Source organism: Pagrus major, chromosome 8 (assembly GCF_040436345.1).
Source record: "Pagrus major chromosome 8, Pma_NU_1.0".
In the NCBI taxonomy this organism is placed as follows: domain Eukaryota; kingdom Metazoa; phylum Chordata; class Actinopteri; order Spariformes; family Sparidae; genus Pagrus; species Pagrus major.
Window position 1 is genome coordinate 22,204,017 of NC_133222.1, and position 59,752 is coordinate 22,263,768.

General features: G+C 38.1%; 6 protein-coding genes and 1 long non-coding RNA gene across 7 annotated transcripts; 1 reads left to right on the forward strand and 6 right to left on the reverse strand.

Moving 5' to 3' along the window:
• Positions 1 to 1,005: 1,005 nt before the first annotated feature.
• Positions 1,006 to 5,027, reverse strand: LOC141001189 (high choriolytic enzyme 1-like). Its single transcript, XM_073472182.1, has 9 exons — positions 4,929 to 5,027; positions 4,263 to 4,308; positions 3,713 to 3,865; positions 3,410 to 3,527; positions 2,426 to 2,604; positions 2,202 to 2,283; positions 1,880 to 2,010; positions 1,196 to 1,228; positions 1,006 to 1,119 (listed from the first exon to the last, which is right to left on the reverse strand). The coding sequence occupies exons 1-7, from the start codon at positions 4,992 to 4,994 to the stop codon at positions 1,884 to 1,886; spliced, it is 771 nt and encodes a 256-aa protein (XP_073328283.1). The 5' UTR covers positions 4,995 to 5,027; the 3' UTR covers positions 1,006 to 1,119; positions 1,196 to 1,228; positions 1,880 to 1,883.
• Positions 5,028 to 11,338: 6,311 nt separating this feature from the next.
• On the forward strand, positions 11,339 to 12,158 carry LOC141000707 (uncharacterized). Its single transcript, XR_012179567.1, has 3 exons — positions 11,339 to 11,399; positions 11,510 to 11,625; positions 11,971 to 12,158. It is a non-coding gene; the product is annotated as an uncharacterized lncRNA (long non-coding RNA).
• A 5,176-nt stretch (positions 12,159 to 17,334) lies between these two features.
• On the reverse strand, positions 17,335 to 23,036 carry LOC141001190 (hatching enzyme 1.2-like). Its single transcript, XM_073472183.1, has 8 exons — positions 22,939 to 23,036; positions 20,355 to 20,400; positions 19,814 to 19,966; positions 19,495 to 19,612; positions 18,434 to 18,612; positions 17,813 to 17,894; positions 17,544 to 17,674; positions 17,335 to 17,448 (listed from the first exon to the last, which is right to left on the reverse strand). Exons 1-7 carry the CDS (start codon positions 23,002 to 23,004, stop codon positions 17,548 to 17,550), a joined length of 771 nt encoding a protein of 256 aa, XP_073328284.1. The 5' UTR covers positions 23,005 to 23,036; the 3' UTR covers positions 17,335 to 17,448; positions 17,544 to 17,547.
• A 2,370-nt stretch (positions 23,037 to 25,406) lies between these two features.
• LOC141001192 (hatching enzyme 1.2-like) lies at positions 25,407 to 31,154 on the reverse strand. The gene is made up of 9 exons (XM_073472185.1): positions 31,133 to 31,154; positions 30,932 to 31,010; positions 30,321 to 30,366; positions 29,784 to 29,936; positions 29,450 to 29,567; positions 28,391 to 28,569; positions 25,885 to 25,966; positions 25,616 to 25,746; positions 25,407 to 25,520 (listed from the first exon to the last, which is right to left on the reverse strand). Exons 2-8 carry the CDS (start codon positions 30,995 to 30,997, stop codon positions 25,620 to 25,622), a joined length of 771 nt encoding a protein of 256 aa, XP_073328286.1. The 5' UTR covers positions 30,998 to 31,010; positions 31,133 to 31,154; the 3' UTR covers positions 25,407 to 25,520; positions 25,616 to 25,619.
• A 1,990-nt stretch (positions 31,155 to 33,144) lies between these two features.
• LOC141001191 (high choriolytic enzyme 1-like) lies at positions 33,145 to 38,439 on the reverse strand. The gene is made up of 8 exons (XM_073472184.1): positions 38,321 to 38,439; positions 37,955 to 38,000; positions 37,633 to 37,785; positions 36,374 to 36,491; positions 35,101 to 35,279; positions 34,798 to 34,879; positions 33,341 to 33,505; positions 33,145 to 33,239 (listed from the first exon to the last, which is right to left on the reverse strand). The coding sequence occupies exons 1-7, from the start codon at positions 38,393 to 38,395 to the stop codon at positions 33,379 to 33,381; spliced, it is 780 nt and encodes a 259-aa protein (XP_073328285.1). The 5' UTR covers positions 38,396 to 38,439; the 3' UTR covers positions 33,145 to 33,239; positions 33,341 to 33,378.
• A 5,548-nt stretch (positions 38,440 to 43,987) lies between these two features.
• On the reverse strand, positions 43,988 to 45,860 carry LOC141001479 (uncharacterized). Its single transcript, XM_073472568.1, has 4 exons — positions 45,606 to 45,860; positions 45,175 to 45,424; positions 44,836 to 44,973; positions 43,988 to 44,521 (listed from the first exon to the last, which is right to left on the reverse strand). Exons 1-4 carry the CDS (start codon positions 45,779 to 45,781, stop codon positions 44,252 to 44,254), a joined length of 834 nt encoding a protein of 277 aa, XP_073328669.1. The 5' UTR covers positions 45,782 to 45,860; the 3' UTR covers positions 43,988 to 44,251.
• A 5,755-nt stretch (positions 45,861 to 51,615) lies between these two features.
• On the reverse strand, positions 51,616 to 53,546 carry LOC141001462 (uncharacterized). The gene is made up of 4 exons (XM_073472547.1): positions 53,304 to 53,546; positions 52,874 to 53,123; positions 52,462 to 52,599; positions 51,616 to 52,149 (listed from the first exon to the last, which is right to left on the reverse strand). Exons 1-4 carry the CDS (start codon positions 53,477 to 53,479, stop codon positions 51,880 to 51,882), a joined length of 834 nt encoding a protein of 277 aa, XP_073328648.1. The 5' UTR covers positions 53,480 to 53,546; the 3' UTR covers positions 51,616 to 51,879.
• Between the last annotated feature and the right edge of the window lie 6,206 nt (positions 53,547 to 59,752).

A 59,752-nucleotide genomic window follows, 5' to 3' on the forward strand; every position in this document is an offset into this window, starting at 1 on the left:
GAGTTAATGCACATTTTGATAGCTTGAACGGTTTACAAGCCATTGCAGTTTATGTTTCTCAAAATTTTCAGTCCATTTCAGATTTTAAAATGGTATTATTGCAGATTGCAGAGAATATTTCTGTTAATAGTGATTAAGATCCCACAATTTTCACTCCACACACATAATTTATGCATCAAATTAGGAGGAAATGTTGTGCTAGTCGCAAGCATGTAATTATGGAAGCAAAGAGACTTTTGGCTGTATAGTCTTTCAAGTGCCAAAAGCACCAGCAACCCCCATAAGCTCCCATGTTAAATTTGAGCCTAAGTTTCTGGAGGAAAGTGGAGAATGCCATCTTTCTAACTCGCTGTCATTCCCTCATCATTCCCAATCTACATCAACGCGTTCAGCAACTTCTCCTGTCGCTCAGGATGTAAAATTCTGCCAATAAGACTTATGGTGTTTTCAATACAAACAGGACTTCTGGAGGTAATTTTCTGTGAAATTATAGGAATATTTTCTATATCTTTACCACTTTTCCAACAATTTATAGTTTTATCTGCTCATTTATTTATCAAGCCAGGAACTTCTTTCAAATATTAATGTTCCCAATCTTTTTTTTTAGAGAATGAATATTTTGTAGTAAGTAAGTGAGTACTACTAAGCCTACTACTAAGTGTCAGTCTAATATCCTTGGCTGGCAACTCATTGAGCGATCTTTTTGTCGGCCATTTTGTCCCTCTCTCTCTCTCACAGACAGACACAGTTATCTATATAGTTACAAAGCATCAGGCACACGCAGTATTTCTTGAGAAATGTTCTAGTTTTCTCTTTTATATTCATTCATTTTGAGTCATTCCAGTCATTTTACTAGTCTTCTTTTAAAAAGGTTTCTGTTATGTCTTGTTTGTAATCTAACAGAAAGTTCAAGCAGAAATATTTTTGAGTATGACTGAGTTCAGGTAACATTCAGCTTTCAAAATTAAGTACACAACTAAACAAGAATAAAACTCAACAGAACTGTATGTTTTAATGCAAATTTATTGATGTTGATTGGATCATAAAGAAGTTATTGTTGACCCGTGAAGACAGCGATGGTGATGATTCTCTTCCTGAAGTATGCATCATCTCATTCACCTGTATAAAAAGAAAATGTTATAGTCATTGATAAATAGATAAATAAAATATATTTGAGAATGTGTTTGTAACCCACCTGGAGTACTCAGAGTGTATTCAGGACCAGTAACTAGGTTCGTAGGAGGGTTAAAGAGAGAATGACAGACACAATAAGTAACTGGAGCCACGGGATACTTTGAACTTGAAATATATTGGCTCTTTTAGGGGTGGTCTCCTCCTCAGGGCAACAGGTGATCTCAGTCCAACTCCCCGGGGTAAGGAGTTATCTTGTTCATTGGGGGCTCGCCATTTCCTTCGTCAAGGAGAATCCAAATCCAAAATCTAAGGTTTTCCAGGAATCTCAAAAACATAGCCAAGACGCTGCCAAAAGTGGTAAACTCCTGGCACACAGATCCTTTCAATCACCTCTCTCACTTCGGGTAAGTGTCCTCTCATAGTCTACTCAGTGTTGATAACAAAATTAACAACTTTCACTTCTTTAAATGAACTTGTTTCTGCACTTGTAACACTCGTCTGCTCGCGTTCTTGTTCTGACTCGGTGTTGTCAATCTCCTGGGGAAATGGGTGGAACTTACTTTCCCTTTCCAGTGGGAAGTCTGCATTGCCAGATATAGCCAATAAGAACCAAGTATGAACCAAATCACTTTGATTGACACTTTAGTCAGCGAACAGAAAATAATATGGAGAACAAATAATATAACTGGGCCCAATTCTTTGCTGAGTTACATGTTGTTGACAGGATGTGTTGTGTTTATTTTACCTGTTCAGCAGTTGTACAGCTTGTTGAGTCTGATGATGTCCATCTGGCTCATCTCGCTGGCCAGGCCGAACTCAACACTGGAGTCAGGGATGGCCACCAAGGTGGGCTGGTTGTTCTTAGAGAAAGCGTACCTGAAGCCACAACAAGACAAACATTAATGAGAGTTGCACCTCAAACAACACACCCAACCCAACCCAACCCCTTGCATTTTTTAAATGTTCTCCATTTCCCCATTTGCGGGACAAATAAAGGAATTCTGATTCTGATTCTGATTCTGAGATAGCAGCCACACTCACACCAGAGTGGCTTTTGTTTTACCTACTGGTGGTAATGCATGACAGAGCTGTAGTCGTAGGGGGTTCCCTGGTTCAGAGTATTGATTTTGTCAAAGTTGTGCTCCAATCCTAAGGATTTAAAAAGAAAACAGAGTTGTCATGAGATCTTTAGCTCTGGTATATTGCTGTAAAAGAAAAAGTAAAGGCACATCTTATCTCATATTAAGTGCAAATCAAAATTTTGTGTCTTTTCACTTATTTAATTACACACCAGGGGTGACGTTCTCCAGCTGGACGCGGATGTACTGGTCGCGGTCAGAGCGTTTCTGCTCATGGTGGAAGCCCAGAGCGTGGAGCACCTCGTGCTGTACAAGGTGGTGATAAACACAGCCCGAGCGAGACAGAGACAGATCCTGTCCGTAGCCAAGACGACCAATGAAGGAGTAGCACCTGGGAAAATTCAGGGCAGATCTCAGACAGCATATTCACTGACAGCAGGTCAGTCATGTTGTTTCATTTTTGTCTCTGTTTTAGCAAACAGGAAAATACCTCAAGTAGGGATGCATGATATTAGATTTTTTGCCAATATGCCAATAAAAATATATTCAGTTTTCTTTGTCTATCTCATCTCTTATCTAATTGCAGAGAACATCAATGCTCCAAAAGTGAAATTAGCACACTCTTATTGAGATCGCCAGCTGGCTGATGCAGACATACAATGCTTTTAAAACACAGTGTTCGGGAAAAATGAGAAAGCTACATTGTCAATGGCAAGCAATCTGTGCGCATAATATAAGTGTCATATTATCAATATCTAATTGCAATATCTCTTTTAAAGCCTTTATCAACGTATTTGGCAAATTGGAAAAATGCAAAAATATGTATTTAATTTCTTTTCTACCAAAATATCTTATCAAAGTGTTTGCCTCTGAACACAATCTAACAAATAGTTACCTTCATTCATCACAATATAACTGGGGAAACAAATTAGTTATGGTTTTACAAAAAGGACACAAATGCACAAGGGTCACATAGGGATGAACAAAAAGATGAACTAACAATGAGTGAAGGAACACCGACTAAATACACAAGGACTTACTACAAAATGAAACACAGGTGAACAGGTAAAAAGAAAAACACTAGTGCCACATATTTTTCTCGGAGACAGGGTTGCTAAAGGAAAACAAGCATGGTAGAATAAATCAGGATGTCACAGTGTACAGTGTGATGTACACCTCCTTTAACACACTCTTACCCATTAAGGGACTGGATATTCAGGAACTCTCTCTGGGAGGAACGTCTCACAAAACGGATACAAGAGAAATCCTGGAAGGACTGCAGACCTCGATCGATGATTGCCACCTCACGAGGAGCTGGAAAATTAGAAAAAACTCTCATATTAAATGTGCAATATTCTATAATGACTATGTAGTATATTGTTTTTACATTTTGAACTATGAGCCGTTGAGAAACATGTGAGGAGTTGCTTTTCCATCTCATATCTTGACTTCTAATTTGTTGATTAAAAAAACACAGATTGGACCTTTAAGCTACTCACAGTACACTCTGGAGACGATGTAGGGCACGTAGACGTACCCATCGGCGGACTTGGGCCACATGCAGCCACTCGATGTGCAGGGGTCAGCGTTTCTCTCAGCCTCAGAATTATAGGCAACATCGTCCTCCAGATATGGGTCACCAGGCAAACGGACTGCAGCGCACAGCCAACATAAGATTATTTTTCACAAGATGTGATTTGTAGTTTCTGAATGTTTTGGAGGTATTCAGCATTTTAAGACAGACAACGTTTAGACCAACTAATAAGTTAATAAGTAACTAATAATTTCCACCAGATTTTTATTCCTGGAAGCAGAATTTAAAACTTCATGTTAGAAATAAATAATGAAAACGTAATTGAACAAGTAACTTAATTAATTAAATATGAAGAAAAATCTTTTTTTTTTTTTTTTTTACATTGGGGGCACATTTCCCCACTATTTCTAAAATCATGGCTGGTAAGAAAGAAGACCCAGACAGGTCTCATCTTGGATCAGAGCAGAAACAAAAAGCTAAACTAAAACTGATTTAAAAAAAATAAAAGTCCTTACCAATATTCCTGTTGACACTCTCAATCCGCTCTGAAACAGTCAAAGCCTGATGACCTGTGGAAAATTTATTAAGATTTTAGTTTATTAGCTGCATACCGAGCTACGGTCACACAACAAATGACACTTTGATAAAAGCTCTTAAACTTAACTTTTAAAATTACATCAGTGTTTTTAGAAATAATCTTAAACGGTTTGTTTTATTATAAGGCAACAGCACTCTGGAAATTATATTTGAATAAAAAGCAAACTTACAGCATCAGGAGGTTTCCAGAAATTATACATAAAGAAAAAGGAGACAGAAAAGCAGATTTAGACTAAAGAACTGAAACATTCACTCAACTTTTGTACTTTAGTGCATATTTGAGGTACTTTTACATTACTTAAGTATTTCAATTTTAGAAACTATTTTATACTTTATACTTCTACTTGATTATATTTTAAAGGGAAACGCTGTTCTTTTAACTGCAATTATTTCACAGATATAAGTCCTTTTAAGATTTTATAATAAAAATGTGAATCACAAGATTATATGTGCATTAAGCATATACTTACAAAGAACTATGAAGTTGATGAGGTAAAACATTAAATATATTGTCAAAAAGTTCTCAATACTTTTTCAACCACTGAAAAATAATTTAGTCATGGAATATCTGAAGCCAAACTCACCTCCCTCTCAGCCAAAGCTGACACAGCCACCAGGACCACAAGGCCCAGAATGCACTTCACTTCCATGTCAACAAACAACCTGCAGCAAAACACAAACAACCAACAAGACATCAAACCCTCCAACCAATGATTTATAAATTAGATTTTTGTCACCTTGTTCAGTTAAAAAACAGTATCGATGAGATATTTAAACATAGCTCACTTACCGCTTTCCTTGAGGTGAGAGAAACACTGCGAGTGAACGTCACAACATCACATTATAAATCACCAACAGCACCGGAAGAAAATCCTTTTAAGGGTATTTAGGGCGGTGATGGAAGAAACTAGTGGAAACAGACCAGATTAGAATATTTCAGCTTGATGCCACATTGCATTTTCCCACAGTAAGAGCCTTTTTTCATTGTGTTTGATTTGGAGCAAACACATGGCCTCAAATAGCTTCTGTCAACAAGTCACATTTACTGAAGCAGTAAAAGTAGAAAACACAATTAAATCCTTAATTTTACATTTCACACATCAGTCATTCTTTATTTTATATACGGCACATGATACATATATATTTACTGGTCATGTGACCCATTGACTCAAAATCAATAGCAAAATGTCTTGTTGTACTGGTTGAATGAAACAGAAAAGTATTTTGTAGTAAATGAGAACTACTACGTATTTAAAAAGAAAACCGAGTTGTCATGAGATCTGTACCTGTGGTATATTGCTGTAAAAGAAGAGTTTGACACTTTGGGATATGCTCATTTGTTTTCTCGTGGAGAGTTTTACTGCATGAGTCAGAACATTTTGTGGCTGGGTGCAGCATTTAAACCTTTGAAGCAAGATATGACGTGTTAATTACTGAGCGTTAGCTGTGCTGGTAGGCAGTGTCGTGGCAAGTGATAATCAGTCACTTGTCTAGTGCATTTGAGAGTTGGTCAAATCACCAAGTTCGACACAATATTTCTTTTCTAGAAGTTCTTTATTGCTTGCAAGCAAGAGTCACACATCAGCAGTGCATAGATGATGACCCAGGTAAAAAAGTAATATACTTTAATGTACTAAAAATGTACTTAATTTTCTGAAAGTACATTTTTAGCACATTTTGATTTTATGTGTTAAAATAAAGTAAACCAAAAATATATTATAAATGTATTAATTAAAAATATATTATTTCCTCAGTAGTACTTCAGTTTACTTAGATAAAGTACACTATTTAGTACTAATACTTAAATTCATATTAAGTATATTCATATAAAATATACTACCACTAAAATATTTATAAGTGTTTGATTAGTATATTTATTTATTATGTACTTCGAATGTGTTAAATATAAGTTTATTGTCAGTGTATTTGCATATACTTTTATGAAGTGCACTTTTAGCAACCTTTCAATAAGTTCACTTTTATAACACTTTTTTTCATATCATTGTTAGCACAGCAGTGTTAAAGTGCACTTAAAATAAGTGTATTAATAATTGAGTACTACTTCAGTGGTAAATTAGTGTATTCTTCATAAGTACACTATTAGAGCACTTTTAGCAACCTTTCAATAAGTTCACTTTTATAACACTTTTTTCATATCATTGTTAGCACAGCAGTGTTAAAGTGCACTTAAAATAAGTATAGTAATAATTGAATACTACTTCAGTGGTAAATTAGTGTATTCTTCATAAGTACACTATTATAAACCAGAACAAATTCATCAGTATGTAGCCATTTCTTTAAGTGCGCTAAGATCAGTTTAAAAGAATGTACAATAACAGTTCATTTCTGCAGCTGACCTTTTCTCTTCAACCTTTTAAAATGCAACAATGCTGTTATGTAACAATACCTTTTCTAATTGAAAAAATATCCTTACTTTTCTATTTCAATTTTGAAATGTTAGCAATTAGTGTTACAAAGTATTTGGATTACTTCAACACCACCGTTGTTTTTATGCAATATTTAAAAATCCATCCATTCTACAAATTTAATGGTGAATTTTGAATAAACATGAACATCAACAACAGAGCACCTTTCAATTGACCATGTGCTTTTATGTAATGTAGTATTATTATATTATTATTATTATTATTATTATTATTATGTATTTGGTTGCCTTTGAAGGTTGGCTCGACTCACTCAGCAGATATTCTTTGTAATGTCTTTTAGATGCCATGTCGTCTGCGAGCGGTTTTACAGTTTAAGCCCGGTAAAATACATCCATGTTTAAAATAAAGTGCAGAGCATCTTTGGTGCAGAGGGCGCGCGAAGTGTCCTGGATAAAACGTCATCATAACATTACTGATACGTGCGCATGCGTGCATTGACATTACTACGGTAGCCGAGAGGGGCCGTACATTACGGTGTACCCATCGCTCTGGGTGTACCCTATGGGTGTACCTAATATCCATGCGGTGTACACAGACTTTTTTTTTTTTATTTAATTACTTTTTTTTTTTTTTTTTTTTTTTTGCAAGAACGTAGAGTCTGCGTCTGACAGACAGTTTTCAACGTCAAAATTGAAAATTTGCATGTGGTGGACATTTTTCAAATTGACCCTGAAGTACTCGTGGCGCTGTGCTGCCTCTGATTGGTTACCCCCGAATGCAACCTGCTTGAATGTAGATGCTGAGGGAAGCGTTGTCGCAGTTGAGTTACAATGGCGCAGTTCAAGTTCGGGATGTTTTATTTTAGGGACAACACAATTCACGTCGAAAGTAATGACATTGTGACACCTCAGTACAGACAGCAGCTCGTTCAGGTAGTAAAACGGCCGGACCTTTCCAGTGAAGACGGATGGATACAAGTGTGCTGGGGCACCAGGAAAGCACCTAAAAACAAGGTCACCGCAAAACTGCTCTTACTCGGAGGTTTGTATTGCTCATGCATGGTGTGAAATATCTTTTGAATAAATATTCTTTCTACTAATGACTAAGATATTAGGCAAACTTCTCATTCACAAGCTGCATTAGCTAACTAGCTAGCTAGCTGTTAGCGGCAGACAGCAGCTAATGCTAGCGTAAATGGTGGTATTAAACTTCAGATGAGATTTTGTGTGAACATTTGTGAGCGTGCTGTGTGGACAATGTTTAGCAATATTGCGCGCTGTAAAGAAAATAACAAGAAAAAATTTTACAAATTTGTTATGCTAGCTGCTAGCACTTGCCAGCCACTACTGTTAGTGATGATTTGATAAAGAATTTGCCAGTCGCTCATGCTAATGATTGTTATGTTTACCTTGTATGTAATTTAATTTTTATGTAACTATGTTTATAAAAAGACTTAAAGTGACTTGTGTATAATATTAGATTGACTGTGGTGCATTTCACGAGACATACAAAATTTCCAAAATATTGAGCAAAAGGGGGAAAAAACATGGTTTTGACAGTTTGTCTGATGTATGGTTGTGGTTACAGACAACTACAAGGAGTTGATGGGGAAAAAAAGAAGCCTTCCTCAAGGACGAGGACATCTGGCACATGGCAGTTGCAAGGAGAAGGACCACACCCTGTACCACAACACATGATGGAAGCAAACCAAAGGTTATTTTTGTTGCTTGTGTTGGTAGTTTCTTTAGAAAACACACTTTAATTAATAGTTATAGGCTATTGTGTTGCAACTAGGGATGCCACAATACCACTAATTTTATAGATAGTTCTGACAGCATTCAAATTTGTCTATAACAAAGTCGATAACAGTGTTGCCAACTATTTTCAGTGGGAAGTAGCTAAAGCCTGCAGGAAAAGTCCTGGATGTCGCTAGATAATGTCACGTGCTAATGATGGCATGACTTTATTACATATATACAAAATAAAAAAAAAATATTTTAAATTAAGTTAAACTAAACTGACTGACCAGCGTTTATTTCAAGAGGCATGTTTATTAATGACCTGTTGCTACACTAGCACTTACCACAGCGATTGTTTTTTCCTTTTGCCCTCCCTCCCCTCTTTGCATTTCACATCAGATTAAAACACCTGTAGGTTCAAAATGCTGCTCCATTTCGTATCATACTTACCAAAGTCTTGATTCACTGAAATCCCTATTTGTAGGTTGGTTATGCTTTTAATATTTGTCTCATCTTGTTTATGAAAAATGATATGAAGTGAATGTTGAAATGTTTTTCTAAAAAAATCTCTTCACCAGAAAGCATCTATGGTATAGTTAATATGTTGTTGTCATGTAATACATTCTTTCTCTTCGATACAGAAAAAAAGAATTACTGCAACTTCCAGTCTCACTTCAGATGAAGATGAAACGCAGATTGACGCATCACAAGTTCTTCAAACAAATGTAAGTATTTACGGGAATAAGTGAATATTGTGGGAGGATAAGACATATTTTTCATTATAAGTAGCTTTAGGTTTGACAACAGTGCAGTTGCAGAAGTGGATGGTGGCACTCCAGCTGTGCTAGTTTTGAAATACTGACTGTTTATTAAGTACAAAAACTACTACAACACATGACAAATTGTATGATATGAAAAGATAAAATTGTGAGTAGTGAGTGTTCCTCTGGTGAAATATGGTCTGACAATACCTTAATAAGCTGTACAGTAGGTGATGGATTCTACAAACATCTACAAAGATGGATATTTACCCCTCTCTTGCCTTTGCAGTTTAACATTTTACTTTTTCTGCCCTTTGTTTAAGAAGCCGAAGATGACAAAGGCTGCAAGAGACAGAGCCCTTTCCCAACTGAAATCTTCGCTGCTGAGAAGAAATCCAACAACCTCCACTCCCTTGACAAGTGAAGATGATACAGACATAGACACCAATGTGGACTTATTTGACCCACCTCAGGCTTCGGGATCAACTGTAAGTATTTACAAAACCCAAGAAATAAAAGTAGAATTAGGGCCCTATTGTTTCCGCTATCACAGAATCGCGGACGGAATCGTGGAATTGAGCTATAAAAACGAAATTCTCTTTTTAACGCGGAATATCACGGAAAATTACATAATTTGACTGAAATGCTGTTATCGTGAGGAAGAGGAATGTAAACCCAGGGGGAAATTTACCAGAGGGACGCTAATCTGCATGACACAGCCCTGAAATTCACCTGCGCCCCCTCCCACTTTAAAACAATCTATGTTTCAAAACACAAATAATCCGCCTTTGCTGGCAAGAAAATTTAAGAAACACGACACTAAACTCCAGTGGCCTGTACTGCGAAGGAGGCTCAACATGGTCAGGCTTTGTGTTCACCTTCCAGCTCAACAAAACCTCAAGTACCGGCCTGGGTTAACACAGTACTACGAAGCTGGTTATCCACTTGGTTTGTTAAGTCCGGCTCTCAGCTTTATAGTCACATCACATGCGCGTTAACATCAAAGGGGGCGTTCGGCGTCATATGATTCTACTTCCGCACAAAATTGATCCACAACAGGCTGATTTCAGCCAAGAGGAGTGCAATTGTTTTATTGGAGAGAGTATGAGTGATATAAAAAAGCAGGATCGCAGCCTGAAGCAACAGTGTTGCTGCAAATATGACAAGAGAGGAGGCTGCTTTTAATTTCTGACAGCTCTTGCGCTACTTTTAAATACGAAGCTTTATCCATTTGAACTAAATAAACTAGAGCAACATCAACTGTCATTTTAATTTGTGTTTTATATTGTTATATATTTCACTGATCGCAGTTATAACGCAAGTGTGTGTTTTATTGGAAGCGAGGCTGGTGTATGTATAGGTCACAGTGGTTTTTTTTAGGTGCTGTGGCTACAAGAAAATCTCATATTGTCTCTGTACAAAGACAACAAAGACCATTTAAATGTGAAAACAGCGGAGACGTATTCAAGATTTGCATTTTGGCAACACTGAAATATGACAGGAATTAATTCATTCATGGCCACATTAAGTGAAATTATTAACTTGACCGATTATCATCTGATTGTCTGTCCTGCTGCCAGCGCACTACTTCTTTCAGTGGTGACTGACTGTATATAAAATAAAATATAGGCTATAAAGAGCTCCTGACGCTCAGCTCAACGGGTGAGGAGAACAACTGTAGGCGGAGACAACTCTCGGCGGAGACGCTCAGAGAGAAAGTCAACAGCAGCTGATCAGTGTGATCTCTCCCTCCGTACAAACGCTCCGTTCTGATCCAGATCCACTGGACTTACAAAGTAGAACTGACGCAGCTGAAAATGAGTTAAATAGTGAAACAGCAGCGCTTTTATAGCTGGTTTAATGATTAAACTCTGAACATAACCTGGTCGGGACCAGGTTATGAGCTAAGCATAAATTACCATGGTGATCTAGCCGGGTTAAAAGAGAGCCACTTTTGTAGTACAGGAGAGCCTGGCTCAACATACCTCGCTAACACACTAAACTGGCTTCACAGTACAGGCCTCTGGTGAGTCATACTAACATAGCATTGTTGACGTTTTCATTTATGCAGGACCTTGGCCAAGGGGAACGTGAAGAGGAGAGTCTCCTGTTGGATCAGCCCAGATCCAGTGTTGACATGCAACAGGAAGTGATGGATGCTCTGAAAGGTATTCATACAAAGAAGAATTGCTTATGTTTTTTATGTCAGTAATTGTATCGATAGGAGCCTTATCTCTCATATATCTGTGACTTGTGTTTTTTTTTTTCCTTAATGCAGAAATACCAGCCTTAGTCAAGTGTGTCAGAGATCTTATTACAACCATGAAGAGAATGCCACCTGTCATGGACACTGACAGTACAAGTTCTGGTTCTTCCAGTCCAGCTCCAGAAATGGTATGTTTTGCCTTTATACACGTTTTGTAAATACTGCCTTTTTATTACAGGAAACATTTCATCCAAAATTGTTGTAAACTACATGACTGTTAGCAGTTTTGTCTCTGTAGTCTCGATCCACATTCTGCACGTACTATATTTGATAGAAACTGTTTTTTCCATTTCAGCTTGCAGTTGAAATGCATGTTCAGAAATTATACTTTAATTCATTGAAGACCACTTGCAGAAATTACAACTTAAATAATATTTGGCATTCAATAGTTCGGCTTTGTCTTTTAAGAAATGCATTCCAGCAACGTATTCCTAATACCATTTCTAATAATTGACTCTATTTCCTGGACACAGATTTCCCTGGGCAACACGGGGGTGCAGGTCAGCAAAATCTGTTTCCGAAGACTAAACCGAACAAGAATGTCCCTGTTCACACAGGACTTAGCTGTGCTCATCTTTGGGCGGGATGTTTTGGCATCCTCGACTCTCACAGGAAAACCAGGGCCCACTGGAACAGCGAAAGAGCAGCTAAATCCGGAAGAGCTGAGTGCCCTTGTTGGTAAGTATTGGTTAAGTCTATTTTTCCTTATTATCATTTTGTTTTTATGCCTCTACCTTGCCCTGGCCATAGCCAGAAGCAACATGTTTCAGATTGCCCTCATGTCTGTATGCCCCCTTCTTGCTAATGTGATAACTCTGGAAAAGCATGATTTGTAACACCATTTTATTTGTCCTTTTCTATTTTACAGATACAGTTATTGCTGAATTTCCAGGAACAAGTGTGTCTGATGTGAGGGCAGTGATTCGGAGAAAATGCAACAATGAGAATTTTGTGAGCAAAAAGAAACAGTAAGCAGTAACATCAGTAACTGTTTGTAGTCATTTTTGTTTGTTTGTTTTTTGGTGGACATACATTTTGAATTTAAACAAACTGTGTCAATGTTTCACATGTAAAAGTTTCAAAAGTCAGTTTAATGTTCATCCCTGTCATTACTAGCTTCTCTGTGGTGCATAGCTAGCAGGGTAGTGCTAGCACAGCTATTGTTTTCTTTTTCTTTTTTCCTTTTATTATTGTTTTTTAGTTAACTTGTTAAAGAGTATGACTAAAAAGAATTATCTGGGGTCGGACGATCCAAATTTGAATAAAAATGTTACAATGAAGAGAAACAGTTTGAAAATGTTGTTAAAGATGTACTTAAATGTACTTTATTATGCACATTTTCGTGCATGTTGAAAATAAACTTTTTTCTCCTCAAGTATGTTCTAATTATTCTTTATGTTTACTTAAAAGTAATTTGAAATTCAAATTAATTATAAAAAATATACTTTGTGTACTATTGAAGTGTACTTTAATGAAATACATCTAGTATACTTTCTGCACACATAATTAGTGTACTCACAGTATATTATTTTCGATGTGCTAACAATGTACTTAGTATACTAATGATATATCATGAGTGCTACTTTAGACATACTGAAGTACAACTTAGTATACTTATCTGTACTATTTTGAGACACCATTAAGATGAACTATAATATACTTAAGTACAACTTTTTAATTTTTATTTAATTTTTGTAAATATATTTAAAATGCAATGGCAACACATTAAGATTAAATTAGAAATACATTTCCAGTATATTCTAAATTTATTAATAGTAATCTGAAAAGTGGATTAAAGTATACTGTAAGTCGAACTAAAGAACATTATAAATAAGTACAGTATTAGTAGAGAAAAGTTTACTTAAGTATATCTTAGTTGATCTTAATGGTGTCTCAAAATAGTACAGTCAAGTACACTAAGTTGTATTTTAGTATATCTTAAGTATCAATAATGTAATATCATTAGTATACTAAGTACGTTTTTAGTACTCGAAAATAACACACTTTGAGTACAACAATTTTGTGCTTATGAAATACACTAAGTGTGCTTAAATTTAGTATGTTAAAGTATATTTTTTTTCCGCCTGGGGACTGAAGAGAGGCAGTCTCTCCTCATCCTTTATAGTAGTAGAAACCAATACACACAATTGCAGCAGTCACAAGGTTACATGTGAACTCACTTAAAATAACACTCCACCATCTCCACATCCAAATTAGGTTAACATACATTTAACATACACGTACGTTCCACAGTTTATGTGTCATACATCAACTATTGTCAGAACACATATACATAGAAGAGGTTACAAAAACACTCTTCAGGATGAACTCCTTAACTGAGTTCTTATCTATGTTATTTTTTACAGCCGTCTATATCATATATGCTCTGCAACCATATAACTTTCACAAGACAGAAACCATGCAGGAGGCCCACAGACATAAGTTTTCACCCTATACACATTTGCATCTATATTTGTTAGGCTTCATATGCAAGAATAACATATCAAAATGATAAAGGGACATTAGAGAATTTCCCTCACAGCAGAGTTGAGTCAGGCAAGTTGTTTCACAATATTTCCTTTCTTTGTGCTAAGCCAGGCTAAAATGAAAAAAAATATGCATCTCATTTTATTGGTCTTCTTTAAAAACGGTTTCCATTATGTCTTGTTTGTAATCTAATGGAAAGTTCAAGCAAAAGTATTTTTGAGTATGATTGAGTTCAGGTAACATTCAGCTTTCAAGTGCCAAGAGCACCAACAACCCTCATAAGCTCCCATGTTAAATTTGAGCCTAAATTTCTGGATGAAAGAGGAGTGAGGTGTCTGCTGTTAGATGCAGCATATTAATATGAGTATTTGGAAAACATATTGGAATGTTAGTTGCTGTTGGGGCCTTCCTGACCTGGAGATGATTTGGTCAGGGTTACCGGGTTGATGACATTGTAAACAGGTTGGACCTGCTGATGGCTTGCTCAACTTATTTGCTGTCACAGGATGGGACAGAGGTAAAGGGGTGCCTCTCTTCTTGCCTCTCTTCTTATCAGTCCCTTCCTTTTGTTTTGAACAATATGTGGTCAAGGTAACAGGTATAAAATGTTAAAGTTTAGCAGAGTCATGGAGGTCCTGGGTCAGAGGTGAAGAGGCCTCTCTTCTTATCTGTCCCTCTTTGATGTGGATTATGTGTGGTAATTAAGTCTTTGACCAAAACAAGCTCGGTATATAAGGAGCTGTCTGCATGTCTTCGAGAGAGTTTCATTATTCGGTTGGAGACTCTCCAAGTAACGTGTTACTTGTTTACGATACTGAACTTATTGTAATAAATTTGTTATACAACTAAGACAGTGTCGGCGGAGCTTTTCTTCAAACATCTTCATCAGCATCGCCACAGAATATACGACAGGAGAATGCCATCTTTCTAACTCGCTGTCCTTCATCATTCCCAATCTACATAAATGCGTTCAGCAACTTCTCCTGTTGCTCAGGATGTAAAGTTTTGCCAATAAGACTTATGGTGTTTTCAATACAAGCAGGACTTCTGGAGGTAATTTCCTATAAAATGATGTGAGCTCACACACATAATCAATGACAGTCTCTCTCAATTCAATTCCATTTAATTCAATTCAAAGGGGCTTTATTGGCATGAAAGTTTAACAACAATGTTGCCAAAGCATCTGTCCAAACATTCAGACATAACATAACGTAACAGTAAGAGAGGTTAGTCTGAGGAATAGTATGACATCAATATCTAAAATCTAAGTTCTAGGTGGAGGATTAATAAGCAAAACACAAGTGTAATATTTAGACAACTTCCGAGTGCATTTATACACCATAAAAACGAACACTTCTCTCACTTCTTCAGACTCAAACTCTATTACGACCTGCTCTGGGTTCACTTGAACTGCTTTAGTCACCCTCCCATGTGGTTCTAGAACCTTAGTGATTTCATCATTTGTATCATCATCATTAATGCCTAAGGCAAGAACTGACCTCTTTACTTCAAAATCCCATTCAATATCAGCAATAGTGGCCATAGTTATTCCTGATGCACCCTTCAAAACAACAAATTGCTAATTTAGCTTGAGTTTTACTTAAAATCCTCCTGGCTAGCTCGCCACAAAATTGATGTAACGCTAACAGTAAGAGAGGTTAGTCTGAGGAATAGTATTACATCAATATCTAAAATCTAAGTTCTAGGTGGAGGATTAATAAGCAAAACACAAGTGTAATATTTAGACAACATCCGAGTGCATTTATTCACCATAAAAAATAGGAACACTTCTCTCAATAAGTGCTAATTCACCTCTATGTTATGCTTTGACAAAATGGTAAAATAAAATACAGTGAACCAGGTTCAAGTGAAATTAAATGTACCTCTGTTTACCCAGAGCTCTCTAAGATCACAATAAAGAAATTAAAAACAAAATGCCTCAATTTCCAAATGTAAATTACTGTACCCGGGTACTTAAGATAATTAACTTAAATAAAATCACCTCCACTGTAAAGTGGGATCTTCCTCATAACAGAAAATTACTTCTTCAAGTTCTTCTTTTAGTCCAGTTTTTAGTCACTTTGTCTCCTTTGTAGTTAGTTCAGTCTCAGTTCAGTTATGTAAGGGCCCCTTTTTCTTTTGTTTTGTCAAATCTTATCTGGAATCCAGTTAGAGCTGTAGTATCCTGATCCACAGAGTGGCTCCACTTGAAGCTGTAGTAGTGACCGGACTGCCGCTCACCTGCTGAAACCACTGTGAGTCGCCGTCGTCTCCTCTCAGAAGTCAACCATAAAAAAAAACAACAACCTGCATAGTGTACAGTTTAACCTTAGTTAAAGTCTGTATTGATTCTTTAAACTATGCAGCATCAGTAGATCTTAGCAGCTCGTTTTGATACCTTTCATCTTTACTTATTCACACAGTCACAACACAAATACACACGCTTTTAAAAAAATAAAACTTAAAAGGCTATTGTTTCTACTAGCAGTATCTCATACATCGTTAAATCAACGGTGATAAGCATTTTTTCCAAACACCTCACATTCCTCCGATTGTTTTTTTTCATTACTCACGTTCGTGAAATGAGCTCAAGCTAACAAAGTTAAGCTAGCACTGAAAACGTAACACACTCACCGGAGAATAGTCATCAAAACACATTAGTTGGTTGTCCTCCTTAATCTTCTGGCGACACAACATCATCTCGGACAACTTTGACCTCTTCTCGAACAACAGTAACTTCAAACTTAATCAATATATTAACCTTCACTCCACGCTGTTCACAAAAAGCTGCACTCGCACTTGTGCTCGTCTTGGTTTTTTTTTTCCACTTCCTCCTTCTTCCTCATTTCTACCGCTGATTTTTAGACCCATCGTCCCTCAGGTTGTGGCATGTTGACACATATTGGGCAGCAAGGTATGCCCTGTCTCCTTCTCCCAGGAGTATTTTTAATTTTGATATGTTGTTCATCTCTTTGAACTCTGAGATTACCGAATTGAATTTATTAAAATATATGTTCCTGGTTTCGTTGAATGCTTTACATTGTATTGTATTGTATTCTCTCTCTCTCTCTCTCTCTCTCTCTCTCTCTCTCACACAGACAGACACAGTTATCTATATACTTACAAAGCATCAGGCACACGCAGTATTTCTTGAGAAATGTTCTAGTTTTCTCTTTTATATTCATTCATTTTCCTTCATTTTATTAGTCTTCTTTTAAAACAGTTTCCATTATGTGTTGTTTGTAATCTAAAAGAAAGTTCAAGCAGAAATATTTTTGAGTATGACTGAGTTCAGGTAACATTTTTAGAAATTAAGTACACAAGTAAACAAGAGTAAAACTCAACAGAACTATGTTTTAATTCAAATTTATTGATGTTGATTAAATCATAAAGAATTTATTGTTGACCCGTGAAGACAGAGATGATGACGATTCTCTTCCTGAAGTATGCATCATCTCATTCACCTGTATAAAAAGAAAATGTTATAGTCATTGATAAATAGATAAATAAAATACATTATAGAATGTGGTGTTGACAGGATATGTTGTGTTTATTTTACCTGTTCAGCAGTTGTACAGCCTGTTGAGTCTGATGATGTCCATCTGGCTTATCTCGGTGGCCGTGCCGAACTCGACACTGGAGTCAGGGATGGCCACCAAGGTGGGCTGGTTGTTCTTAGAGAAAGCGTACCTGAAGCCACAACAAGACAAACATTAATGAGAGTTGCATCTCAAACAACACACCCAACCCAACCCCTTGCATTTTTTAAATGTTCTCCATCACAGATAGCAGCCACACTCACACCAGAGTGGCTTTTGTTTTACCTACTTGTGGTAATGCATGACAGAGCCGTAGTCGTAGGGGGTTCCCTGGTTCAGAGTATTGATTTTGTCAAAGTTGTGCTCCTTTCCTAAGGATTTAAAAAGAAAACAGAGTTGTCATGAGATCTGTAGCTCTGGTATATTGCTGTAAAAGAAGAGTTTGACACTTTGGGATATGCTCATTTGTTTTCTTGTGGAGAGTTTTACTGCATGAGTCAGAACATTTTGTGGCTCGGAGCAGCACTTAAACCTTTGAAGAAAGATATGACATGTTAATTACTGAGCTTTAGCTGTGCTGGTAGGCAGACTTTGCTACCAGAATCAGGCAAGTTGTTTCCCAATATTTCCTTTCTTTGTGCTAAGCTAAGCTAAAAGACAGTTGGCTGTATCTTCATCTTTAAAGGACAGATATGACATTAGTATCAATCTTCTCATCTTACTCTTGGCAAGAAAACAAATAAACGTATCTCCTAAAATGTTCAACTAATCCTTTAATATGTTATGGTGCACTTTATTTTATAGCACCCATTAAATTAATTTCTCCTATGTGGCATCAGTAAAGGTGCATCTTATCTCATATTTAGTGCAAATCTAAATTTTGTGTCTTCTCACTTATTTAATTACGCACCAGGGGTGACGTTCTCCAGCTGGATGCGGATGTACTGGTCGCGGTCAGAGCGTTTCTGCTCATGGTGGAAGCCCAGAGCGTGGAGCACCTCATGTTGCACAGTGTCGTGATAAACACAGCCTGAGCGCCGCAGAGACAGATCCTGTCCGTAGCCAAGACGGCCAATGTAGGAGAAGCACCTGGGAAAATTCAGGACAGATCTCAGACAGCATATTCACTGACAGCAGGTCAGTCATGTTGTTTCATTTTTGTCTCTGTTTTAGCAAACAGGAAAATACCTGAAGAAGGGATGCATGATATTAGATTTTTTGCCAATATGCCAATAAAGATATATTCAGTTTTTTTTTGTCTATCTCATCTCTTATCTAATTGCAGAGAACATCAATGCTCCGAAAGTGGAATTAGCACACTCTTATTGATATCGCCAGCTGGCTGATACAGGCATATCATGCTTTTAAAACACAGTGATTGGGAAAAATGAGCACGCTACTTTGTCAATGGCAAGCAATCTGTGCGCATAACATAAGTGTCATTTTATTATTATTTAATTGAAATATCTCTTATAAAGCCTTTATCAACGTATCCGGCAAGTTGGAAAAAATGCAAAAATATGTATTTAATGTCTTTTCTACCAAAATATCTTATCAAAGTGTTTGCCTCTGAACACAATCTAACAAATAGTTACCTTCATTCATCACAATATAACTGAGGAAACAAATTAGTTATGGTTTTACAAAGAGGACAAACATGCACAGAGGTCACATAGGGATGAATAGAAAGATGAACTGACAACGAGTGAAGGAACACGGACTAAATACAAAAACACTAATCCCCAAATTAAACACAGGTGAAGGGCAAAAAAGGCTGGAAAAAGACAAAGACAGGAAGTGTAAAGTAAAATGTGACACACAAGATGCACATAAAACCAATGAAATAGAACAGGAAACACTAGTGCCACATATTTTTCTTGGAGACAGGGTTGCTAAAGGAAAACAAGCATGGTAGAATAAATCAGGATGTCATGCACAGTGTGTTGTACACCTCCTTTAACACACTCTTACCCATTAAGGGACTGGATTCTCAGGTACCCTGCCTGGGAGGTGCGTTTCACAAAGCGGATACAAGAGAAATCATGGAAGGAGTGCAGACCTCGCTCGATGATTGACACCTCACGAGAAGCTGGAAAATTTGAAAAAACTCTCATATTAAATGTGCAATATTCTATAATGACTATGTAGTATATTGTTTTTACATTTTGAACTATGAGCCGTTGAGAAACATGTGAGGAGTTGCTTTTCCATCTCATATATCTTCACTTCTAATTTGTTGATTAAAAAAACACAGATTGGACCTTTAAGAGCCACACCAGGAGCTACTCACAGTACACGCTGGAGATGGTGTAGGGCACGTAGACGTACCCATCGGCGGACTTGGGCCACATGCAGCCACGTGACGTGCAGGGGTCAGCATTTCTCTCAGCCTCAGAATTATAGGCAACATCGTCCTCCAGATATGGGTCACCAGGCAAACGGACTGCAGCGCACAGCCAACATAAGATTATTTTTCACAAGATGTGATTTGTAGTTTCTGAATGTTTTGGAGGTATTCAGCATTTTAAGACAGACAACGTTTAGACCAACTAATAAGTTAATAAGTAACTAATAATTTCCACCAGATTTTTATTCCTGGAAGCAGAATTTAAAACTTAATGTTGGAAAAAATAATGAAAATGTAATTGAACAAGTAACTGAACTAATTCAATATGAAAAAAACTCATTTTTTGTTACATTGGGGGCACATTTCCCCACTATTTCTAAAATCATGGCTGGTAAGAAAGAAGACCCAGACAGGTCTCATCTTGGATCAGAGCAGAAACTAAAAGCTAAACTAAATCTGATTTCAAAAAAATCAAAGTCCTTACCAATATTCCTGTTGACTCTCTCGATCCGCTCTGAAGTAGTCAAAGCCTGATGACCTGTGGAAAATAGATTTTAGTTTATTAACTGCATACAGAGCAATTGTCACACAACAAATGACACTTTGATAAAAGCTCTTAAACTTAACTTTTAAAATGACATCAGTGTTTTTAGAAATAATCTTATACGGTGTGTTTTATTATAAGGTACGACGGAGTATTAGGGCCAGACTTTTTTTTTTGGGGGGGGGGGGGGAATTACGAGAATAAAGTCATAATATTACGAGAATAAAGTCATAATATCACGAGAATAAAGTCATAATATCACGAGAATAAAGTCATAATATCACGAAAATAAAGTCATAATATCACGAGAATAAAGTCATAATATCACGAGAATAAAGTCATAACATTACGAGAATAGTCATAATATCACGAGAATAAAGTCATAATATTACGAGAATAAAGTCATAACATTACGAGAATAAAGTCATAATATCACGAGAATAAAGTCATAACATTACGAGAATAAAGTCATAACATTACGAGAATAAAGTCATAATATCACGAGAATTAAGTCGTAATATCACGAGAATAAAGTCGTAACATTACGAGAATAAAGTCATAATATTACGAGAATAAAGTCATAATATCACGAGAATAAAGTCATAATATTACGAGAATAAAGTCATAATATCACGAGAATGAAGTCATAATATCACGAGAATGAAGTCATAACATTAGGTCTACGAGAATAAAGTCATAATATCACGAGAATAAAGTCGTAACATTACGAGAATATAGTCATAATATTACGAGAATAAAGTCATAATATCACGAGAATAAAGTCATAATATCACGAGAATAAAGTCATAATATCACGAGAATAAAGTCGTAACATTACGAGAATAAAGTCATAATATTATGAAAATAAAGTCGTAATATTACGAGAATAAAGTCATAATATTACGTCATGGCAATGTGTACACACCGGTCTCGTAATATTATGACTTTATTCTCATAATATTACGAGAATAAAGTCGTAATATTATGAGAATAAAGTCATAACATTACGAGAATAGAGTAGTAATTTTCTGAGAACTCTTACAAGAAAGAGCAGTCTTTCCCCTGCGTTAAAATGAGGAATGTTGAGCATCTTGTGAAGTTATACTTTGGTCTCTGTTTCACAAATATGAAATACTTAATCTTTTGGCACATCAGCATCAAATTATTATCAGTATCAGGCCTTTGAAACGATTGTGCAAACGACTGTGTCTATTTCGAAGAAAGAACCACACGGACAAAATCAGATCATCTGACATGCACTGTAGCTGTCGCTGATAAGAAGTGTGTACACGTTGCCATGACAACACAAGACAATTTTGATTTTCAGCTAGCTTAGCCTGCGGATTCTCTATAACTGTATGAATGTTTGTCATTTTGATTCATAAACAGTATACCTCGGCCAATCAACGGATAGAGTCATGGTAGGGGGTCTTGCGTAAACAGAGTGTGCAATTTTGGATGGACATTTTTAATACCCTCAGAGATGATGGATATTTCACAGGTGACTTCTTGGACAAAAATCTGATGCAGTTCTGCTTCCTCAACCTTATCCATGTAATTGCTAAATAAAAGGCATGATTATTTACGGTATACTGTTTATGAATCAAAATGACAAACATTCATACAGTTATAGAGAATAACTGTGATCTGATTTTGTCCGTGTGGTTCTTTCTTCGAAATAGACACAGTCGTTTGCACAATCGTTTCAAAGTCCTGATACTGATAATAATTTGATGCTGATGTGCCAAAAGATTAAGTATTTCCTTATTTGTGAAACCGATACCAAAGTATAACTTCACAAGATGCGCAACATTCCTCATTTTAACGCAGGGGGAAGACTGCTCTTTCTTGTACGAGTTCTCATAATATTACGACTTTATTCTCATAATATTATGACTTTATTCTCGTAATATTATGACTTTATTCTCGTAATATTACGACTTTATTCTCGTAATATTACAACTTTTTTCTCTTAATATTATGACTTTATTATCGCAATTTCCAAAAAAAAAAAAAAATTCTCTTAGTCTGGCCCTAATACTCCTTCATAATAAGGCAACAGCACTCTGGAAATTATATTTGGAAAAAAAAAGGGCAGCAAACTTACAGAATCAGGAGGTTTCCAGAAATTATCCATAAAGAAAAAAGGAGACAGAAAAGCAGATTTAAACTAAAGAACTGAAACGTTTACTCAACTTTTGTACTTGAGTGCATATTTTTGAGGTACTTTTACATAACTTAAGTATTTCAATTTTAGAAACTATTTTATACTTTATACTTCTACTTGATTATATTTTAAAGGGAAATGCTGTTCTTTTAACTACAATTATTTAACAGATATAAGTCCTTTTAAGATTTTATAATAAAAACACGAATCACAAGATTATATGTGCATTAAGCATATACTTACAAAGAAATATGAAGTTCATGAGGTAAAACATTAAATATATTGTCAAAAAGTTCTCAATACTTTTTCAACCACTGAAAAATAATTTAGTCATGGAATATCTGAAGCCAAACTCACCTCCCTCTCAGCCAAAGCTGACACAGCCACCAGGACCACAAGGCCCAGAATGCACTTCACTTCCATGTCAACAAACAACCTGCAGCAAAACACAAACAACCAACAAGACATCAAACCCTCCAACCAATGATTTATAAATTAGATTTTTGTCACCTTGTTCAGTTAAAAAACAGTATCGATGAGATATTTAAACATAGCTCACTTACCGCTTTCCTTGAGGTGAGAGAAACACTGCGAGTGAGTGTCACAACATCACATTATAAATCACCAACAGCACCGGAATAAAATCCTTTTAAGGGTATTTAGGACGGTGATGGAAGAAACTAATGGAAACAGACCAAATTAGAATATTTCACCTTGATGCCACATTGCATTTTCCCACAGTAAGAGCCTTTTTTCATCGTGTTTGATTTGGAGCAAACACATGGCCTCAAATAGCTTCTGTCAACAAGTCACATTTACTGAAGCAGTTAAAGTAGAAAACACAATTAAATCCTTAATTTTACATTTCACACATCAGTCATTCTTTATTTTATATATGGCACATGATACATATATATTTACTGGTCATGTGACCCATTGACTCAAAATCAATAGCAAAATGTCTTGTTGTACTGGTTGAATGAAACAGAAAAGTATTTTGTAGTAAATGAGAACTACTACGTATTAAAAAAGAAAACAGAGTTGTCATGAGATCTGTACCTGTGATATATTGCTGTAAAAGAAGAGTTTGACACTTTGGGATATGCTCATTTGTTTTCTCGTGGAGAGTTTTACTGCATGAGTCAGAACATTTTGTGGTTGGGCGCAACATTTAAACCTTTGAAGTAAGATATGACGTGTTAATTACTGAGCTTTAGCTGTGCTGGTAGGCAGTGTCGTGGCAAGTGAAAATCAGTCACTTGTCTAGTGCATTTGAGAGTTGGTCAGATCACCAAGTTCGACACAATATTTCTTTTCTAGAAGTTCTTTATTGCTTGCAAGCAAGAGTCACACATCAGCAGCGCATAGATGATGACTGAAGAGAGGCAGTCTCTCCTCATCCTTTATAGTAGTAGAAACCAATGCACACAATTGCAGCAGTCACAAGGTTACATGTGAACTCACTTAAAATAACACTCCACCATCTCCACATCCAAATTAGGTTAACATACATTTAACATACACGTACGTTCCACAGTTTATGTCATACATCAACTATTGTCAGAACACATATACACAGAAGACGTTACAAAAACACTTCAGGATGAACTCTTTAACTGAGTTCTTATCTATGTTATTTTTTACAGCCGTCTATATCATATATGCTCTGCAACCATATAACTTTCACAAGACAGAAACCATGCAGGAGGCCCACAGACATAAGTTTTCACCCTACACACATTTGCATCTATATTTGTTAGGCTTCATATGCAAGAATAACATATCAAAATGATAAAGGGACATTAGAGAATTTCCCTCACAGCAGAGTTGAGTCAGGCAAGTTGTTTCACAATATTTCCTTTCTTTGTGCTAAGCCAGGCTAAAATGAAAAAAATATGCATCTCATTTTATTGGTCTTCTTTAAAAACGGTTTCTATTATGTCTTGTTTGTAATCTAATGGAAAGTTCAAGCAAAAGTATTTTTGAGTATGACTGAGTTCAGGTAACATTCAGCTTTCAAGTGCCAAGAGCACCAACAACTCTCATAAGCTCCCGTGTTAAAATTGAGCCTAAATTTCTGGATGAAAGAGGAGAATGCCATCTTTCTAACTCGCTGTCCTTCATCATTCCCAATCTACATAAATGCGTTCAGCAACTTCTCCTGTTGCTCAGGTTGTACAGTTTTGCCAATAAGACTTATGGTGTTTTCAATACAAGCAGGACTTCTGGAGGTAATTTTCTATAAAATGATGTGAGCTCACACACATAATCAATGACAGTCTCTCTCTCTCTCTCTCTCTCTCTCTCTCTCTCTCTGTCACACACACACACACACACACACACACACACACACAGAATATATTTTCTATTTTTCTATCTCATTTATATATCAAGCCAGAAACTTCTTTCACATATTAATGTTCCCAATCTTTTCTTTTAGAGAATGAATATTTTGTAGTAAGTAAGTGAGTACTACTAAGCCTACTACTAAGTGTCAGTCTAATATCCTTGGCTGGCAACTCATTGAGCGATCTTTTTGTCAGCCATATTGTCCCTCTCTCTCTCTCACAGACAGACACAGTTATCTATATAGTTACAAAGCATCAGGCACACGCAGTATTTCTTGAGAAATGTTCTAGTTTTCTCTCTTATATTCGTTCATTTTCCTTCATTTTATTAGTCTTCATTTAAAACGGTTTCCATTACGTCTTGTTTGTAATCTAAAAGAAAGTTCAAGCAGAAGTATTTTTGAGTATGACTGAGTTCAGGTCACATTTTTAGAAATTAAGTACACAAGTTAACAAGAATAAAACTCAACAGAACTGTATGATTTAATTCAAATTTATTGATGTTGATTGAATCATAAAGAATTTATTGTTGACCCGTGAAGACAGAGATGATGACGATTCTCTTCCTGAAGTATGCATCATCTCATTCACCTGTATAAAAAGAAAATGTTATAGTCATTGATAAATAGATAAATAAAATACATTATAGAATGTGGTGTTGACAGGATATGTTGTGTTTATTTTACCTGTTCAGCAGTTGTACAGCCTGTTGAGTCTGATGATGTCCATCTGGCTTATCTCGGTGGCCATGCCGAACTCGACACTGGAGTCAGGGATGGCCACCAAGGTGGGCTGGTTGTTCTTAGAGAAAGCGTACCTGAAGCCACAACAAGACAAACATTAATGAGAGTTGCACCTCAAACAACACACCCAACCCAACCCCTTGCATTTTTTAAATGTTCTCCATCACAGATAGCAGCCACACTCACACCAGAGTGGCTTTTGTTTTACCTACTTGTGGTAATGCATGACAGAGCCGTAGTCGTAGGGGGTTCCCTGGTTCAGAGTATTGATTTTGTCAAAGTTGTGCTCCATTCCTAAGGATTAAAAAAGAAAACAGAGTTGTCATGAGATCTGTAGCTCTGGTATATTGCTGTAAAAGAAGAGTTTGACACTTTGGGATATGCTCATTTGTTTTCTTGTGGAGAGTTTTACTGCATAAGTCAGAACATTTTGTGGCTCGGAGCAGCACTTAAACCTTTGAAGAAAGATATGACATGTTAATTACTGAGCTTTAGCTGTGCTGGTAGGCAGACTTTGCTACCAGAATCAGGCAAGTTGTTTCCCAATATTTCCTTTCTTTGTGCTAAGCTAAGCTAAAAGACTGGTGGCTGTAACTTCATCTTTAAAGGACAGATATGACATTAGTATCAATCTTCTCACCTTACTCTTGGCAAGAAAACAAATAAATGTATCTCCTAAAATGTTCAACTAATCCTTTAATATGTTATGGTGCACTTTATTTTATAGCACCCATTAAATTAATTTCTCCTATGTGGCATCAGTAAAGGTGCATCTTAAATCCGTGTATCATTCGTTCATTCGTTTTTCAAAATAAAACCAAAAATAAGAAAACGAAAAAACAATTCCTTTTCTCAGTATTCGTTTCCTAAACTAAAATGAAAAAACGGATAACGACTCGTTTTTTTCAGTTTTCGATTTTATGCTCAAATGAATAATGGAAAAAACGGATAACGAGCGTTTCCCGTTTCATGTTGCAAGCATTTGACTGCGGTCAAGCCAGCCGTGGTTCGCGTTCGCTTGGTCAAATCAGCCGCACGTTGTTTTCTAGTGCGCGAATATACGGACATTTACGGTAATCGTAAAGACACCGCTCTAAAGAGCTGCTGGTAGTGACAGTGGGGCGGACTGAAGTCACACAGTCAGACCCGTGAAAATTACGATACTTTTTCAGTAATTATTCCTGGTAATATACTGAAGGTATCACGGAGGTTTGCGTACGGATTTCAAAGTAAAGGACGAAAGTCAAAACGTAAGGATATTTCACCCAACTTTTACGTGGAATAAAAAGCTTATTTTCCATCAGCATACTGCTGAACTTAGTACTCCCCAGACTACCTTCATGCATAATATCAAGTACTTTTACTGTGTACTTTTTGAGTAATCCTCTGTCAAAGTCCTTAACAGAGGACGAGAATAAGGACAATTTGCCCAACTTTGACAGGGAATAAAAAGGTTATTTTCCATAAGTAGTCTATGATTCTTATACTGCTGAACTTAGTACTTCCTAGACTACTTGCATGCATGATATCAAGTACTTTTACTGTGTACTTTTTGAGTAATCCTCTGTCAAAGTCCTTAACAGAGGACATGATGAGCACATTTCACCCAACTTTGATGTGGAATAAAAAGGTTAACATGTATGTAGTATTATAGATGTGAAATAGATCATTCTAATTTAAGAGATGCTTGTGTTTGTGTGTGTTTTTTGTAACACCAAAGCAACCCTAAGTAAGTTCAACATCAAAAGCCAGAAACATTTGTTTGAAATCTTTGGTACTCCACAGGACCCAGCTTGCTCTCAACTAGTCTTGCTAGCAGCACTGTCTTACCCTTGTGCTCATCATGTCCTCTGTTAAGGACTTTGACAGAGGATTACTCAAAAAGTACACAGTAAAAGTACTTGATATTATGCATGCAAGTAGTCTGGGGAGTACTAAGTTCAGCAGTATAAGGATCATAGACTACTTATGTAAAATAACCTTTTTATTCCCTGTCAAAGTTGGGCAAATTGTCCTTATTCTCGTCCTCTGTTAAGGACTTTGACAGAGGATTACTCAAAAAGTACACAGTAAAAGTACTTGATATTATGCATGAAGGTAGTCTGGGGAGTACTAAGTTCAGCAGTATGCTGATGGAAAAAAAGCTTTTTATTCCACGTAAACGTTGGGTGAAATATCCTTACGTTTTGACTTTCGTCCTTTACTTTGAAATCCGTACGCAAACCTCCGTGATACCTTCAGTATATTACCAGGAATAATTACTGAAAAAGTATCGTAATTTTCACGGGTCTGACTGTGTGACTTCAGTCCGCCCCACTGTCACTACCAGCAGCTCTTTAGAGCGGTGTCTTTACGATTACCGTAAATGTCCGTATATTCGCGCACTAGAAAACAACGTGCGGCTGATTTGACCAAGCGAACGCGAACCACGGCTGGCTTGACCGCAGTCAAATGCTTGCAACATGAAACGGGAAACGCTCGTTATCCGTTTTTTCCATTATTCATTTGAGCATAAAATCGAAAATTGAAAAAAACGAGTCGTTATCCGTTTTTTCATTTTAGTTTAGGAAACGAATACTGAGAAAAGGAATTGTTTTTTCGTTTTCTTATTTTTGGTTTTATTTTGAAAAACGAATGAACGAATGATACACGGATTATCTTATCTCATATTTAGTGCAAATCTAAATTTTGTGTCTTTTCACTTATTTAATTACACACCAGGGGTGACGTTCTCCAGCTGGATGCGGATGTACTGGTCGCGGTCAGAGCGTTTCTGCTCATGGTGGAAGCCCAGAGCGTGGAGCACCTCATGTTGCACAGTGTCGTGATAAACACAGCCTGAGCGCTGCAGAGACAGATCCTGTCCGTAGCCAAGACGACCAATGTAGGAGAAGCACCTGGGAAAATTCAGGACAGATCTCAGACAGCATATTCACTGACAGCAGGTCAGTCATGTTGTTTCATTTTTGTCTCTGTTTTAGCAAACAGGAAAATACCTGAAGTAGGGATGCATGATATTAGATTTTTTGCCAATATGCCAATAAAGGTATATTCAGTTTTCTTTGTCTATCTCATCTCTTATCTAATTGCAGAGAACATCAATGCTCCGAAAGTGGAATTAGCACATTATTATTGACATCGCCAGCTGGCTGATACAGGCATATCATGCTTTTAAAACACAGTGATTGGGAAAAATGAGCACGCTACTTTGTCAATGGCAAGCAATCTGTGCGCATAATGTAAGTGTCATTTTATTATTATTTAATTGAAATATCTCTTATAAAGCCTTTATCAACGTATCCGGCAAGTTGGAAAAATGCAAAAATATGTATTTAATGTCTTTTCTACCAAAATATCTTATCAAAGTGTTTGCCTCTGAACACAATCTAACAAATAGTTACCTTCATTCATCACAATATAACTGGGGAAACAAATTAGTTATGGTTTTACAAAGAGGACAAACATGCATAGAGGTCACATAGGGATGAATAGAAAGATGAACTGACCACGAGTGAAGGAACACGGACTAAATACAAAAGGACTAATTACCAAATTAAACACAGGTGAAGGGGAAAACAGGCTGGAAAATCACAAAGACAGGAAGTGTAAAGTAAAATGTGACACACAAGACGCACATAAAACCAACAAAATAGAACAGGAAACACTAGTGCCACATATTTTTCTTGGAGACAGGGTTGCTAAAGGAAAACAAGCATGGTAGAATAAATCAGGATGTCATGCACAGTGTGTTGTACACCTCCTTTAACACACTCTTACCCATTAAGGGACTGGATTCTCAGGTACCCTGCCTGGGAGGTGCGTTTCACAAAGCGGATACAAGAGAAATCGTGGAAGGAGTGCAGACCTCGCTCGATGATTGACACCTCACGAGAAGCTGGAAAATTAGATCAAAACTCTCATATTAAATGTGCAATATTCTATAATGACAATGTAGTATATTGTTTTTACATTTTAAATACATTTACATTTTACATGAGACGTTGAGAAACATGTGAGGAGTTGCTTTTCCATCTCATATATCTTCACTTCTAATTTGTTGATTAAAAAAACACAGATTGGACCTTTAAGAGCCACACCAGGAGCTACTCACAGTACACGCTGGAGATGGTGTAGGGCACGTAGACGTACCCATCGGCGGACTTGGGCCACATGCAGCCACGTGACGTGCAGGGGTCAGCATTTCTCTCAGCCTCAGAATTATAGGCAACATCGTCCTCGAGATATGGGTCACCAGGCAAACGGACTGCAGCGCACAGCCAACATAAGATTATTTTTCACAAGATGTGATTTGTAGTTTCTGAATGTTTTGGAGGTATTCAGCATTTTAAGACAGACAACGTTTAGACCAACTAATAAGTTAATAAGTAACTAATAATTTCCACCAGATTTTTATTCCTGGAAGCAGAATTTAAAACTTAATGTTGGAAAAAAATAATGAAAATGTAATTGAACAAGTAACTGAACTAATTCAATATGAAAAAAACTCATTTTTTGTTACATTGGGGGCATATTTCCTCACTATTTCAAAAATCATGGCTGGTAAGAAAGAAGACCCAGACAGGTCTCATCTCATCTTGAGCAGAAACAAAAAGCTAAACTAAATCTGATTTTAAAAAAAAGTCCTTACCAATATTCCTGTTGACTCTCTCGATCCGCTCTGAAGTAGTCAAAGCCTGATGACCTGTGGAAAATTTATTGAGATTTTAGTTTATTAATTGTGTACGGAGCGATTGTCACAGAACAAATGACACTTTGATAAAAGCTCTTAAACTTAACTTTTAAAATGACATCAGTGTTTTTAGAAATAATCTTATATGGTGTGTTTTATTATAAGGCAACAGCACTCTGGAAATTATATTTGGAAAAAAAAGGGCAGAAAACTTACAGAATCAGGAGGTTTCCAGAAATTATACATAAAGAAAAAGGAGACAGAAAAGCAGATTTAGACTAAAGAACTGAAACATTTACTCAACTTTTGTACTTGAGTACATATTTGAGGTACTTTTACATTACTTAAGTACACACAGATATAAGTCGTGCATTAAGCATATACTTACAAAAAACTGTGAAGTTGATGAGGTAAAACATTTAATATATTGTCAAAAAAGATTAGCAAATTATCAAAATCTGTTTTATTAATTTTATTTTATACAGCGTCCCCAAGAAAAGACAAGTTCTCAATACTTTTTCAACCACTGAAAAATAATTTAGTCATAGAATATCTGTCGCCAAACTCACCTCCCTCTCAGCCAAAGCTGACACAGCCACTAGGACCACAAGGCCCAGAATGCACTTCACTTCCATGTCAACAAACAACCTGCAGCAAGACACAAATAACCAACAAGACATCAAACCCTCCAACCAATGATTTATAAATAAGATTTTTGTCAACTTGTTAAAAACCAGTATCAATGAGATATTTAAACATAGCTCACTTACTGCTTTCCCTGAGATGAGAGAAACACTGCGAGTGAGTTTCACAACATCACATTATAAATCACCAACAGCACCGGAATAAAATCCTTTTAAGGGTATTTAGGACGGTGATGGAAGAAACTAGTGGAAACAGACCAGATTAGAATATTTCACCTTGATGCCACATTGCATTTTCCCATAATAAGAGCCTTTTTTCATCGTGTTTGATTTGGAGCAAACACATGGCCTCAAATAGCTTCTGTCAACAAGTCACATTTACTGAAGCAGTAAAAGTAGAAAATACAATTGAATCCTTAATTTTACATTTCACACATCAGTCATTCTTTATTTTATATACTGCACATGAGCCCAGATGTGTTATTCTATATAGTTTTGTGACACATGAACAGATTCACTTGTCACATAAATTCATGCTGATATACAAAACATACATACATTGACACACACATATACATTATACAGGCACACAGTCTGTTTATCAGACATATACTTCATATATATTTGTTTAGCTTTTTGAATCTAAATTTAAAAACCTAATCAGAGGCAGGGACTACAAATGAATTGTAGCTGGACATCTGTTGCATTGCTTCTCAACGTTAACTGTGTTGTTTCTGTTAAGTAAACTAACAATTAATTACCTTGACTGTGGGATGAAATTGCAGATCTATAATATTTTATGCTGATAAAGATTAATTAATAATACTGTATGCATATTATGTCTTCTGGTTGACAGAAATTGGTTGCAGATATCAAGGAAGTTGTTGGACAAAGAAAAGTTACCTTTACACTGAAATAGACTGAAGTTGGGAGCGAATAACAGACTTGACAGATTTTTCATCTCTGGTCAGATGTCTGTTGTTAACCAGCTCAAAGGATCATATTCAGATTTGTCCAGATTTCAGCTGTTGGAGGTGACCCTTCTTTTGCACAAACCACTGCCGACTATATTTAAAATCTGGGTTATTAGTTAGTTTGTTATCTTGTAGTGCTTCTCTATTTTTCTGAATCTGTTTTTTATGTTTCATGTTAACCAGCAACAACACAGCACCAGGTGCATCCAGTCCTGTACGTTACCAGACGCAATTTTGAATAGTATTGTTAGTTTGTGTGTTATGTGTATGTGGCATTAAAGTTAATGCTCCAGTGTTTACATTTTATCCTTTTAAACTAACCTAAATCTTTTAAACGTCTGTCTGTTTTGACCCTTAAAACAGTTATGTTAATGTGTCAGCAGACAACTGAAGCTACACATCCAAAAGCAGCAGAGTCATATTATCATCCTGTGGAAGTCATGCTTGTGTCCACCTGATGTTGCCCAATATTTATAGACTTCAACAACACCTGAGAAAAATACCTGGCTCAGCAGCTGCCTGTTGTTCCACTTTCTTCACCAGCTAATCTCTGACTGTCTGTCTGCTGTTTGATGCTGAGCACATAGTGTGCAGTGGGTTTATCACATTTTTTAGGTGAAGTGAGACTTAGCCGAACACTAAATGTACCCTAAAACATAAACAATGAGCTCAAATGTTGTTAAAAAGCGTTGTCAAGCTGCAGAGTTGGGTGATAATTTCCTGTGAGTTCAAATTACTCCTTTCACTTTAGAAGCAGTCATTTGATTCTGTGTTTAAGGTCCAGTGTGTTAGTGACATCTAGTGGTGTAGTTGCAGGTTGCAACCATCTGAACATCCCTCATCTCTCCTTCCTTTTGTCCATTTTGGGGTACTTTAGAAACAAAGCAGTGCAACATGTCAGACTCTGTGGAAGAAACCCCTCTGTAGATTCAAAAGATTCATTCTTAGGTAATGAAAACACAACATTCTTATTTCCAGATGATTATACACTGATGAAAACTTATTTATTAATATTATATTCAATTTCTGCCCCCAAATCCTTCACACTGGACCTTTAATATATACGGATTCTGCTGCTTTGAGACTTAACATGCTCAAACTTCAGTTTTAAACTCTGGAATTTGGTACAAAAGTGTCTGAAAGTGCAAAAACAACAAACAAGGCTTTAATGTTTGAAGGTTTATTGTCAGTAATGTCTTGTTAAAGAGTGAGAAAACATCATCAGAATGTTGTCATGTTGTCTGGGTTTCTTTCGTCACCTGTTGGAAAAAAAACAACATGTCAGTGGCAGCAAACAAACAACACATTTTCTTAGACGTCAATCCAAACCAATAATTTGATTTATATAGGGAACACTTACAGCAACAGAAGTAAAACAAGTACACAAACCGAGTGTGTTTAACATTTGTACAGAGTGTTCAGTCTGATGATGTCATTCCTGCTCATCTCTGTGGCCGTGCCAAATTCAACATTGGCGTTGGGGATAGGAACCATGGTGGGCTGGTTGTTCGCGGAGAAGGCGTACCTGCAGTTATTAAGAGAACAGAGGTTGAATTATTTTTAGTTGTATATAATAGAAACTATTGGTTTATTGTTTAAAGGTTGTTGTTTATTGTACCCAAAAGTCATAACTGTACTGTAAAAGTACTTTGTCAAAAGAACAAGTAAAAGTACATTATAGATATATTTACATGTTTTTACAGGGTCGACAGATTAATGGCCTGGCCATTACTATGGTTAAAGTGGAGTAATATTTGCCTCCAAAATGTGTGAGGAGTGAAAGTACCTCAAAATTGTACTTAACTACAGTACTTGAGTAAATGTACTTAGTTACATCCCATCACTGATAACATGGATACAGTATCAATGTTATAATATAGTCGTTACTTGGTAGAATTTTTGTATGAATAAGAGAAAGGTCCAAAGAAAATGTTGACAGCTCTGGGTAGTCTCTTGCTTCCTGAAATGAAATATAAAACTCAGCGTGCCGCTCTGAACCAATCATTTTTATACAGTCTCTTAGTAAAAAGCAGACTCAGGTCGATTGGTTGTCTCCAGCAAGTCCCAAGTCATTTTTTCTTAGTCAAGTTAAAACACATCACAGTTTGTGTCAAGTCAAGTTGAGTCCTTAGTTAAGACAACTTAAAGGTCCTATTTATAAGAAAAGTTGATTTTTGAGTCTCATTACCTACTAGTCAAGTACTGATGCTGTGGGGTGGCGACCATCCCGACCAACAATCCAAATGCATCAGTATTTGAGGAGTTGGGAATAAGACTCAAAAATCAACTTTTCTTACAAATAGGACCTTTAAGTCAAAAGTCAAGTCACCTCTCTCCTCCCCAAGACACTGCAGTCTTACCTGCAGTACTCTAGTCGTACTTCTTTATGAAGAGATGATATTAATGGTCAATTTATCAGACCTCTTAAAAAGTATGAAAATAAATTGAATATTAAAATGATTGATTGAAAAAATGTAATCAAACAAAAAAAAACTATATAAAAGTATATTTCTTGATTTCTTCTCAAATCTTGGCTTCCCTGTCACTTTTAAACATTAAAATACTGAAGCCAAAATATAAAAACCAAAAAACTGAACTGGAAACACAAAATTAAAAAGTTCTTTTGAATTATCATGTCTCAGGTCAAGTCTTTAAATTAAAGTCAAATCTCAGGTCAAGGTCAGCTCAAGTCCACATCTCTGGTAAAAGGTACTTTCAAAAATAAGGGGACAAAGTTTCATGACCAAAATTTCATAAAACCAATCAATGTCTTTCTGAATAAAAAAAAGATGTTAAATGAACAGAAGCCTTGTCAACCTGTGGTACTGCATGACAGAGTTGTAGTCGTAGGGAGTGTTCAGGTTCAGAGTGTCGAGCTTGTCGAAGGCGTACGCCAAACCTGAGAGGAAAAAATCACAACAAATGGTCAGAAAAGACAAAAAAACATGTGGTAAAGTGCTTCCCAACCTTATTCCAGTTATTCCCAGCGCCGAGTGAGTCTTGAGTGAGTAAGGACTCAGCACATATGATATCAAACTGAATATCTTTGGGTTTTGAACTGTTGCAATATGTTTCAACAATCACTTTAAAAATACTCCTCCTTGAGGCCAAAGAACCCACCAGGCTGGATGTTCTCCCACAGGACCCGGATGTACTGGTCCCTGTCGGAGCGGCACTGCTCGTGGTTGAAGCCGAGGGCGTGGAGCAGCTCGTGCTGGACGGTGTTGTGGTAGAGGCAGCCCTGACGGTCCAGAGACAGCGTCTGGGAGTAACCACGGCGGCCGACGTAGGAGTAACAGCTGCATTCATACAATGAAGTGAAAAATAAGTAATAACCAAAGCAGGAAAGGATAGCTCATAGCTCATAAGGTAACATTTTGAAGCAGGACCTGTGCTTTCAAATAGTTTTCCATCTGAAGAGGAAAACAACTGTGATTTCACTGTACAGTACTGTGTGACAATAGTATGGTTTTAACCCCTCAACAAGTTTTGAGCTCATAATAGCTTCAGTTTCAGGTTCATGAAAAATTAAAAATTATAAAAACCAAAAGAAGTTATTTCAAATACTTGTTAAGATACAAATAGGGAGGAGCAAGTACACCGTTATCTGTCGTCAGTTACATTTGGGGTACTGAGGGGTCAATCTATATAATGAAATCATGTTAAAAGGTGCGCAACATTCATGTTTTTTGTATTATTTTGAATGGAAAGGATAACTTATATCTAATGGCTATTAATAGAGAACGGCAGACGGCAAACTTGAACACCAACATACTGTAGGTCAATGCAGCTGCATCAAAACACTCAACACCAGCAAGGAGAGGAAAAGGGAGAGAAACTTCCCAGACTGCTTTAGAAAATCGCTCAGTTTTGTGCTTTGTTGAGTAGGAGAAACAATGTAAACTTTGTAAAACACTATCTATGACAAATTATTAATTATTTGGGCCTTCTCATAAATTCCGCATATGTTATACAGTAAGTTCTTACTTTCTTTGTTTAAAAAACACTGTGTCTGCTCATTTGTCCCAGTGATGTACGTGTTAATTTGCATAGAGCAGGACCATTAGCACCACCAGTTCTCTATCTGTACTGGATACTCGTCTCAGCTGAGTATTTGCTCAACCCTCATACAAAAGTTTTCAAGGATCCCAGTTATGTCTGAATATGCTCAAAACATCAAAAATATTTTCATGTCAATGTATGTGATACGATACACTGTGCAATGTGACTTTGCCTTTAATGGGAAATCTAAGAGATAAAGATGTGTTTGAAAGGGTTAAAGACACCTTTAAATCAGAAATGTAACCTGTGACAGCTGATATCATAAAAATACAAACACAGGTTTGATTTGATAAGCTGAATGTAGTTTACGCACACAAACACAGTTAATTACCCGTTGTCTGACTGGATGTTCAGGTAGTCTCTCTGGCCACTGTGTTGGACGAAGCGAATGCAAGAGACGTCGCTGAAGGACTGCAGCCCGCGCTCGATGAGGGAGCGCTCACGAGAGGCTGAGACATGCAGGTGAGAAGACACACAGGTTTAATACACACACACACACACACACCAGCAGCCAACAAACCATCTAAATTAAACAACAAAATGTGTTGTCTGTTCATTCTCTCTAGATAGAACGACACAAAAGGTCTATGAACAGGACAACACTGTTTGAGGAGACATAGCCAGGGTTTACACTAAAAAACGACTTGGTGAGGTTTAGGGAAAGATCTTGGTTTGGGTTTAAATTACATCATCGTTACAATAATAAACATGTGGTTGAGGTTAAGTAATGATAGTGGTCATCATTTTAATAAAAAAAACAAAAAACCCTATGTCAAACTCTGAAACTTTTGACGCGTTCCTCAACCTAGACTTCCTCCCTGCATTGCTCTGGTTGCTCCTTTTTCCCGCGAAGCTGACTCTATGGTGACCGTTATAAGAAGGGATTTACTTTCAGCAAAACCAACATCTTTTCCTAAACCGAACCAAGTCATTTTGCTGTAAGTTGCAGATTTACTATTGCCAGTGATGGAATATTATCAAGTACATTTACTCTAGTATTGTAATTACACAAGTGCAACTTTGAGGTATTTGTAATTTACTTGAGTATTTCCATTTTCTGGTATTTTATACTTCATATTGTGCAAATACTGCACTTTTTAATTCACTATGTTTATTTGGTAAATTTGGTTACTAATTACTGTGCAGATTAAATGCTGCATTTTGACATTCATTTATTTTATCGGCAATTAGATGAAAAAATACTGATTCCAGTCATCAGAAAAATACTTAATACCTCATGTGACAATTGGTCGACAGGTAGCATACAGTATATACATGTACTGTATGTAAGTACTATTCATCTGGGTGATTTTCACTCTCAACAAAGTAATATTTTAATATGATACATTTACTTTTACTCAAGTATGACATTTTGGTACTTTATGACTAATGCTAACTTGAGCATGGAATAAGACCATGTTGTTTTCACAGGTAGGTGAGGCCAAAAGCTACAGCGACACAGTTGACAGTTGGGTCTATCACACAGTTTGGCATGATACTGGGTACAGCCACTAGAGGGCACTGTCCTTTGAACGTTTTGGGTCGCTTTCTGAAACAAATACTGTTATTCTTCTGTATTCTTTTACTTACAGTAATGTGAGGCGATGACATAGGGCACGTAGACCATTCCATTAGCAGATTTGGGCCACATGCAGCCGTAGGAGGTGCAGGAATCAGCGTTTCTGTCATTTTCATTGTCATAAGCGATGTCATCAATGACAAAGGGTTCCTTCTCTGAACGAACTGTAGGAGGACATTATAGGGCTCACTGAGAGTACTGATGACTGATTGATGATATTGATAATGTGTAAAACTTTTAAAAAAAAACTTAGCTTATGGACTATGACTATGGACTACAGCAATGCTTATCTGCCCTGCTGATTTAAAATAAATAAGACTAAATGTGTCTCACCAACATCCTTGTTTGCCCTCCACAGGCGCTCAGAGACAGACACGTCCTAAATCAGGGAGATAACATCACACATTAGTAATGACTCCATTGAAAAAGTTAATGTAGAGTGGTGTGCAGCACCTTTAAAGGAACAGTTCACCCAAAAATGAAAATTCAGTCATTATCTACACACACACCCCTGTCAATGAAAAGTCAGGTGAAGTTTTAGAATTAGGATTTTGTAAAAATGTAAAAATCAAAGAACAGAATCAAACTTAAGCCAAAGCAAAAACAAGATATTTCAGTAATAAATTACACATTTAATCCTAACTTAATCTTTAAGTGGAATTGTATTTTTTAATTAAATCTTAACATAAATACCCTCACCTTCTCTTCAGCCCAGGAGCAGTCAGAGACCACGAGGAGGACGAGGAGGCCGACTGTGCACTTGAGGAAAGCCATGTTACCAGCCTGCAGGTGTACAGTGTTAACACCTGGCTGCTGCTGCAGTGGCTGTTTATAGTTGTCAGTATATCTGTTAACTCCTGAAAAAACCCACCTGAGTGATAAGATGCACATTGCCTTGAAAACATGCTGCCGATTCCCACCTTAGCTAAGTTTAAAAACAAACCTGCTGGTGGTGGCAAAAATTGTTCTGGAAAAACTTTACGTGACCTTGTGAGACTGAAGGCCCAAAGACACCTGTTTAATGAATGGATCCTGGGCTTCAGTGATGAAACAGATCAGTTTGACAGATTTTTTTTCTTTTTCTGAGAAAAGAAAACATATCACAGATTCACGGTGGCCCAGAAATCACTATGGCATGTAGGAAGACACAACATCAACTCACACAACACAACAGCAAATAATGGAACACAACAAATTACAATCAAATGTAAATCACAGTTTAGTTTCTTATTCACATATAGGTTCACTTTTCAAAAAATGACTGCCTGCTCGGTATTTTTTATGGAAGTCCTTTGCTGCCAGGAAAAAAATAGATGAAACATTTGTAAAACAAATACATGACAAAATAAAAAAGTAGGATCCTGAGTTACTTGCGCAAGCTGTTCGGCATTCAGAAAAAAACGGAAACATCTGGCGCGCTGAATACAATGTTATGGTGGGCCAACTTTGGCCCGCAGGCCCCACCTTGAGCAGCCCTGCATTAGATGGACTGATTAGCTAGTTAGCAACAGTCGCTTATCCCACTGGAGATGGCCTGGGTTTGCAAACAACTTAGGATCATTGCGTCTTATTTGCTGAATTTTAAAGGTAAATAGCCTAATTAGATAGTGAGGCTAATGATGCTGCTTGCTAAAGTAGATTAAAAATGTCTCAAAAATCAAATAAATGATTTGAACCTACGCCGGTAAGTTTATGATCTTTAGCTAATATGTTAACGTTTATGAAATCATCCACGTCATGGTAATTCTAAGTGCTGTATCGTAGACAGCTGGACTTGTTTCAAACTAATTGGAGGGGTATGTATATATGGTTGTTATCTATCTGTCAGCTTGGTTTGAGGATGAGTTCTGCAAATGCAAAATGCATTTACAAGCTCTCATGACAAACACATGTAAAATCTGTTTAAAACCATAGTGTACACCATTTTCCTTCTCAGCGTTGTGACAAAAAACATCTCCAATAGCTAGCAGGTCTCATCTGCATCCAGGAGTGCAGGGATGAACTGCTTGATGAACAGCTGTGCTGCTCCTCCAGCGTGCGACCTGTGTCTTTGAACAGATTTTACACTGGCGTTGCAAATTGCATGCAAAGATTCCAATGCAACAACTTTAAGAATCATCTTTACAAGTTAGGTTGTGGATGACGTGCATCATGTTGTTGTGAAAAAATATTGTTTCCCCTTGTAGAGAAGTGGACAAATGAAAGGTGGATCAACAAATGATTGTCTTTTGTATTATTTATTTGAAAGCAGGAAAAATAGAGTATAACGATCTATCTATTTCAGCTGAAAGGTCCCTGCTCTGTACCAGGGCTGCAGCTTCCATTGAGGACACTGAGGCAAAAAAAGCAGCAAATTTGTAGTTAATTAAACTTAATTGAGTGATATTTATAATACTTTGTAAATGGTTAATAAATACTGTGTAGTTAATTCGCAAACATTATCTATTTGCTGGCACTGACATTAAGCCATTATTGGTCCTTTCAAAATGCAGAGAAATGCTTAGATTTATACTATACATTTCAAAATGTTCTTGATGTATGGGTGGGGGTGGGGGGCATGACCTCAGTGTTTATAAAATCTTGGCTACGGCCCTGCTCTGTGCACCAGAGTGTACTTGTTGAGCCTGCCTGAGAGAGAAGTGCAGAAAATGTCACACTTTATATAATACAGTGATAAATCAGACAAAAGGGAGAGCTAGGGAGGAATATGTGATGGCCTTGAGCATACCACAGCACTGCAGTGAACTGATAAGTGTCCTGAGAACAAAATGTTCATCTATACCCACACAGCTCACACCAGGTTGGACTGTAACTTACACAAGTTAAAAGGAGTAATGAAATGTAAGGTGAAAGGAGATGATACTAACCCCCTCTGACTGTTCTATGGTGGTTAAGTATTTACAAAATTTATATCAGTGAGACACATGTACATGTTGAAGCAAACAATTAAAGAACTGACAAAACGAAAATCAGCATCAGCTGTTTTTTCAGAACACAGACATTATAGGGAGGAGGAGCAAGCGTGAGGGCAAGTTACACTTTAAGCACAAGAGTCGAAAGCTATATCAGTGCTGTCACAGTCGTGATAAGGAGGAATCCACACAGGTGCACTGCGGGCTTTTGCTTCATCAGGGGTTGTTTGGTGTTCAAAGCCATCTGGCGTGTAACTGATTTATCAATGGTTCTGATGATGAGTTACCGAACACAGTGTGAGTGAGGCAACATCCCAGCACCACATAGACATTGAGTCAAACCAGTTCATCATCCCTGCATCTGTTCCAGCATTGTCTTTCAGTTCCTTGGCAAGTGTTTTCAGTTTGGTCAGTGCCTTTGTGAATGAACCATGTGGTGCTGTGTTGTTGGGGATGAATGTACAGCATGAATCTCCAAACATGACACAAGCACCTCCTTTTTCAGCCAATAACATGCAGTTGTTAACCTGTGGCTCGGAGGGCGTCTCTAGTAAAGCGTCACTGATTATGATAAATGTAATGAATCCATTCAGTGTTTTTATTTACTTCAACTGTTGGGCCGAAAATAGAAAGGCCAGAAGAGGTACCACCAGCAATTTGGTTGCGCCCTTTGTATTAATCAGGGACCCCCGTGTGGCACGCCGATCGCAGCAGGGGGATCACTAGAGAAGAGGTCAAGTTTGCATTTTGTCATGGTGGGTGAGTCAGTGTCAAATACGTCCGGGTAGATGGTGGTTCGCTGTATCAATTTGACACGCACACATCTACCTGTCCAACTCATAGGCAGGGATGGTCAGAGTATTTTGTCACCACAAAGCCACCAGACATCCACAGCCTTCATGTGAGGATCTGAAAATGGTGCGCATGGCGGCCGTTTGGCAATCATACTGGATCGTCTACACATCATACAATCCTGAGTAACTTGGCCTGTGTGTGTTTCATTCGAACCGAACAATTGCAGATCATTGTATGTAAAAACATGAGTGCTAACGTGCCAAAGGTACTTGCAAGAGACATCCGCACAACCGACATCTACCCTGCCTGAGAGAGAAACAGTCAGTAAAATTTAAAGAGGGAGATACGAAGAAATCATTGGGAGGGAATGTCGCAGGTGGTGCGTCAGACGAAGGGATAAAGTGCGAACAAAGATCTCGGATGAGGCCAGAGAGTTCTGAGTTAGTGAAATAGAGATCACAAAGGAATTTACAGGTGTAGTTGGAATAGGGCGTGTATAGGGGGGTTGGCAGTGCAAGTTTCTAAAGTATGTGGAACAGGCACAACCATTAACGTAGGGTGAGCGGACATGCAGAACAAACAGGAATGGTTGGTGTGTTGTCGCGTGGTGCAATTGGCATATAGTAGCCAGGAATTGTGTTTGAGCGTGTCTGGGTCAGTGATAGGATTTGTGGTGAGAGAGTGTTTGGCTCGGTTGAGTGGTTTGGGTGTTGTGGGATTGGGAAAAGATGACTGGTTGTCATGTGCGAGGTGAATAGGAAACACCATAATTACTGAACATAGGAATAAGATGAATAATAAGCCCATGAGACCACACCATCCCCGCCCATGGAATGGGTGCCATGGTCTCATCCTAGGTTCCATCACTGATCCCTCAGTGGGGACACAGAGATTCATTCTGCACGTCACTGTGTTGGACTTTTTTCATTTGATGTTGGCACACTACTGATGGAGGAGGGTGCTGTTTCACCCCTTGCTCGGTGGTAGCTTGGCATGCTACTATTGTTTGGCCCCCTGTTGTCGGATGGTTCTGGAACGAGAACAAGTAGCCTTTCCAGCCACCTTAACAGCGGTCTCGGTGGACAGCAGCACCTCGAATGGATCTCGGTATCGCCTCTGCTTCCAGTGGCATCTATGATCCTTGATGAGGACCCACAGGCTGCAGGTTGTGGAGGACCACCTTGGCTGCAGATGACAGCACACCTGTGAATGCAATGCTGAGTGAATAGCAGACAAGTTGGCACAGTATGTCAACAAAGCATCTTCACCCGTCTGTGGTAAGGGGAGGGCGTCTACCTGAACCTACACCTGTCTGAGGGGGTCTACCGAACAGGATTTTAAAGGGAATGAGACCATGTTTGTTTCTGATTCGCATGTGGAAAAGCACTCATGGGAGTCCTTAAACCAAGGTTTATGAGGCCACAGATGCACCACCAGATGGCACCAGAGACCACTCATAGACATGCATCAATGGGATTGAGCTGAATTACAGCATTTGTCTCCACAGGCATTCTAGTTATCTTCAGTCCGTCTGGATGTGAAGTAAAAAGATGCAACTTTCAGAACAGTCCATTATCTGTGAACGGGTGTTTTCATTGAAAGTGACAGGTTTGATGAGAACCCAGGGACCTGACAGGCCATTTTCACATTTGTGAGTTTAAAACTCTAAAAACAAAAGAAAAAAACTATTAATTTGTTTACTATGTATCAGGGAAACTAAATTAAATAAAACTAAACTCTCTCTCTCTCTATATATATATATATATATTGTTGTGGAATAACTTTTTACCAATTATAAAATAAAAAATATAGAGAGAAGTCTTTTTGTCCTTGAGTCTTTATTTAACAAAGCACCACAGTCTGCAAAGTATGGAACCAAAGAATATGACGAATACAATCTTATTTTTTCATCTCATCCCTCTTTCTTAATTGTTTTACACCAATGAGGCCTTTTCTCCCGCTTTTAGATACCTGTCAATTTTCCTCATACGACTCACAACTGACCAATCACATGAGTTCCCCGATCTCTAAGAGCAAAAGCCTACTGGGGTTCTAGGGAAGTTTTGGCTCACACACAAAAACAAGGCAGTCTGTCAACGCTTGAGCACTCGACGCTGGGTCACTCTCAGGGGCGGTTCCTCATATGGGCAATATGGGCAGCCGCCCAGGGCAGCATTTCTCTGGAGTGGACTGTTACTGTAACAGCCTGACTGCTGCCAGGCCTTACTCAATATCCAAGCCTATTTAGGACATTTGATAAGAATGTGTATGTGTAGTTTTATCTGCAACAAATACAATAAGAATATACATGTAATATAATGTATCCTGTCATTTTTTTATAGTTTATTCAGATTTTTGATTTGTTTATTGTTTTGTTTTGTTTTTTACTGTTAACCAGATTTACAGAGCCATTTTGTTGGAGGGACACAAAATGACAAGTTTTTGTATAATGACCCATATAATCTATTTTTTCCTGTTTTAATCTTGTTTCATATGTATCTATCAACCGATCCCATTCCCTCTGCTTCTGACACTTGGCTGCTGTAATGAATGATTTACCCCAATTAAGTTTTTCTTTTCTTTTCTTATCTTGTCTTTTCTTATAACGAAACATGTACCCCCTGTATTCTCTTTAGTATGGACAAAAAATAATGACAAATGTGTTTAAGGTGGTTTATTTCATTGCAGCACGGCTTATCAAAGCAGAAATTTCAGTGCAAGAAGTCACACTAGTATGGAGCTATATACTCATTTGTACATGCAAATGGGACATTGTTCCGTTTGACAGCATCAGAGAGTATTTGACATGGATTACTGAAGACAATTTCTGTGTCAAAGACAACACACCCACTGGATTTTCAAAATAAAGCTCAGGAAACAAATAATTGATCAGATTTATTTTGTTGTGACCTTTCTCACCCTGTTAGACCTCTTTCAGCAGCAGGCCATAAGGACGGATGGCCCTCTCCACCATCTTCTCCTCTTCTTCTGCGCCTGATCCAGAGGGGATGGGAATCAGCCAGTACTTGTCATTGTTGTATTTCTGCCTGTACTGAGGGTTGATACGGTTCTGCAGAATCACAGAGTACTTCTTGCCCGTCTTCTTGGAGGTGAAGGTTTTGGCGTATTGGACTGCCTCTTTGATGTATGGAGTAGAGTAAATCCCCCGGCCATACACCTGACCTGGGCCTGGCTGTTAAAAACAATTACAAACAAGATACGTATGAGGACTATTCAATATAAACAGTTAAATACAGTATTTCTTTGTGGTCGTGCAGTCATCACAAGGCTTTTTCGTAATGGTCTGCAAGTAAATTTTAGTTTTTAAAAGCATGTTTACTTAGTGAAGTTCCTCCCGACAAAGACAGGAGGTCATTTTATGTTTCAAGCTTTCAGCTTTAGTTTCAAACCTTCATCAGGAGGAGGAGTTGGGAAAACAGCTAACATGTTTATTGAGTAAATATTTAAAAAAGGCAGATCAGACACTCAAAACTGATATAATCGAACCTTGTAGTGTCCTTCGATAATGCCATCAGCGCCTTTCTTTGATGTCCCATGGTAGGACACAGGCCACTCTCCTGGCACTGACTGGGTGCCACGGTATCGAGTTCCCAGCCAGGCGTTTCCATCATAATCATCCAGGACCTGTGACAAAATATTTACATGTGACATCAGAAGGTTTTTTTGGTCTCCGCTCATATGTCAATATTTGCAATGAGAAAATTTGCAATGATTCAACAATTTCTGATTTTGTACAGAGCACACTAATCGAAAAACTCGCAGATGCAGGTAACAAATTAATGGGAAGAAAAGACAAAAAGTTAAATAAATCAAAAGCAAATTTACCCTGAGGGCAAAACGCTGCCAACCACATGGGCGCTCATACACCTCTCCACCCCTGTAGTAAGTCTCGGTGTCTCTCAAGTTGCTGAAATCGTAGTCGAATCGCGGGTCGAAGAATTCATTTTCATCGATGATGTGATTTTTGTCTTTTACTACTCCAATGTCCACCTCGTTCACTCGGCGAAAGCCTGCACTCAGTGGAACAGCTCCGAGGACGTCTTGGAGGCAGATGAAGTTGCATTGTGACACCTCGCTGCAATGTAAAGGGAGGAGATGCTGTTTCAATGAAGATCAATGCTTTCAGTCAGTTACATCTGAATTATATCCCACACAACAAGTTCTGCAAATGCAATTGTATTTATGTTTTCATGACTAAAGTAAAAAAATCTAGTAAAATCTAGTAAAATCTGTTTAAAGCCATTTTCTGTAATTACCAGGTATCATCTGCATCCAAGATCGTAGGGATGAACTGCTTGATGAGCAGCTGCTTCTGCGGTGCTGAACAGGCAGATCTCGAATAAGCAGTCGGCGATGCTTGTCTCTGAACAGATGTTACGTTGGCATTGCAAAGTGTGCACAAAGCCTCCAGTGCAATCTCTTTATCGATCATCTTTACGATTAATTATAGTCGAAAAAAGTAGCAACCTGCTTTCTTTAAATGGGAAGCTTTGTCTTCTTCCTGGATGAGACAATAAAATAACTGAAGGAGCTCGTATTTATAGGCAGACTCCTCCTACAGTATTACTGATAAGAAACATGACGCAACGGGTGTGATGTCTCAACAGGTAGCTCGATTATTGATTTTTCTTTAGTTTCACATAGTTGCTGGAATTACCAGGCGTGTTGGTTTAGTACAGATATTCTTAAAACTTCAAAAGAGAAAGCATGTATTTTTGTTTTTTAAATGTTATGTTGCAAGTGTGTGTAGCAATACAGTGTTACACGTTACCCTCTATTGTACAATCGTGTGTTGCATAATGACAATAAATTAACCTTTGTATGTGAGCAAACATTTTATTTAAGGAACCTGAACAAGAGGAGAATAAGACGTGTACATCACAATGTCCCTGAAACTCACTCGTGAAGAGCAACTCTCTTCAATTAAAAGGGTCATGATCCAGGAGTTGCATACACAGCATGAAAGGTTTGGACAACTTCTGTTACCGGTTCCACAGAAGTTTCAACACCAGGAAGAAACAGGAACAGGCCTGCACACACCTATGGCACACATACAGCTATGATTCTGAAGTACTTCAGTGGGAGTGAGAAGTCAGAGTCAGACTTCACTGGAAATGCTTCAATAACATTTCCAATGAAAAGAAGACTTCTGAAGCTTCTGAGCTGAAGTGAGCCAAGTTTGTTAAACAAGCCCACCTAACTGGAAATTCCAAGCGAGCTAAGGCTAACAAGCTATCTGTGTTCAGAAAGAGAAGTTTCTAATCTCACATTTTTTTGAGTTTGAGTGCAGGATAACTTGTGTTCTCAAGTCATCCTGATCCCTATCACTTTTCTGCTTCATTTGTTTTGAGATCGAGACACAAGGAGCGGCTGCCTCACATGCAACAAACATGTGAGGCAGTCCTTTGTACAGGCGGTGATATGATGAAGATGATGTTTAAAATATGAACCCTTACACCAAGTCTTAGCCTAGCTCAACTGTGTTCCAATCTTGCAGTGTTGTTAGTATGAAAGCTTTGTTTGTTTTACCTCTCTGCAGCAAAACACAAAAGCCCTGGGTGGACTGTGTTGAATACTGAGTGAAGGGATTGTGAATGTGTACCTATCCTTTACCTCACTTTTCAATGTCCTCAGTTACTGTGAGTTGTTCCGTGCTTGTTTAAAGTGCATTCTTCCATCTGAGAGGTTCTCAAACTGAAATTAAACCAGGAAAATATGCCATGGACTTTCCTCCAAACTCTCTTCTTTCATGTCCTGTTACATTGCACTGTACACACTGATTTGGCGTTGCAGCTGGTGTGATGTTCTCTAGTTTTACCTAACATCTGGACAGGAATGATTCAAACTGGGATACAGTGATCCGCCACTTAAAAGGAGTTGGTCCATTGGCGTAAAGTGGGGGGCCAAATTTCCCACCCCCTCCACTGGCACCCTCGCTTGGACCACACCGATTTTTGAATTTGGCTTTCAATCTGACCTCAGCTACACACCTGTAAAGTTCCATGACCACATCTTGCACAGTTATGACACAGAGACAAAAATCTGTCCATAGACAGAAATATAAACACCTGGCAGAGTACTCTGAAGTGCTTCTGTGGTAGTTCCTGCTACACACACACACACACACACACGCAGAAGAAGATAATTGTCAACATCAATCCAATGAAAATATCAACTGGACAACATGTCATTCAGGTTGCTCTTAATTACATTATACTAATTACTATATTACTTATTTACCAAAATTTCTAAAGAAGTGACAAAGTAGAGAAAGTAACAGTTAGCATTTACATCAACATATCACACGTTAGCTGTAAAAATAAAAATTACACAAAATTGTTAACTAGGTCAATGAATACTGTGTGTACTATTTTCTGCAAGTGACCCCTGACATGAATGTCTGGTCACCCTTGCAATAAAATTTTACAGTGTTGAGCTTTAGTGCCAAATATACAATGCAATCATTCAACTCCAGGAAGAAACAAGAGCAGCGCTGCCACACCTTTCTGGCACAACTGCAGCTATGATTCTGATTAACTTTATATTGTTCTGATAGTTGTTTTTCATTGAGACACACTGCAGCTCTTTGTGTGGGCGTAGTAATGAGGAAGTGGAAGCACAAAATCCGAGGATGACAATCAGCATTTTTTCACCCCTGTTTAACACCAGAGTAATGCACTCTGTACTTTCAGCAGCTTAAAGTTGTTCACAGGAAATGGTCTGACTTTTGCTTTATCAGCTGGGTAAATGGTAACTTGTCACATTTCTTAACCCAACTTAGGTTATCTTCCAAAGTTAGTGCTTTTAGTATGACATATTCTGTGTATGTTACGACCTCTTCACAGCACTGCGGCACGAAAACACCGTCCAGGGAAACTCAGTGATGTATTTTAGACTAAAATACTGTGACTTTGTATACTTGATTTGAAGTCTTAAAGCTGGAGTGTATAAGTTATTTCTGGCGTCATTTGGTCAAAAATCAATAATAATCTTTCAGCATATTGTAATTCATAGTGTTATGACAGAACACTGGACTTCTGTGTCTCCTCTTGGCACTGTTGCCATCTCCTCAGTAAGGAAAGTCACTATTGGCTGTCCTAAAAGTCGCTAGAAGTCGCTAAATGACGTCATCACCTAATTTGCTTAACTGGCCATATGCATTATTTGTAATGGACGCTGTAGGAGAGAGGAATAAGGTTGTGGGAGAGATAAAAAAAAACACCCTTAATATGTTTAGAACTACAAATGAACTTATTTTAGTGCAGTGATTTATTTTGGACAAAGAAAATTTTACATTTACATCCAGCCCTGACTGTAACCCGGGGTTGGACCAGCCAGCGGCAGCTTCGCGCATGCGCGACTCACAGTCTGGACGCGAGGGGTGAACTTCTCCTGCTCTGACTGCAGCTGGGAGGGACTGTTGCGTGAGGACTGGGCCACCTGTGAGTGCTTTGGGACGGTCCCACGGCAGCACCTGCTGCTCTTTGAATGATACGTGCTTTCACGTCAGTCTCCACAAGTCTCCAAATACACCAGAAAAAGTCGCTAGATTTGTTGCTAGTCGCTTTTTTGAAAAAGAGTCGCTAGAGGGGTCTGAAAACTCGCTAAATATACCGACAAAGTCGCTAAGTTGGCAACACTGCCTTTTGGCTCTGTATTCAGGCTTTTAAAAAATCAATGACGTGACGGCAGTGTTCAGCCAATCACAGTTCATTTTACAGAGCAAGCTGTGAGCCTCCAGTGTAAGTTTTACGTATCTGATAATCTAAATGTGTGGTAGTAATTGGCTGTGTAGTTGAAATGACAGTGAATCTAATAAAGCAGGCGGTTTGTGGTCACAATTGACAAGTAATGTTGTGAGTTGATTAGCTTTATGCTAACCGTAGCCAAAGGCTCACGACAGCTACAAGCAAGTCAAAGTCAAAGTCAACGTCAAATGCATTGTCAATACCGTTATATATACACGACATACAGAGGACGTGTGCCGTGTAAATATGGATGTGACAGTTATTATTTATTTTCAGGTTGCGGTGAAAAGAAAGAAGTGTCTGAATAAAGTGGCTGTCTCCGATAGTCCGTGCATGTGGGAGTAATTGTTTACTTTAGCGTTATATGTTGTTTTATTATTCTTAGCATTCACACCTCTTCCCCGTGATATATTTGTTGCTGTTGTCATTAGATTAGGCTGTATAAGTATCACGTCAGTATGACAAATATCGTAGCTTTATTAGTGCCAGACATGAAGGCTATGTCATGCTGAGACGTCCTACAATCCCCAAGTGTCAGTATTTGATGAGTTGGGAGTGAAACTCATAAATCAATTTTTTTAGAAACAGCACCATTAATACTGGCCCTAACAAAATCAGGGAGTCGTTCAACTTGTTCTATAGCCTAGCATCGTGCTTCTATCACTTTTTATTGACTCTGCACCAGGAGCTATTTTTTGGTTGAAATACAACATTACCACATCTCAGTATCATTTACCTACCAGTGTAAAATAACATGACACAGTGGGTTGGTTTTCCTCCTGTCCTCACCAGCAACCACTGCATTACACTCACTCACATATGATTAATGAGCAGGATGTCAGGTGGACAAAACTGGCTTCAATGTTCCACATACAGTATCCTGTCAGAGCTCAGGATACAGCTACCAGACACTTAAATTTAATCTCTTTTAAGACCATTTCAAGACAAACAAAGCATCTTAACACACCTGTGGTAAGGGGAGGGCGTCTACCTGAACCTACACCTGTCTGAGGGGGTCTACCGAACAGGATTTTAAAGGGAATGAGACCATGTTTGTTTCTGATTCGCATGTGGAAAAGCACTCATGGGAGTCCTTAAACCAAGGTTTATGAGGCCACAGATGCACCACCAGATGGCACCAGAGACCACTCATAGACATGCATCAATGGGATTGAGCTGAATTACAGCATTTGTCTCCACAGGCATTCTAGTTATCTCCAATCTGTCTGGATGTGAAGTAAAAAGATGCAACTTTCGGAACAGTCCATTATCTGTGAACGGGTGTTTTCATTGAAAGTGACAGGTTTGATGAGAACCCAGGCACCTGACTAAATTGTTGTTTTGCTCAACACAACACATCAAGAAAAGATCCATTCACGAGTAATGAAACAACACTTGAGGCTTTATATAAGTTTACGTTTTTATATGATAGTTTGACTTCTTTGGCCTCAATAGCTGGTAAAAGTAGAACAATCATACTGAGGGACAGGCCATTTTCACATTTGTGAGTTTAAAACTCTAAAAACAAAAGAAAAAAACTATTAATTTGTTTACTATGTATCAGGGAAACTAAATTAAATAAAACTAAACTCTCTCTATATATATATATATATATATATTGTCGTGGAATAACTTTTTACCAATTATAAAATAAAAAATATAGAGAGAAGTCTTTTTGTCCTTGAGTCTTTATTTAACAAAGCACCACAGTCTGCAAAGTATGGAACCAAAGAATATGACGAATACAATCTTATTTTTTCATCTCATCCCTCTTTCTTAATTGTTTTACACCAATGAGGCCTTTTCTCCCGCTTTTAGATACCTGTCAATTTTCCTCATACGACTCACAACTGACCAATCACATGAGTTCCCCGATCTCTAAGAGCAAAAGCCTACTGGGGTTCTAGGGAAGTTTTGGCTCACACACAAAAACAAGGCAGTCTGTCAACGCTTGAGCACTCTTGACGCTGGGTCACTCTCCGGGGCGGTTCCTCATATGGGCAATATGGGCAGCCGCCCAGGGCAGCATTTCTCTGGAGTGGACTGTTACTGTTACAGCCTGACTGCTGCCAGGCCTTACTCAATATCCAAGCCTATTTAGGACATTTGATAAGAATGTGTATGTGTAGTTTTATCTGCAACAAATACAATAAGAATATACATGTAATATAATGTATCCTGTCATGTTTTTATTGTTTATTCAGATTTTTGATTTGTTTATTGTTTTGTTTTGTTTTTTACTGTTAACCAGATTTACAGAGCCATTTTGTTGGAGGGACACAAAATGACAAGTTTTTGTATGATGACCCATATAATCTATTTTTTTCTTGTTTTAATCTTGTTTCATATGTATCTATCAACCGATCCCATTCCCTCTGCTTCTGACACTTGGCTGCTGTAATGAATGATTTACCCCAATTAAGTTTTTCTTTTCTTTTCTTTTCTTATCTTGTCTTTTCTTATAATGAAACATGTACCCCCTGTATTCTCTTTAGTATGGACAAAAAATAATGACAAATGTGTTTAAGGTGGTTTATTTCATTGCAGCACGGCTTATCAAAGCAGAAATTTCAGTGCAAGAAGTCACACTAGTATGGAGCTATATACTCATTTGTACATGCAAATGGGACATTGTTCCGTTTGACAGCATCAGAGAGTATTTGACATGGATTACTGAAGACAATTTCTGTGTCAAAGACAACACACCCACTGGATTTTCAAAATAAAGCTCAGGAAACAAATAATCGATCAGATTTATTTTGTTGTGACCTTTCTCACCCTGTTAGACCTCTTTCAGCAGCAGGCCATAAGGACGGATGGCCCTCTCCACCATCTCCTGCTCTTCTTCTGCGCCTGATCCAGAGGGGATGGGAATCAGCCAGTACTTGTCATTGTTGTATTTCTGCCTGTACTGAGGGTTGATACGGTTCTGCAGAATCACTGAGTACTTCTTGCCCGTCTTCTTGGAGGTGAAGGTTTTGGCGTATTGGACTGCCTCATTGATGTATGGAGTAGAGTAAATCCCCCGGCCATACGCCTGACCTGGGCCTGGCTGTTAAAAACAATTACAAACAAGATGCATATGAGGACTATTCAATATAAACAGTTAAATACAGTATTTCTTTGTGGTCGTGTAGTCATCACAAGGCTTTTTCGTGATGGTCTGCAAGTAAGTTTTAAGTTTTTAAAAGCATGTTTACTTAGTGAAGTTCCTCCCGACAAAGACAGGTCATTTTATGTGTCAAGCTTTCAGCTTTAGTTTCAAACCTTCATCAGGAGGAGGAGTTGGGAAAACAGCTAACATTTTTATTGAGTAAATATTTTAAAAAGGCAGATCAGACACTCAAAACTGATATAATCAAACCTTGTAGTGTCCTTGGATAATGCCATCAGCGCCTTTCTTTGATGTCCCATGGTAGGACACAGGCCACTCTCCTGGCACTGACTGGGTGCTACGGTATCGAGTTCCCAGCCAGGCGTTTCCATCATAATCATCCAGGACCTGTGACAAAATATTAACATGTGACATCAGAAGGTTTTGTTGGTCTCCGCTCTTTTGTCATTTTGAAGATGAAGCGGTGAATTGAATTGTTGACGAAAGTGATGTGGGTAATCGACCATGTGTGGGTACAAAGTTCAATATTTGCAATGAAAAGATTTTCAATGATTCAACAATTTCTTTGTACAGAGCACAATAATCAACAAACTTGCAGCTGCAGGTAACAAATGAGTGGGAAGAAAAGACAAAAAATCAAATAAATCAAAAGCAAATTTACCCTGAGGGCAAAACGCTGCCAACCACATGGGCGCTCATACACCTCTCCACCCCTGGAATAAGTCTCGGTGTCTCTCAAGTTGCTGAAATCGTAGTCGAATCGTGGGTCGAAGAACTCATTTTCATCGATGATGTGATTTTTGTCTTTTACTGCTCCAATGTCCACCTCGTTCACTCGGCGAAAGCCTGCACTCCGTGGAACAGCTCCGAGGACGTCTTGGAGGCAGATGAAGTTGCATTGTGACACCTCGCTGCAATGTAAAGGGAGGAGATGCTGTTTCAATGAAGATCAATGCTTTCAGTCTGTTACATCTGAATTATATCCCACACAACAAGTTCTGCAAATGCAATTGTATTTACATGTTTTTCATGACTGAGTAAAATCTGTTTAAAACCATTTTTCGTCTCAACATTACAACTCCTGTAATTACCAGGTATCATCTGCATCCAAGATCGTAGGGATGAACTGCTTGATGAGCAGCTGCTTCTGCGGTGCTAAACAGGCAGATCTCAAATAAGCAGTCGGCGATGCTTGTCTCTGAACAGATGTTACGTTGGCATTGCAAAGTGTGCACAAAGCCTCCAGTGCAATCTCTTTATCGATCATCTTTACGATTAATTATAGTCGAAAAAAGTAGCAACCTGCTTTCTTTAAATGGGAAGCTTTGTCTTCTTCCTGGATGAGACAATAAAATAACTGAAGGAGCTCGTATTTATAGGCAGACTCCTCCTACAGTATTACTGAAAAGAAACATGACACAACGGGTGTGATGTCTCAATGGGTAGCTCGATTATTGATTTTTCTTTAGTTTCACATAGTTGCTGGAATTAACAGGCCTGTTGGTTTAGTACAGATAGCCTATTCTTAAAACTTCAAAAGAGAAAGCATGCATTTTTGTTTTTTAAATGTTATGTTGCAAGTGTGTGTAGCAATACAGTGTTACACGTTACCTTCTATTGTACAATTGTGTGTTGTATAATGACAATAAATTAACCTTTGTATGTGAGCAAACATTTTATTTAAGGAACCTGAACAAGAGGAGAATAAGACGTGTACATCACAATGTCCCTGAAACTCACTCGTGAAGAGCAGCTCTCTTCAATTAAAAGGGTCATGACCCAGGAGTTGCATACACAGCATGAAAGGTTTGGACAACTTCTGTTATCGGTTCCACAGAAGTTTCAACACCAGTAAGAAACAGGAACATGGCACACATGCAGCAATGATTCTGAAGTACTTCAGTGGGAGTGAGAAGTCAGTCAGACTTCACTGGAAATGCTTCAATAACATTTCCAATGAAAAGAAGACTTCTGGTTGATTTGATTGCCCCTTAAGTCAAAATTAACCAGCTCCAGAAAGAAACAAATACAGACCCACCTCTGTACCACAAAAACCACAACTGTAACTATGATTTGGTGCAGAATGGCGCTGGAGATTTCTGCAGTCAAAGAACAAGGGCATTAGCGCAAAGGCAAAAATACAGAAAACACTAAAGAGCAGCACTCTGAAGTCACCACATGGGATGTAATAATCTAGAGCCGAAGTGGGGGAGAGACCAGGTAGATAAAGCCAGAGGGTGATGAGATGATCTGAGACAGGTGTGCCACTCTGCTGCTGCTGCTGCTGCCACGCCCACAGACACACACACAGGAGAAGGAGCAGGTGAGGGAGAACAGAACACAGAAAAACAACCATACTGCCACAGTAGCACCGTGACACTACCACATCCATGGTATCGCCGAACACGACTTAGTTAGATGATTCTCCATATGATGAAACTATTCAGTCTAATGTTTGATCTTGTGTTCAGTTATACTTGACCAATGGATGTAAACTTGCCATTGCAGGAACAGTGGTAACCTTCAAAACAAGCCACAACTTGATTGTGTGTTTGCTTGAGTACTTAAACAAATAGCACAACACCTCTGGAAAAGCACACAGGCACAATATAATGAAATGTTTACCAACTGTTTTCTCTTTGGTATGCAGGGACCCTGATAAGAGTTTTGTTGAAGATTCAGTTTATTTAATGCAGTATGGCTACATTCTACATGGAACAAACACAAGAAATCTCCATACAGAACATTTACGGAGGTATTTGATCCTTCCTTTCAGCATGCACACCATATATAGCTGGGATTTTTAGTTTATATAATCATCGATAAATGCAAATGGGACATTGTTACATTTAACAACATCAGAGAGTACACAAGCATCGACTACAACAGACATTATATATGCTTCAAAGACAACACACCCACTGGATTTTCAAAATAAAGCTCAGGAAACAAAAAAGTAGTCGGATATTGGAATTTTCTTGTGACCTTTCTCAGCCTGTTAGATTTCTTTCAGCAGAAGGCCATATGGACGGATGAACTCTTGCACTTTCTGCTGCTCCTCTTTTTTTGATGTTCCAGCGGGGATGGGAATCAGACAGTACTTGCCATTGTTGTGTTTCTGCCTTTTCTGAGGGTTGATACGATTCTGCAGAATCCCTTTGTATCTCTTGCCCTCATGGATGAATGTTTTGGCATATTTGAACGCCTCAGCAACGTATGGAGTCGAATAAACCCCCCGGTCAACCTTCTCACGAACCCCTGGCTGTTGAAACAAATAAAAAATAGAGTTATAACATTTATGGTATAATGTCTCTTTGATTGGTTTGTAAATAATCATGTAGATACGTTAATTCGAGACTTTTTCATGATGTTCTGCAAATAATTTTTAGTTTTTAAAAGCATATTGATTAAGTATGTTAAGTATATATAATAGTGCAGTAACAAAGGTGTTACACTCTCTTGGATTAACCATTACCACTGATAATAATCTATATATAATCAAACCATCAAACCTTGTAGAATCCCTGGATGATGCCAGCAGCACTTGTATCTGATGTCCCTGGTAGGACACAGGCCACTCTCCTGAAACTGACTGGGTGCTACGGTGTCGATTTCCCAGCCAGACATTTCCATCACTGTACTCATTCAGGACCTGCGACAAAATATTCACATGTGACTCAGAAGTTTTTGTTGGTCTGTTGCAGTCTGCTGAATGATTATCTGGCAGAAGATTTCTCTATCTACCTTTAATATGGGTTAAAGTGATCCCCCACTGCAACCACACAATCACTAAACTTTATGCAGATGAGAGCGCAATGACGTCATCAGTAAGTTACCTGGCGTATGATGTCATCTGGCGACTGCTGGCTGTGTTTGGAGCTGGTGGCAGCTGCTCTCATTGAAAACAGTTGGCAAGTTGAACAGTGTGGTCGGGAGGTAACGTTAGCATGCTTCTTACTGTTGTCGTACCGAGTTGGCTGTAGTTATTACGCCAAACACAACGTCAACTTGCGATTGTATTTAGTAGCTCCCGAAAACACAGTTATATTTTCAGACGTTACTAAAGACATTCACGCCCAAACGTCGTGTTTCGGAGGTAACTTAGTCGGTGCAATCACTATAACCAACTCGGTATGAAAATAACTCTAGCATGCTAATGTGCTGTGCAGCGTATATGCTAACAAACTACCAAATGCTATCTCTGAATCTAGCTTGTTGTTGGCGCTCGATTGAGGTTTTTTCAGACGATTGTGACCCACTGCCAGTCGAAGTTTTCCCCTCATGTTGTACAATGTAGGTTCTGCATTGCGACAGGTTACTACAAACACTGATTTATTTATTTTTTTAGTTATCAAAAACCTTGTCGGTGGACATGTTTCCAAACGAGGCTTCGTGATTCGCCGGCTCCGTCAACAAATTCACGTGTATTCATTTTCCCCAGGGATGCTCATACAGCGACAGTATTTACGACACTGGTAACAGATAATTGCGCTTCTCAACCAGCTGGGGGTAGTAATGAGTCCAAACTACCTAGTGTTGCTTTAATACTGGCCCTAACAAAATCAGGGAGTCGTTTAATCTTGTTCTATAGCCTACCATCGTGTTTCTATCACTTTCTATTGACTCTGCACCAGGAGCTATTTTTTAGTTAAAATACAACATTACCACATCTCAGTATCATTTACCTACCAGTGTAAAATAACATGACACAGTGGGTTGGTTTTCCTCCTGTCCTCACCAGCAACCACTGCACTACACTCACTCACATATGATTAATGAGCAGGATGTCAGGTGGACAAAACTGGCTTCAATGTTCCACATACAGTATCCTGTCAGAGCTCAGGATACAGCTAATTTAATCTCTTTTAAGACCATTTCAAGACAATCAAAGCATCTTCACACACCTGTGGTAAGGGGAGGGCATCTACCTGAACCTACACCTGTCTGAGGGGGTCTACCGAACAGGATTTTAAAGGGAATGAGACCATGTTTGTTTCTGATTCGCATGTGGAAAAGCACTCATGGGAGTCCTTAAACCAAGGTTTATGAGGCCACAGATGCACCACCAGATGGCACCAGAGACCACTCATAGACATGCATCAATGGGATTGAGCTGAATTGCAGCATTTGTCTCCACAGGTATTCTAGTTATCTTCAGTCCGTCTGGATGTGAAGTGAAAAGATGCAACTTTCAGAACAGTCCATTATCTGTGAACGGGTGTTTTCATTGAAAGTGACAGGTTTGATGAGAACCCAGGGACCTGACTAAATTGTTGTTTATTTAGTTTACGTTTTTATATGATAGTTTGACTTTTTTGGCCTCAATAGCTGGTAAAAGTAGAACAATCATACTGAGGGACAGGCCATTTTCACATTTGTGAGTTTAAAACTCTAAAAACAAAAGAAAAAAACTATTAATTTGTTTACTATGTATCAGGGAAACTAAATTAAATGAAACTAAACTCTCTCTCTCTATATATACAGTATATATATATATATTGTCGTGGAATAACTTTTTACCAAATATAAAAAAAAAAATATAGAGAGAAGTCTTTTTGTCCTTGAGTCTTTATTTAACAAAGCACCACAGTCTGCAAAGTATGGAACCAAAGAATATGACGAATACAATCTTATTTTTTCATCTCATCCCTCCTTCTTAATTGTTTTACACCAATGAGGCCTCTTCTCCCGCTTTTAGATACCTGTCAATTTTCCTCATACGACTCACAACTGACCAATCACATGAGTTCCCCGATCTCTAAGAGCAAAAGCCTACTGGGGTTCTAGGGAAGTTTTGGCTCACACACAAAAACAAGGCAGTCTGTCAACGCTTGAGCACTCTTGATGCTGGGTCACTCTCAGGGGCGGTTCCTCATATGGGCAATATTGGCAGTGGCCCAGGGCAGCATTTGTGGAGTGGACTGTTACTGTAACAGCCTGACTGCTGCCAGGCCTTACTCAATATCCGGCCTTGCACAATATCCAAGCCTATTTAGGACATTTAGTAAGAATGTGTATGTGTAGTTTTATCTGCAACAAATACAATAAGAATATACATGTAATATAATGTATCCTGTCATTTTTTTATAGTTTATTCAGATTTTTGATTTGTTTATTTATTTTTTTTAGGTTTTTTTAAAAAATTTTTTTACTGTTAACCAGATTTACAGAGCCATTTTGTTGGAGGGACACAAAATGACAAGTTTTTGTATGATGACCCATATAATCTATTTTTTTCTTGTTTTAATCTTGTTTCATATGTATCTATCACTCGATCCCATTCCCTCTGCTTCTGACACTTTGGCTGCTGTAATTAATGATTTACCCCAATTAAGTTTTTCTTTTTTTTTTTTTTTTTTTTTTTTATACATCTTTTTATTAGGTTTTTCGTTTGCATACAACAACAATTCACACATACAGTGTATACAAGAAATCTTACAAGAGGTTTAGCCGCTGGTTGTCTTATACCATGTATGTGAAAACAACAACAAACTTAAACTGAGCCGGAACAGCTCCTATGAACCATTATTAACCCTTATCCCTTCCCACCCACTGTTGCATGAGGAAAAGAAAGAAAAACATACACAAAAAAGAAAAACAAAGACATAGTTAACTGAAATCACATATTAAAATAAATAAATAAATTAAATTAAATAGGGGGAAAATTAAAAGAAGTTAAGGGGGGGGGGGGGGGGGGGGGGGGGCATCTAGTCACTGTCTGGGTGAATAGCAGTTCTATCTAAGTACTCCAAGAAAGGCTGCCAGGTTTTGTTAAAAGTATTGTCTGATCCTGCCAGTGAAAATCTAACCTTCTCAAGCTTGATATGAGTTAGGACCTCTCTAAGCCAGCTATTGTGTGAAGGTGGAAGAACTTGTTTCCATTTAAACAAAATAAGACGTCTGGCCAATAGAGTTGTAAAGGCCAGTACCCGGCGCTTGGACGCAGGGAGTTGAGGTGTAGTAAGTGGAGGGGAGCCGAACAGGGCTGTGCAAGGCTCAGGGTTAAGGTCCATATCAAGCACTGTTGTGAGTGTATCAAAAATCTGGCGCCAGAAACCAGTGAGTTTCGGGCAGGACCAGAACATGTGTGTGTGATTAGCAGGTGACTGCTTACATCTATTACAACTGTCACTGGTGCATGGATAAATCTTCGCCAGTCGGGTGTTTGTGTAATGCACTCTGAAAAGAACTTTACATTGTAAAAAACTGTGCCTGGCACATATAGAGGATGTGTGTACTAATTTTAGGATTTGGTCCCACTGATTATCTGAAATTGGAACTCTTAGCTCCTCCTCCCAGGTCTGTTTCAGGCGAGTCGTTGGGTCAGGATTAAGGGAGTCAATAGCATTGTAGATCACAGAGATGGAACGCTTTTGTGCAGGATCGAGGGTGAGCAAGAAGTCAATCAGAGACCCGGGTGGATGGTTAGGGAAGTGAGGGTAGTTGGTTTTAACAAAGTTCCTGGCCTGAAGAAACCGGAAAAAGTGAGAGTGAGGTAATTCAAACCTGGCTGCAAGCTCAGTAAAATCAGTAAATATGT

Excerpts from the sequence above, each read along its gene's own strand:
- LOC141001192 (XM_073472185.1), bottom strand. The coding sequence starts at position 30,997 with ATGGAAGTGAAGTGCATTCTGGGCCTTGTGGTCCTAGTGGCTGTGTCA. Across the intron at positions 28,570-29,449 it reads AGAATCCAGTCCCTTAATGG|GTGCTTCTCCTACATTGGTC; the intron begins GTAAGAGTGTGT and ends GAATTTTCCCAG. Across the intron at positions 25,967-28,390 it reads GCTGGAGAACGTCACCCCTG|GAATGGAGCACAACTTTGAC; the intron begins GTGTGTAATTAA and ends TTTAATCCTTAG.
- LOC141001462 (XM_073472547.1), bottom strand. The coding sequence starts at position 53,479 with ATGATCGATAAAGAGATTGCACTGGAGGCTTTGTGCACACTTTGCAAT. Across the intron at positions 53,124-53,303 it reads TTGGATGCAGATGATACCTG|CGAGGTGTCACAATGCAACT; the intron begins GTAATTACAGGA and ends TTTACATTGCAG. Across the intron at positions 52,600-52,873 it reads GGCAGCGTTTTGCCCTCAGG|GTCCTGGATGATTATGATGG; the intron begins GTAAATTTGCTT and ends ATTTTGTCACAG.
- LOC141001189 (XM_073472182.1), bottom strand. The coding sequence starts at position 4,994 with ATGGAAGTGAAGTGCATTCTGGGCCTTGTGGTCCTGGTGGCTGTGTCA. Across the intron at positions 3,866-4,262 it reads GAGTGTCAACAGGAATATTG|TCCGTTTGCCTGGTGACCCA; the intron begins GTAAGGACTTTT and ends TGTGCGCTGCAG. Across the intron at positions 2,284-2,425 it reads GCTGGAGAACGTCACCCCTG|GATTGGAGCACAACTTTGAC; the intron begins GTGTGTAATTAA and ends TTAAATCCTTAG.
- LOC141001191 (XM_073472184.1), bottom strand. The coding sequence starts at position 38,395 with ATGGCTTTCCTCAAGTGCACAGTCGGCCTCCTCGTCCTCCTCGTGGTC. Across the intron at positions 38,001-38,320 it reads GCTCCTGGGCTGAAGAGAAG|GACGTGTCTGTCTCTGAGCG; the intron begins GTGAGGGTATTT and ends TCCCTGATTTAG. Across the intron at positions 35,280-36,373 it reads AACATCCAGTCAGACAACGG|CTGTTACTCCTACGTCGGCC; the intron begins GTAATTAACTGT and ends GTATGAATGCAG.
- LOC141001190 (XM_073472183.1), bottom strand. The coding sequence starts at position 23,004 with ATGGAAGTGAAGTGCATTCTGGGCCTTGTGGTCCTGGTGGCTGTGTCA. Across the intron at positions 19,613-19,813 it reads CACCATCTCCAGCGTGTACT|CTTCTCGTGAGGTGTCAATC; the intron begins GTGAGTAGCTCC and ends CAAATTTTCCAG. Across the intron at positions 17,895-18,433 it reads GCTGGAGAACGTCACCCCTG|GAAAGGAGCACAACTTTGAC; the intron begins GTGCGTAATTAA and ends TTAAATCCTTAG.
- LOC141001479 (XM_073472568.1), bottom strand. The coding sequence starts at position 45,781 with ATGATCGATAAAGAGATTGCACTGGAGGCTTTGTGCACACTTTGCAAT. Across the intron at positions 44,974-45,174 it reads GGCAGCGTTTTGCCCTCAGG|GTCCTGGATGATTATGATGG; the intron begins GTAAATTTGCTT and ends ATTTTGTCACAG. Across the intron at positions 44,522-44,835 it reads TTATCGAAGGACACTACAAG|CCAGGCCCAGGTCAGGTGTA; the intron begins GTTCGATTATAT and ends TGTTTTTAACAG.